Genomic DNA, 63,400 nt, shown 5'->3' on the forward strand with positions numbered 1-63,400 from the left:
GACTCTGAAAGGTACCTTGATGTAAGGACAGACTCTCACGGGACCATAATATAAGGGGAAACTCTGATAAGGTCCCTGATAAAAAAAAGGGAGACTTTAATGGGAGCCTTGATGTAAAGAGGGGCTCTGATAGGGACCCTGGTGTAAGGGGGGGACTCTGATAGGAACCCTGATATAAAGGAGACTTTGATGGGGGCCCTGATGTAAAGGGCAACTCTGATAGGAACCCTGATATAAGGGTACTTTGATGGGGATTCTGATGTAAGAGGGACTCTGATAGAGACCCTGATGTAAGGGTTCTTGATAGTGATTTAAGGGGGCATTCTTATGGGGACCCTGATGTAAAGGGCGACTCTAATAGGAACCCTAATGTAAGGGAGACTTTGATGGTGGCCCTAATACAAAGTGGGCTTTATTCGTTTATAAATGTTTGGAGACCTCAGATCCATAGAAGCACCCAACACCTCTAGGGTGACATCAGCTGGCCCACAGACTGGATAGAAGGAACAATGTAAGGAGTATACGTTTGCAGTGGCACAGAATATTTTTGTGATATAATAAATTTCTATGTAACATGTTGTGGCTTCCTGTGTGTTTTATGAGGATAACATCATTGATGAGAAGTCATCTGCCGATCCGTTGTTCTCTCTTTTTTTCTTCAATTACTAAGTGGTGCAGATCTTTGCTGTGATTTGCAGTGAATTTCTGTACCAGACTATAGATCTTCACTCGCTATCATCAAAAGATGGAAAGAGATAATCCACTAGAGCTCCGCCTCCTTTCTAGGCTGGAGGACATCCTGCATCATCCAGCGCTTTTCTCCCCAGACTGACTGTCCCTGCCCCGCCCCTTTCATTCATTGGATTTCAGTTCTTTCAATCATGGAGGCTCAGCATCACATGTGGGCGTTACCTAGGGAAGTCTTCATCCAAAGTCTGCCTAAGAATGCCCACTCCTCCAAATTGGCATCCATCCATCAAAGCATTTTAATATTTTGCATAACTCCTCCCAAGAGCCAGCCCACTGGCAGGAGTACTAAGGCAAGGTGCTGTGATATTTTCAGGAGGCTATGTACAGCCCCCCCCCCAGCTATGATCTGCCTGCATTGCATAGAGAAGCACATGATGAAATCACTGCTGATATGTCGCTTTACGAAACCAGTAATCCCAGCCAGGGATGATAATGGAGTTGTCATTTAGAATGAATAGCTCCACAACACACACAGTGCTGCAGGTATTACTATGCCTCATTTTACTGACATGTTTGTGGTGGAAGCTAACACAGCGTGTAAATGTGAATAGGTTCTTATCATTACATTAGAGCCGCACTCCGGGATACTTTTTAAATTAGCTGAAGATATTCCAGGTGAGAAAAACAAAATGTTTACGGCGCATTACAGCAAGTTTCCTTTAGAAAGCGGCCACATTAGCCTATCTCCTGCCAGCAAGGCAAACTAGGCAGCTGCCCAGGGCGCACCACTGGCTTCCCTTCTCCCCACCCAGGGCCAGCGGCAGCACAATCTTGATTTCTTGCAGAGCCACTGTAAACCCTGGTGTAGGGTGCAAGAATGCAGGCTACAACACCGATGCCGATATCGGAACTCTCGTCTGCCATTCTCCCAAGCCACTCCCCCGTCATCATGGCTCTCCAATCACTGTTACATTGTGACAAAATGATCATTCATCCCCGTATGTCACTTTCTAAGCCATGCCTCTTCCATCGTCACTGGTCACCTGCTTCATGAACTTGCTGTTGCTATTTACCAGGTATGCCTCCCGCAGCCTCCCGCAGCCTCCTGCAGCCTCCCGCAGTTCTTCATCCACTTCACACCCCGACACACAGTAAATAATCTCCAGCAATTCACTCCATGTGCATTTGTTCTCAGGATCCCGCCCCTCATCTTCTGGTAGCGGTCTAATCATCTCCTAGTCACATCCCTTTATAATCCCATATACAGGGGGAAAGGGGGGCAGTGTGCAGGAAGGGGGGTGCAGGGTTAAAGTGGGGCAGTGTGTGCAGGAACGGGGTGCAGGGTTAAAGGGGGGCAGTTTGTGCAGGAATGGGGTGCAGAGGTAAAGGGGGGCAGTGTGTGCAGGAATGGGGTGCAGGGTTAAAGGGGGGCAGTGTGTGCAGGAAGGGGGGTGTAGGGTTAAAGGTAGGCAGTGTGTGCAGGAAGGGGGGTGCAGAGTTAAAGGGGGGCAGTGTGTGCAGGAACGGGGTGCAGGGTTAAAGGGGGCAGTGTGTGCAGGAAGGGGGTGCAGGGTTAAAGGGGGGCAGTGTGTGCAGGAACAGGGTGCAGGGTTAAAGGGGGGCAGTGTGTGCAGGAATGGGGTGCAGGGTTAAAGGGGGGCAGTGTGTGCAGGAAGGGGGGTGTAGGGTTAAAGGTAGGCAGTGTGTGCAGGAAGGGGGGAGCAGAGTTAAAGGGGGGAAGTGTGTGCAGGAAGGGGGGTGTAGGGTTAAAGGGGGCAGTATGTGCAGGAAGGGGGGGTGTAGGGTTTAAGCGGGGCAGTGTGTGCAGGAATGGGGTGCAGGGTTAAAGGGGGGCAGTGTGCAGGAAGGGGGGTGTAGGGTTAAAGGTAGGCAGTGTGTGCAGGAACGGGGTGCAGGGTTAAAGGGGGGCAGTGTGTGCAGGAAGGGGGTGCAGGGTTAAAAGGGGGCAGTGTGTGCAGGAACGGGGTGCAGGGTTAAAGGGGGCAGTGTGTGCAGGAATGGGGTGCAGGGTTAAAGGGGGCAGTGTGTGCAGGAAGGGGGTGCAGGGTTAAAGGGGGGCAGTGTGTGCAGGAAGGGGGGTGCAGAGTTAAAGGGGGGCAGTGTGTGCAGAAAGGAGGGAGCAGAGTTAAAGGGGGGGAAGTGTGTGCAGGAAGGGGGGTGTAGGGTTAAAGGGGGCAGTATGTGCAGGAAGGGGGGTGCAGGGTTAAAGGTGGGTAGTGTGTGCAGTAAGTGGGAGGTGAGGTGTAGGGTAAAGGGTATGTTGTGTGCAATGAACCACCTGACTGCAGACCCCACAACCGCAGGGAAAACTTGTAAAGATACAGCAAGTCCCTTGTTCTTATTAACATGTCCCCCATGGCAAGGCACCTCCCTATGTTGGCCTGGTATGGTTTTGGGGGGAGCACCCTTGTTCCACCTTTTCTGGCCAGTAAGGCTACATGCTCAGATTAAGGGCCTGGTATGGATTTCCTAGAAGACCTCTGTCTTATTTTTTTGTGTGAAGTGCCCCCGTAATATACATGTCATATTCAAAGGGCCTGGTATGGATTTCCTTGTTTTTTGTATTAAGTACTCCCTTAACCGCTTCCCCTCTCCCTATAGGAGAACTACTGCTACAGGGCGGCAGGGCTGAGCAAAATCACATACAGTGTATATATATATATACATGATTTTGTATTTCTGCCATTGGCGGCATCAGCTGTCAATCACCAGGTCCCGGCCGTTGATTCCACGCCATCACCCGGCGATCGCCAAGTATCACTGATGGGGGAGAGGTGTGTATGTAAACAGTACAGATCTCTCCCCTATCAGCTCCAGCACACTGCTTTGTATGGCTCTGCATAGCAGCATGCTTACACAGTACAACACACACTGCACACAGTTAACCCTTTGATCGCCCCAGATGTTAACTCCTTCCTGCCCAGTGTCAGTACAGTGTCAGTGCTTTTTATTAGCACTGATCACTGTATCGGTGTCACTGGGGATGTGAGTGACACCAAGTCAGTTCCCCCCCATTGTCAGAATGCCCACTGCAGTCCCACAGTCCCGCTATCAGTCGCTGATCGCTGCCAATAGTATAAAAAAAACAACAAAAAAACAATTCCAGTATCTATACCGCCATTTGTAGACGCTATGACTTTCACGTAAGCCAATTAATATACTTTTTTTTAATTTTTTTTTAGCAAAGTCATGGAGCAGAATACATTTTAGCCTAAATTTATGCCGAAATTTGATTTTTTAAATTTTAATAGCAAAAAGTTAAAAATATTGTTTTTTTCTCAAAATTGTCAGTCTTTTTTTGTTTATAGAGCAAAAAATATTAAATGCAGAGGTGATCAAATACCACCAAAAGAAAGCTCCATTTGTGGGGGAAAAAGGGATGTAAATTTAATTTGGGTGCAGCGTTGCATGACTGCGCAATTGTCAGTTAAAGTAACTCAGCGCAGTAATGCAAAAAATAGCCTGGTCAGGAAGGGGGGGGGGGGGGGAGATCCTCAGGAGGGTGAGGGTTTAAAAAAGCGTGGCAAATGCCCTGTGTGTGCTGATTTTCTGTCTGTTATAAAGGGGTCCAATATAACCCCCCTGCTCATTAGTACCCCGTTCAGCAGATCCCCAGCTCATTGGTACCCCCCTTCAGCTGTATCGCAAAGATGGCCTTGATGTGAAGGGGGGTAAATCCTCTGGAGGACAAGGGGTTAACAACGTGCCAGACATTCCAAACTTCTCCATTCCAGCACCCTGCAGGTAAGGGAGGAGTACAGCATTTATTTTTGTAGAGTTTATCACACCACTCCCTGGGCGAGGAATGCATTCTGTACTTCCACTTTCACTTCAGTGTCAGAGAAATGTCAAATGAAAGGTTTCAGATGGAGAATCGCGATGTTACGTCAGTTGATAGTCATAGAGCTCCAGCTTAGAAAATGTGACCATCCCAGAGTACAGGGGAGGCAGAGGACAGATCCACGAGGTGTGAGGCACAGGGACACCTCTCACAGACCGACAAGAAGGAGGAGAGGTAACTGTAAGGCCAAGGACAGAAGCTGCTCTCAGAGAGACCTCCCCGCATTGCTGTAAGTACCCCCAGACCTGCTACCGGGGGGGGGGGGGCGATATGCCATATTGTCAGTGAGATTTTCCAAGTGGAATGGAAAACAATGTTGTTGCCTTTATATAAACCACTTGACTGCTTGACTTCAAGCGGTAATATCGGGGTCATGTCTGCAGCTGTCAGCCACAGTGCCAGCTTTATTTTTTGTTGCTGGAGAAGCTCTACTAAGTAAAAGCAATCCCAGTGGCTAAATAGCTGCTGGATGGCTTTCAAGGATAGAGGAGAGAATAGGGGTCTTATAGACCCCAATGTCTCCATAAAGAGGACCTGTCATGCTTTATTTCTTAGGCATGTTTACATTTTTTGTGATAAAAGTAAAAATAAATAAATAAATAAAATAAAAAGGACAGTGGAAAAAATTTAAATAAAAAAAATAATTAAAAAATGTAAGCGCCCCCGTCCCCCTGGGAGGCCAACTCATACATAGGTTGCGCAGGCATATTTAACCTGTTCATGCCAGCTGGACGCAAATGTGTGGCCTCCCGGAGTCTAGGCCTAGATGTTGAGCGGCCGCACATTTGCGTTCTATTAAAAAAGAACATATGTGCTGAGAGTGCACACCCTGCGCGCTCCCAGCACACATGTCAGTACTCATGGAAAGGTCCCAAATCTCCTCTTTCGATCGGGACCTTTCCTGATCATGTGACTGCCGTGACAATGTGTTATGGCAGTCGCATGACCCTAGACCCCGCCTCCCGGCTTCTGAAACCCTTAAAGGGCCGGGAGGCACCGGTGCAAAGGGGTTAAACAGTGTTCGCACCACACATGTGACATATCACCGCGAACATTATAGTGAGAGCAGTAATTCTAGCTCTAGACCTCCTCTGTAACTCTAAACTGGTCATCTGTAAAAATGTTTAAAGCGTCAACTACGGAGATTTTTAAAGTATCGAAGTTTGTCACCATTCCGTAAGTGTGCAGAATTTTAAAGCGTGCCATGTTAGGTATCTATTTAATCAGCGTAACATCATCTTTTATATTTTACCAACCATTGGGTTATATAATGTGTGGACTTCTCCAGAGCCTCTCCCATCCTCTGGAACTCCCTACCACAGCATGTCTGGTCAGCCCCCACCCTGTCTGCCTTTAGGCGATCTTTGCAATCTCACTCATTCAGGGAAGTCTACCCCACCTCCACCTAAGAACTGTACTTGAATCACCTCCGCCAGATCATCCCCTGCAACTATCACCTTTTGTATCCCCTCCCCCTTCCTTTAGATTGTAAGCTCCACGAGCCGGGCCCTCCTATTCCTTCTGTACTGAAATGTAATGTAATTGTATTGTCTCCCTTATATTGTACAGCGCTGAGCAAACTATTGGCGCCATAAATCCTATATAATAATAATAAAAATGTAATGTGTTTTGATGTTGCATTAAAATTCATTAAAGTGTATTTGTTTTAAAAATAAATTGCAGAGTAACATCGAAAAAATTGCAGCAACCATCATTGTATTCTCTAAGACCTCTGCTAAATATATATATATATATATATATATATATATATATTTTTTTTTTTTAATATGTTAGGGGTTCTAAGTAATTTTCTAGCAAACAATACAGATTTTGTTTGCCTTTCTAGTGTACCATGGCTCCCCCACCAAGGATGACCCATCCAATCTGTCTGATTGAGAACTACGTGGATAATAATCTGCGTGTAAATGAGGATGCCCACATGATCCTGGCAAAGATCTCCCAGCCGCTGGTTGTGGTGTCCATTGTGGGACCTTACCGGTCTGGAAAATCCTACCTAATCAGCAAGTTATCAGGTCACAGAACAGGTAAGAGGGACAGATACTACTCTACTAATCTCTCTGTGTATCTCATGGGATTAAAAATAGTTTGATGAATTAACACTGTATACATATAGATAATTATTGCCTACAGCTTTCTGTTGGACAGCTTTTTCATTATCGGTAATTTAAAGTGTTACTGAACCCACAGCAGTACAATCAGTCTGTAGATGCAGGAAAGCATGCTTGTTATACTCCCTGTGGAACCTAAGGGGATAATCCTCTGCATGGTGTAAAAACGCTGTTTGATCCTGTCTTCTCTGCTCCTCCTCTTGTTGAAATGGCCACCTGATACAGACTGAGCCCGTAGCCCTTCTGCACATGCTCAATTTGGTGTGCATTGCTAGAGAGGTTTTTTTTTTCTTGGGAGAGTGCATGTGATCAACACAGGGCCAATCAGGTAAGGGGTCTTGAAACCTCCTGGAGCAGAAAGAAAATTCCTCCTACAAGCTTTAAGCAGTGCTCGGCTGGATACTGATAGAAGTCACAAGACTGCTATATACTGCTGATGAGAAAAGGTATTTAGCAGTTTATATTTACAAAAATAATTGCATTTCCATGTTCTGTGTCCTGTGGGAGACCAGATATAGTGAATGCAGGGTCCGGGGAGAGCAGATATAGTGAATGCAGGGTCTGAGGAGAGCAGATATAGTGGTGCAGGGTCCTGGGAGACCAGATATAGTGAATGCGGGGTCCGGGGAGAGCGTATATAGTGAATACAGGGTCCAGGGAGACCAGATATAGTGAATGTGGGGTCCAGGGAGAGCGGATATAGTGAATGCGGGGTCTGAGGAGAGCAGATATAGTGAATTCGGGGTCCGGGGAGAGCAGATATAGTGAATGCAGGGTCCGGGGAGAGCGGATATAGTGAATGCAGGGTCCAGGGAGACCAGATATAGTGAATGCGGGGTCCAGGTAGAGCGGATATAGTGAATGCAGAGTCTGGGGAGAGCGGATATAGTGAATGCAGGGTCCAGGGAGACTAGATATAGTGAATGCGGGGTCCGGAAGGGGAGCAGATATAGTGAATGCAGGGTCCGGGGAGAGCGGATATAGTGAATGCAGAGTCTGGGGAGAGCGGATATAGTGAATGCAGGGTCCGGGGAGAGCGGATATAGTGAATGCGGGGTCCAGGGAGACCGGATATAGTGAATGCGGGGTCCGGGGAGAGCGGATATAGTGAATGCAGAGTCCGGGGAGAGCGGATATAGTGAATACGGGGTCCGGGGAGAGCGGATATAGTGAATGCAGGGTCCGGGGAGAGCGGATATAGTGAATGCGGGGTCCGGGGAGAGCGGATATAGTGAATACAGGGTCCAGGGAGAGCGGATATAGTGAATGCGGGGTCCGGGGAGAGCGGATATAGTGAATGCGGGGTCTATAGAGAGCAGATATAGTGAATGCGGGGTCTGTGGAGAGCGGATATAGTGATTGCAGGGTCCAAGGAGACCAGATATAGTGAATGTGGGGTCCAAGGAGACCAGATATATTGGTGCAGGAACTGTGGAGACCGGAGATAGTGGTTGCAGGGTCCGGGGTTTAGTAACACTTTAATGGTTGAATTTGGCTCTTGGATCATCCACAAATTGGTCATCCATTGTGTTATGACCAGATGTGGCAATTCTTTTCTTTGCATTGCTTTGGATTTCATCAGGCAGGGCTGGGACAAGGGGTGGGCAGAAGGAACACTTGCCCTGGGTTCTGTTATCAGGCCAAGCTAAACCTCAAGAAGAGAGACAGGACAGAATTAATTATGAGAATACAAGATTCAGGGCTTTTTTTCTCAGAGAATTGGTGCAGGAACTCCCTCATTCGAGTCGCCCCTTGTCTCCGCCCCCTATCCACCTCCAAGCGAGTCATCCCTTTGTTCCACTCCATAGCCACCTCTCAGTACCGCCCCTTTTAGAGAATACAGGACCAAGAATAATTTTGTGGTGCTAATTAATTCATATGGAATTTGTACTTGATAAGCTGTAAAATACATCCCCTGCAGCCAGCAACAATACACCCATCTTTCACCAATAGAGCTCCCCAGGTACAATAGACCCCTTCCAACAACAATAGACACATCAGCAACAATAGACCCTAGCCAGCAGAAATAGATCTCCTAGCAGCCTGCATCAATAGACCCTCCAGCAACCAACAACACAGACCCCTTCCTCAACAGTAGATTCCTCCCAGCAACAAATGATGCCCCAGCAACAATAGATCCTCCAGCGACCAGCATCTGTAGACCCTCCAGCACACCTCAGCACCTGTCAGGAATCCAACCGTGGTAGCCTCTAGCACTCCACAGACCGGAATCCCCCAAAGCTCCGACCTGCTTGTTCACCAGGGCCCTTGTTGGTGGGGATGGACTTGGAGCAGGCCGAGACCAGGTCACGGCCCCTGGGTTCACCCAGCTGTGGTAGAGGCACCGTAGAAGGTGTGTAAGAGTCTGATGTGAGGAGGTAACTAGAGCAGCATCGGGCAGGCCGGGTCGGTAACAGTGGTGGCGGTGTAGTACAGAATCAGCAGGCAGAGGAATAAACAGGTCACAAGACGGGTTCGTCAACAGGAGGTCAGGACATGCGGGGTTAAGCAGGAGAATGGTCAGACAAAGCCAGGGATCAGAACAGGAGACGGACAGCAAATCAGGGTCAGGCAACAAACAATCTACTCTCAGGAACTCAGGAACACAGATAAGACCATACGGCAAATGAGCATTGCAAGAGCCGGGTTTAAATAGCCCGTCCGACTCCTGACAGGCGCTCCTGGGTCCTAGTGCTTGACTGGCGCCGTCATTGGTGACAGGCGCGCCTGGGTCCTACGCATGTGCAGATTCGATCGCCGCGGCAATCTTCTCATTCCCTGACAGCACCCTTTTGCTATTATATATTGTACATTCAGTGCTGGTGGTACCGGAACCAAATCCCCCTTGTTCTGGCTGAAAAAACGCCCTGGTAAGATTTATATTATACAGTATTGTTATATTTTATTGCCAAAACCCAATGGAAGTGCCATTGTTACACAAAAGGGGTGATCATTATTAAAGATCAACATTTGAAAGATAGTGTTTCATGGATTTAATATATAAACATGATTTTTAAAACATCCATTATTTGGATTTGGTTCTTCCACAGGTGGTTTTGCTGTAGGTCACACCATTAGAGCCATTACAAGGGGCATCTGGATGTGGTGCGTTCCTCACCCCAAGAAGCCTGGCCACACACTGGTACTGCTGGACACCGAAGGATTGGGAGATGTCGGGAATGTAAGATTGGAAAGATAAATGAGCCCAAACACATTTATTATCTACTACTACTGACCAACTCAAATGTGTCTTTCAGGAAGACAAGAACAATGGCTGCATCATCCTGATGTTGGCCATACTCATGAGTAGTGCTGTCATCTACAATAGTACTGGGAGTATCAACCAGGAAGCTCTGGAGAAACTATAGTATCCTTGATATCACTTTTCCTGTAATGATGTAGGGCAGAAATCTCCAAACTGTGGTCAGGGGGTCAGATGTGGCCATTTGTTTGCCTTTATCTGGACCTTGGGGCACTGTTCTTCCCACTGATGCCAAGCATGGGGCACCATTTCTCCTCATGGCACCAACAATGGGGCATTATTCCTCCAACTGATACCAACAATGGGGTACTATTCCTCCAACTGATACCAACAATCCAACTGATACCAACAATGGAGTACTATTCCTCCAACTGATACCAACAATCCAACTGATATTAACAATGGAGTAATATTCCTCCAACTGATACCAACAATGGGGCACTATTCCTCCAACTGATACCAACAAACCAACTAATACTAACAATGGAGTACTATTCTTCCAACTGATACCAACAATGGGGTACTATTCCTCCCAAGGACATCAACAACGGGGCACTATTCCTCCAACTGACACCAATGTTGCTTTGACATCGGGGCATTTTCTACTCCTACCAGCCACAGTCTGATCCCCCTTAGGCTTGAAGGACAGTAAAATAGCCCTTTGTTTAGAAAGTCTGGAGATCCCTGATGTAGGGCTTGGAGGATGGGACCAATACCTATAGCAGGAGACACAAATATCTGGCACTGCCAGTAGTGAGGCAACTGATAGATGCTGAGCTACTGATGAATGCCAAAATGACTGATATAGGATGCAGTTCTGGAACAGAGGGAAGTAGCAGACCCAGGCTGGTGGAGGGGTATATATAATACCTCCTCTATTGTAGGGAAGAGCTTTTAAGCTGAGCTACAGGTGCAGAATTTTCTGCATAGTTTGATTGGCCTAGCTTGGACCTATGTAAGTCTACATACCTTGCCGATCCCTGTGTAAGGCGAGATTCACTGTAGTAGCCAACACTGCTACAGTGGTCCTCGCTGCCTCCCAGGTCCCATGCCAAGCAGCTGCCCTGCTGCATAGTAACCATAGGGGTTGCTCGCTCATCATGGGAGCCATTCAGAGAATGCCATGCATTTTTCTCAATGAAGGTAATGTGTTCTCTACTTAGACTAGGTGGAGAATGGGAATTTCCACTCTTCCATTTTTTTTATTTATTCTTCATCTATATACCTTTCTTACCTACTCTATGTTAAGCTTACCCTGCCTTTTCTATCTTTTGTGCAGTTTCTGTCAGTCTCATGTACAAAACTGATCATGGTTAACAGGATTAAGGCAGAATCTCAAAGCAATTACTTGATGCCCTTAAGTAGCCCCTAGATCAGGGATCTCCAAACTTTCTAAACAAAGGGCAAGTTTACTGTTTATCAAACTTTTGGAGGCCAGTGAGGGTAGAAAATGTCATGACATCAGTGGGAATAAACAATTCCCCATCATTGGTGTCAGTGGAAGGAATTGTGCCCCTTCCTGCTGAACTGACCACACTTCAGTACATTTGTGGTCTGCTTTAGTTGTCACAATTTAGAGTGGAGTTCCACCTGAAAAATAAAAATCAGTAGCTACAAAAACTGTAGCTGCTGACTTTTAAAATACAGCCACTTACTTGTCTCTCGGTCCCGCTGTGTCCTCATCATGGCTGGTTTCTCTCCCTGGCATCGGCATCTTCAGTGTGGGCACCCAGCTGTGAGAGCTTGCGGCTTCACATCCGGATGCCCACGAGAAGCGCTGCACTTTGAATGGGCCCTGTAGTCATCTGGGACCTGTTATGTGTCCCAGAAGATTACGAGGAGGGAGGGAGGAGGACAACTTCTGCTTCCAATCGGCTAGGCGATCGCGGCGGAAGTGGGAATGGGTACCTGTCAAATTCGGGTACGCCCTCGCCCCCACTCCCCAAAGGTGCCAATCCTTAATAGGGAGTGGGGGACAAAGGCTTAAAGAGGAACTTCCCCTTTTGGGTGGAGCTTCGCTTTAAGTAACCCAACAATAGCTGTCAAGGTGTAAAGATTTGATATATTTATCAGGTCACAAGGCATGACAGGTTTTTATAATTGTATCTATTAGCAATCGGATAAATAATTATCTAGAGCAGCAATGGGCAAACTACGGCCCGCGGGCCGTATACGGCCCGGCGGACCTTTTAATCCGGCCCGCGGAGCTAGGCTCCCGCAAGGCCAGTGGTCGGCAAGCCGCGGCTCTTTACAATAGATGCGGCTCTCCTGTGTGCCGGGCGCCCGCTCCCCTCCCTCCTCTCGGGCGGGCGGGCGACCTCCTCTCCTCCTCTCCCCTCCCCTCCTCTCGGATGGCCGCCCCCCCTCTAGGATGGCCGCCCCCTCCCTCCTCTCGGGCGTCAGGACTCTGCAGCTGTCAGGATGTAGGCGGGGCAGCCAGGATGTAGGCGGGGCAGCGTGACGAACTCTTCTCTCACAGTCCTCCCTGAAGACCAGAACGGCGCGGGAATACGAGAGGAACGCGCGGAGGAGCAAAGGTAAGTGAATTGACACAGGGGGGGCTTACTATATGGGGGACTTACTATATGGGGAATGAATTACTATATGGGGGACTTACTATATGGGGAATGAATTACTATATGGGGGACTTACTATATGGGGAATGAATTACTATATGGAGGACTTACTATATGGGGAATGAATTACTATAGGGGGGACTTACTATATGGGGGATGAATTACTATATGGGGGTCTTACTATATGGGGAATGAATTACTATATGGGGGACTTACTATATGGGGGATGAATTACTATATGGGGGTCTTACTATATGGGGAATGAATTACTATATGGAGGACTTACTATATGGGGAATGAATTACTATATGGGGGACTTACTATATGGGGAATGAATTACTATATGGGGGACTTACTATATGGGGAATGAATTACTATATGGGGGACTTACTATATGGGGAATGAATTACTATATGGGGGACTTACTTTATGGGGAATGAATTACTATATGGGGGACTTACTTTATGGGGAATGAATTACTATATGGGGGACTTACTATATGGGGAATGAATTACTATATGGGGGACTTACTATATGGGGAATGAATTACTATATGGGGGACTTACTATATGGGGGATGAATTACTATATGGGGGATGAATTAATATGGGGGATGAATTACTATGTGGGGGATGAATTACTATGTGGGGGATGAATTACTATGGGGGATGAATTACTATATGGGGGATGAATTACTATATGGGGGATGAATTACTATATGGGGGACTTACTATATGGGGAATGAATTACTATATGGGGGACTTACTATAGGGGGATGAATTACTATATGGGGGACTTACTATATGGGGAATGAATTACTATATGGGGGACTTACTTTATGGGGAATGAATTACTATATGGGGGACTTACTTTATGGGGAATGAATTACTATATGGGGGACTTACTTTATGGGGAATGAATTACTATATGGGGGACTTACTATATGGGGAATGAATTACTATATGGGGGACTTACTATATGGGGAATGAATTACTATATGGGGGACTTACTATATGGGGGACTTACTATATGGGGGATGAATTACTATATGGGGGATGAATTAATTTTGGGGATGAATTACTATGTGGGGGATGAATTACTATGTGGGGGATGAATTACTATGGGGGATGAATTACTATATGGGGGATGAATTACTATATGGGGGATGAATTACTATATGGGGGACTTACTATATGGGGAATGAATTACTATATGGAGGACTTACTATATGGGGAATGAATTACTATAGGGGGGACTTACTATATGGGGAATGAATTACTATATGGGGGACTTACTATATGGGGGATGAATTACTATATGGGGGTCTTACTATATGGGGAATGAATTACTATATGGAGGACTTACTATATGGGGGACTTACTATATGGGGAATGAATTACTATATGGGGGACTTACTATATGGGGAATGAATTACTATATGGGGGACTTACTATATGGGGAATGAATTACTATATGGGGGACTTACTATATGGGGAATGAATTACTATATGGGGGACTTACTTTATGGGGAATGAATTACTATATGGGGGACTTACTTTATGGGGAATGAATTACTATATGGGGGACTTACTATATGGGGAATGAATTACTATATGGGGGACTTACTATATGGGGAATGAATTACTATATGGGGGACTTACTATATGGGGGACTTACTATATGGGGGATGAATTACTATATGGGGGATGAATTAATATGGGGGATGAATTACTATGTGGGGGATGAATTACTATGTGGGGGATGAATTACTATGGGGGATGAATTACTATATGGGGGATGAATTACTATATGGGGGATGAATTACTATATGGGGGACTTACTATATGGGGAATGAATTACTATATGGGGGACTTACTATATGGGGGATGAATTACTATATGGGGGACTTACTATATGGGGAATGAATTACTATATGGGGGACTTACTTTATGGGGAATGAATTACTATATGGGGGACTTACTTTATGGGGAATGAATTACTATATGGGGGACTTACTTTATGGGGAATGAATTACTATATGGGGGACTTACTATATGGGGAATGAATTACTATATGGGGGACTTACTATATGGGGAATGAATTACTATATGGGGGACTTACTATATGGGGGACTTACTATATGGGGGATGAATTACTATATGGGGGATGAATTAATATGGGGGATGAATTACTATGTGGGGGATGAATTACTATGTGGGGGATGAATTACTATGGGGGATGAATTACTATATGGGGGATGAATTACTATATGGGGGATGAATTACTATATGGGGGACTTACTATATGGGGAATGAATTACTATATGGGGGACTTACTATATGGGGGATGAATTACTATATGGGGGACTTACTATATGGGGAATGAATTACTATATGGGGGACTTACTTTATGGGGAATGAATTACTATATGGGGGACTTACTTTATGGGGAATGAATTACTATATGGGGGACTTACTATATGGGGAATGAATTACTATATGGGGGACTTACTATATGGGGAATGAATTACTATATGGGGGACTTACTATATGGGGAATGAATTACTATATGGGGGACTTACTATATGGGGGACTTACTATATGGGGGATGAATTACTATATGGGGGATGAATTAATATGGGGGATGAATTACTATGTGGGGGATGAATTACTATGTGGGGGATGAATTACTATGGGGGATGAATTACTATATGGGGGATGAATTACTATATGGGGGATGAATTACTATGTGGGGGATGAATTACTATGGGGGATGAATTACTATATGGGGGATGAATTACTATATGGGGGATGAATTGCTATATGGGGGACGAATTGCTATATGGGGGACGAATTGCTATATGGGGGACGAATTACTATATGGGGGATGAATTACTATGGGGGATGAATTACTATATGGGGGATTAATTACTATGCTTACTATGGGGGAATATTACTATACTTACTATGGATGACACATACACATCATTCATCTACTCTTGGTCCGGCCCCCGGGTCCAATATATGAACCCATTGCGGCCCTCAAGTCAAAAAGTTTGCCCACCCCTGATCTAGAGCATTTGGTGCCATGCAATTTTTTTATACAAAAATAATAACCATTCCGAATCAAAATGTCCTCCAGAGTCTGAAAATGAGCTCCAGAAGTCTGAATACTAGCAAACAAAAATGGTGGGATTCCTTCCAAGGGAAACTAAGATAGGGCCATGTACTACAGAAAATGCAGTTACTGTATGTGATTCAGTATACCAGTATGGCATTGGTCTGTCTATGCCCACAATGCTTCCCAAATGTTCAACAACCCATAATTCCATGGGGTTCTGGCTCTACAAACACCCACATAGCATGGTTGTGACAGTATTTACATATGGTTCTTTTTTTTAGATACATTCTGAATCAATCTTCCTTATTTCCTAATAAATTCAGGGAGGAAACGGGAACACAACAGGTTTTGTTTTTCCTTTAACAATATATTTTCTAAGCTCTGGGTTACGAATACACTACAACATCTTATACAAAGCCTCCATTCAGGAGGAGAAAACCCAATGCCAGGAAGAGACGGGGATACCATCCAGCTTGCCGCCATTCTTTGCTTGGGTCATACGGGATTTTACTCTCAAATCAGAGGTTAAAAGACGCAGAACCACCACAGATGAACATTTGGACAACGGTGAAAAGGAAGCCTGTACGTTCAGGTTTGCTCATCAAAAATAATCTTTTTTGGTGTCTTCATTAAATAATTAATATTTGTACTTCCATTGTTTTGTATGTCTATAATCACATATCCAAGTTTCCTGGTTTTCTGAGACAGGACAGATAGCTTGACCATGTGCTCTCCTTTATGGCTAAAGACCAGGGGTGTCAAACTTGTGGCCCTCCAGCTGTTGCCAAACTACTAGTCCCATGAGGCATTGCATGGCTGACAGTTACAAGCAGGGCTTTTTTTCTCAGAGAAAATGTGCAGGAAATTTTGAGTCACCACTTGTCTCCATCCCCTACCCACCTCCAAGCACCGCCCCTTGGTTCCAACCCTACCCACCTTCCAGAACCGCCCCTTTTAGAGAATACAAGTACTTTTTTGAGCGGCGAGTATTTTGCTACAGGTAATAGAATACTCAAGTGTGAACAGGGGAGAGCAGATAGAGTGAATGCAGGGCCTGGGGAGAGCAGATATAGTGAATGCAGGGTCCGGGGAGAGCAGATAAAGTGAATGCAGGGTCCGGGAGAGTGGATATAGTGAATGCGGGGTCCAGGGAGAGCAGATATAGTGAATGCGGAGTCTGGGGAGAGCGGATGTAGTGAATGCAGGGTCCGGGAGAGTGGATATAGTGAATGCAGGGTCCGGGAGAGTGCATATAGTGAATTCAGGGTTCGGGGAGAGTGGATATAGTGAATGCAGGGTCCGGGGAGAGCGGATATAGGGAATGCGGGGTCCGGGGAGAGCGTATATAGTGAATGCGGAGTCTGGGGAGAGCGGATGTAGTGAATGCAGGGTCCAGGGAGAGTGGATATAGTGAATTCAGGGTCCGGGGAGAGTGGATATAGTGAATGCAGGGTCCGGGGAGAGCGGATATAGGCAATGCGGGGTCCGGGGAGAGCGGATATAGTGAATGCGGAGTCTGGGGAGAGCGGATGTAGTGAATGCGGGGTCCGGGGAGAGTGCATATAGTGAATTCAGGGTTCAGGGAGAGTGGATATAGTGAATGCAGGGCCAGGGGAGACTGGATATAGTGAATTCAGGGTCCAGGGAGAGCAGATATAGTGAATGCGGAGTCTGGGGAGAGCGGATGTAGTGAATGCAGGGTCCAGGGAGAGTGGATATAGTGAATTCAGGGTCCGGGGAGAGCGGATATAGTGAATGCAGGGTCCAGGGAGAGCACATATAGTGAATGCAGGGCCCGGGGAAAGCAGATATAGTGAATGCGGGGTCCGGGGAGAGCAGATATAGTGAATGCAGGGTCCGGGGAGAGCGGATATAGTGAATGTGGGGTCCGGGGAGAGCGGATATAGTGAATGTGGGGTCCGGGGAGACCAGATATAGTGAATGCGGGGTCCGGGGAGACCAGATATAGTGAATGCAGGGTCCAGGGAGAGCGGATATAGTGAATGCGGGGTCCGGGGAGAGAGGATATAGTGAATTCGGGGTCCGGGGAGAGCGGATATAGTGAATGCGGGGTCCGGGGAGAGAGGATATAGTGAATGCAGGGTCCGGGGAGAGCGGATATAGTGAATGCAGGGTCTGGGAAGAGCGGATATAGTGAATGCAGGGTCCGAGGAGAGCGGATATAGTGAATGCAGGGTCCGGGGAGAGCGGATATAGTGAATGCAGGATCCGAGGAGAGCGGATATAGTGAATGCAGGGTCCGGGGAGAGCGGATATAGTGAATGCGGGGTCCGGGGAGAGCGGATATAGTGAATGCAGGGTCCGGGGAGAGTGGATATAGTGAATGCAGGGTCCCGGAGAGAGATGATATAGTGAATGCAGGATCCGAGGAGAGCGGATATAGTGAATGCAGGGTCCGGGGAGAGCGGATATAGTGAATGCAGGGTCCGGGGAGAGCGGATATAGTGAATGCGGGGTCCGGGGAGAGCGGATATAGTGAATGCAGGGTCCGGGGAGAGCGGATATAGTGAATGCGGGGTCCGGGGAGAGCGGATATAGTGAATGCAGGGTCCGGGGAGAGCGGATATAGTGAATGCGGGGTCCGGGGAGAGCGGATATAGTGAATGCAGGGTCCGGGGAGAGCGGATATAGTGAATGCGGGGTCCGGGGAGAGCGGATATAGTGAATGCAGGGTCCGGGGAGAGCGGATATAGTGAATGCGGGGTCCGGGGAGAGCGGATATAGTGAATGCAGGGTCCGGGGAGAGCGGATATAGTGAATGCGGGGTCCGGGGAGAGCGGATATAGTGAGTGCAGGGTCTGAGGAGAGCGGATATAGTGAATGCAGGGTCCAGGGAGAGCGGATATAGTGAATGCGGGGTCCGGGGAGAGCAGATATAGTGAATGCAGGGTCCGGGGAGAGCGGATATAGTGAATGCAGGGTCCGGGGAGAGCGGATATAGTGAATGCAGGGTCCGGGGAGAGCGGATATAGTGAATGCGGGGTCCGGGGAGAGCAGATATAGTGAATGCGGGGTCCGGGGATAGCGGATATAGTGAATGCAGGGTCCGGGGAGAGCGGATATAGTGAATGCTGGGTCCGGGGAGAGCGGATATAGTGAATGCTGGGTCCGGGGAGAGCGGATATAGTGAGTGCAGGGTCTGAGGAGAGCAGATATAGTGAATGTAGGGTTTGGGGAGAGCGGATATAGTGAATGCAGGGTCTGAGGAGAGCGGATATAGTGAATGCGGGGTCCCGGAGAGAGCAGATATAGTGAATGCAGGGTCCGGAAGAGAGATGATATAGTGAATGCTTGATCTGAGGAGAGCGGATATAGTGAATGCAGGGTCTGAGAAGCCTGGATATAGTGAATGAAGGGTCTGGGAAGAGTGGATATAGTGAATGCAGGGTCCGAGGAGAGCGGATATAGTGAATGCAGGGTCCGGGGAGAGCGGATATAGTGAATGCAGGGTCCGGGGAGAGCGGATATAGTGAATGCAGGGTCCGGGAAGAGCGGATATAGTGAATGCAGGGTCCGGGGAGAGCGGATATAGTGAGTGCAGGGTCTGAGGAGAGCAGATATAGTGAATGTAGGGTTTGGGGAGAGCGGATATAGTGAATGCAGGATACGGAGAGAGCGGATATAGTGAGTGCAGGGTCCGGGGAGAGCGGATATAGTGAATGCGGGGTCCCGGAGAGAGCAGATATAGTGAGTGCAGGGTCTGAGGAGCCTGGATATAGTGAATGCAGGGTCCTGGGTTTAGTAAACCATTATAATTTAACCATTATAATTGATTGAATAGGTGTTTGAATAGGTTTTTTTCAACTTGGTTAATTTTCCACTCCAGCTACCAGATACCAGAAAGCACGAAGGCAAAATGAAATCTTCAGGATTATCAGAAGATATTTTCCAAGGCAGAAGTGTTTTTTCTTTGGCCTTCCTTCCTTAGACAGGCAGGCTTTAAACACATTGGACCAAGTGCCCGAGAGAGAACTGGAAACCGATTTTGTCAGTGAAACTCAAGATTTCTGCAAGTTCATTTATGAGGAAGCTCCAGTAAAAAGGTTTACAAAAGAAAAAATGATGACTGGATCTGGTGAGTCTATAGCCAACCTGATATAAGGTGGGACCTCAACAGGGATCTAGAGGGTCAGGACAAGTATGAGTACAGCTCTCCAAACAACATGGAGGTCCTCTTGTTTAGTTACCACCTAGGAATGACTGATTTTGCTGGCAAACATCGGTGTATATGTCCATGAGACCATAAATTTGTCTAAAACATTGACTTTTTTTGTGCTAGGATTCAAAAGACAATTGATTATTCAAAGGATTTGAATGTCAGCCCAAAGTTTGTCTTGAAGGATTGGAAGACATAAAACAGTCTGTTTGCCACCATTACAATGCCAAACAAAAAATGATATAAAAAAAAATTCATAGCCATTCAAGTAGCGACTGAGCCTGTACCTTGCATGTATCATTGGTTATATGGATTTGCTAATTCCCTCCAGCTTTTGTAACAATGCTGGGCCTGTCACTGGGTGAAAATAGACAGAAATGGTTTGGAAAAGGACTCAGAGTTTTGCTGAGTGCAAGACTATGGAGCCTAGATATGGAGTGGAGAAAACTGCGTTTGCTTTTTTCGGGATTGTTGTATTTCTGGATGGGGCTCCATAGTTTGAAGATTTCAAAGTGCCTTGGGAGGGAAGCAGGGGCGGACTGACAACTCATGGGGCCCCCGGGCAATAGGGGATCATGGGGCCCCTGTGTCCTCGCCCACACTCAAAAAAACCTATGAAAAAGGTACCAGGGGCATCTCATGGGGCCCCTTACTGACCCCGGGCCCTCGGGCAGTGCCCCAGTTTCCAAATGGTCAGTCCGCCCCTGGAGGGAAGAAATTTCCAACCCAGTGTCAATGTTTTGTAGACAAGCAGCAGGGGGTGGACCCAGGTGCTCATAGCCCTTCTAATGTTGGTCTGCTGAGAGTTGCAGGAGGAGTGGAGGGCAGTTGGAGCAGTGGCTGCCATTGGGAGAGTCTCTGTGTGAGATAGATGCTGTGTGCATCCAAGAACCTCGAGTCTGTGTGTGTTAAAGGGCTCTTGGCTGTGCTGTGTGCATTAAAGTGTTACTAAACCCACAATAGTAGTCAATCTGTATATGTAGTAAAGCATACTTGTTATTGCCTCTGAATGCCTCTTCCTTGTGTAAAAAGGCTGTTTGATCCTGTCTTCTCTGATCCTCCCCTTCTTCCAGTGTCCCTCTTTTATCTCCTGATAAGACATATTGTGTGGAGTCACTCTGCACATGCTGAGTTTGGTGTGTACTACTAGAGAGTTTTTTTCTTTTTCTTGGGACAGTGCATGTGGTCAGCACAGGACCAATCAGCACTGTCCAGACAGAGGGTCAGGGGTCCCGCATCCTCTTAAAGCAAAATGAAAACTCATCCTACAAGCTTTAACCAGTGCTCTGCTGGACACTGATAGAAGTCACAAGACTGCTATATACTGCTAATGAGAAAAGGGATTTACCAGTTAATATTTACTTAAATAATTGCATTTCCATGTTCTGTGTACTGTGGAGGAGCAGATATGGTGAGTGCAGGGTCCGGGGAGACCAGATATAGTGAATGCAGGGTCCAGGGAGAACCAGTGGGTGCCAGAAAGCTCTCGATGCACACTTGGGATCAGGAGCTTCTGATCTTGTGACCACTGTGACTGCCAATCACCGTGGTCACATGATCAGAATGGTTTAGGTATTATTATGCTGCCCTAATCAACACAAAAATCATGTGTGGGGAGGTCACAATTTGGCACTTTCAATAAAATATTCAATAGAGAAGATGGGAATTTCAGGGTGCATGAACATGAATACCAAACATATTAAAAAGTTATATAATTTTTATTTTGTATTTTTGTAAAAAACACAAAAGGAAAAAATACAGAAACATAAAAAAAATTTCAGTACTAAGAGTAAAACTGAGATTCAAACTTGGTTATGTAATTGTAGTTACTCCCTACGTGTTTCGCCCTCACGAGCTTCTTCAGGGGAGATTTTTTTGAAGAAATTTCTACCGCCAAGGCAGTCCTGGATGTGAAAGCTCATGTAACTAGGAGAAATTGACCTAACAAAGATCTTAATTGGCCTACACATCCAAAACAGTTGTAGAGGATATAATGGGCATCAAATATCATCTGTTAAATGCTTTAGAAGGATATATAGGTATAACCTAACAAAGATCTAATTGACCTATACATCCATAGGAGAGCAAACACTGAACATCAAACATCCATCTTCGTTCACATACCAGTGCACACTGACTATTTTGGAGGCTGTTTTGGATCTGAACGATCATCGATGTTTGATTTTTCAGTGTTTGCTCTCCTATGGTTGTGGACATATAGGTCAATTAGATCTTTGTTAGGTTATACCTATATATCCTTCTGAAGCATTTAACAGATGATATTTGATGCCCATTATATCCTCTACCACTGTTTTGGATGTGTAGGCCAATTAAGATCTTTGTTAGGTCATTTTCTTCTAGTTCCGTGAGCTTTCACATCCAGGACTGCCTTGGCGGTAGAAATTTCTTCAAAAAAATCTCCTCTGAAGAAGCCCGTGAGAGCGAAACATGTAGGGAGTAACTACAATTACATAACCAAGTTTGAATCTCAGTTTTACTCTTAGTACTGAAATTGTTTTTATGTTTCTGTATTTTTTCATTTTGTGTTTTTTACAAAAATACAAAATAAAAATTATATACCTTTTTAATATGTTTGGTATTCATGTTTATGCACCCTGAAAGTCCCAATTTTAAGGGATGTGGTGCAATAATCATATCTGGTCGCTCGCTCGCCACTTCACTGTTACTACTTTCAATAAAATATTCAGATGGCAATAAAGATATACTAAAAAAAAATTAAACAGTGGCATGTACACATCTTAATTCTTTAAGAACAAACAATATAGAAAATATTTTTCTCCTGTATAAAATGTTATTCAATGTAAGACGTTAGTTAAAAATGACAATATGTTCAACTAATCTGTACAATCTTAAACTTTAACATTCAAATCTTGAACATTTTTGGAAGCAAATTAACAAATGTAAACATTTTGTGCCATTTGTAACAGCTTTTGCACAGTTACTTAAGTCCTACATTGATGTGGTCACCAAAGAAGATATTACCCACCTGGAGCGTTTAATATCAGACGTGTCTATGGAGGAGAATCGAAGGGCAATAAGTAAATCAGTTGCATTGTATGACACCAAGATGAAAGTTCGGCAAGTCAACACAGAAGAAGAATTCCAACGATTAAATGAGAGTTCCCTGGAAGAAGCTGTCCATGAATTTGAAAAGAAATATGTTGAACATGACATGAGTCAAGCTGAATATCTCAATCAACTAAAGGTACTGGGATCGAGACAATATCTGTGTGGAGACAGAGGGGTCCAAAATACCCAGAGTTCTATTTAAACAGTTATATGGGTAATTTAGCATGTTAGCTATCAATAGAAGCAGATTGGAGGAGCACAAAACAGCTCCAGAATTTTCTTTGGGTGGTCCATAACCACCATGCTATGTCAGAAGAACAGACGTGTGCTTGAAAGCCTGAGGTCTTACTCTAGCAAAAAAATAAATAAAAAGGATTGCCTTTCCATGAACCCCATTATTCTTTTATTCAGTTTTGGATTTTGTGTTGGCAGGAAGACTTACTGAAGAAGAAAGAAGAGTTCTGGAAGATCCATGAAAATTCATCTTGGAAGAAATGTGAGGATCTAATTCAAAGGCTCATGTATGGTGTAGACCAGGCCCTAAGAGAAAACAAATACCACATCCCTGGAGGATATGAGAGATTTGTAAAAGACAAGAACAATGTCATGAAGAGATATAACCAAGAGGTCAACAAAGGTGTTAAGGTAGAATGACTTTATTTCTTTTCTTCTGTGCTGTTAAGTCCTGCTCAGTTTGGTAGCACTTGTCATAGATTGCTGGATTGTCTGTCCAATATGAAATATTACCATGTCTTTTATGTTTGATTTTCTTTTTACCTCTCACAGAGATCACAGTACTACCCCCTAGCTATGTCTTCATCTGTTTTTTTTCCTCTACAAACAGCGCCATCTTTATTCTGGCATCATACAGGGTCATCAACTTTTTCCTGGAATGAGATGCTTGTTGGCTAGGTGCAGCGTAGTGTGGCAGCAGAAAGAACGTAGAGTCCCAGATTGGAGAAAGTGATGTATTGCAGAACAACAGACCTAATGGGGCACTTAGAGAGAATTAGAAGTCTGTAGGCCCAAGTGGAAGACAGTATCTGTCAAGGAGAGTGGAATGCAGCCTGAAGATAAAAACTTAGGCCCTGTGCTTTCCCTACTCCTCTGGAAAATCTCCCTACCACTAGTGCTGTCCCTGACAGATGGGTGTGCTGTCCCTCTACTAGTCACTTGCAAAAGTATGTGCTGAAACTTGGGGCAGGGACTTAAAAAGACTCTGCTTGACCCAAGATGGCCACCAGGGTCACCTGGATCCAGCGTAACCAACCAGATCTCTGCTCCAGGGGACAGAGAAAACCATAGAGAAACCCAATTTTGACTTTCTCCTCCAGCTGCATTGCCGCCACCTGAAATGGAGACTGTAGACTGCACCTGCCTATATGCTGGCTCAGTTATGCAGATCTTGGTGAATGTGCAGTTCTTGGCTATGTTGACAAATATAGGACACACATCAGCCCCTGCCTCAGCCCCTCCCCTTGTGACTTGAAGCAGTCTTATCACTGAAGGAGAGGAGACTGAGGAAATGCCTCTTCCTTCCTGCAGTAGACTCATGACATCATTTCAGCCTAGGAAAAGTCACTGGACTGAAACACAAAAAAGGCTTTAAATGTTGGAGCTTTTATGAAAAGTTTTGCTTTTGCTGTAAAACTACTGAAAGGTCCACGTTTTTATTGACCTTAAGTAAAACAATGTTACCATTGTAGTGACAAATGGTGTTACTTTTTTTGTAATAATCTTTCTTTTCAAGCAAAGGTTTTCATATACAGAAACAGAAAAAAGAACAGTAACATACATAGAAGTTCGGGTAACAGTGTAGCATGTGTCATGGCTAACGTTGAGTTTAACATAGGCATCAGGGTGAAATTCTCAGCAAAAGTAAATACACAGCAGAGGTCAAGCAGCCATCATTTGGTCTCTGCTGTAATGAGTTATGAAGAGCCATGAGCAATAAAGTAGGAATGGAACAAAAAAGGAGAGCAACAACAATGATAAAAAAAAGGTGGGGGAAAAAACACAAAACACTCTCAGCCACTCTGTTATGTAGGAAGATCTACAATAATGGCTGGCTCTTAGGTCTGACTCTAGCAGGGGCGGACTGACAACTCAAGGGACCCCCTGACAATAGGGAATCATGGGGCCTATGTGTCCTTGCCCACACTCAAACCACTCCCAAAAAAGCCCATGAAAGGTACCAGGGGCATCTCATGGGGCCCCCTGCTGACCCTGGGCCCTTGGGCAGTGCCCGAGTGGCCAAATGGTCAGCCCGCCCCTGGACTCCAGCATAAACATACAAAAACCTAGGTTTGGATATCATATGGATTCAAGTACATGGGAGCATATGAGGAAGTACTCTGGGAGTGAGTAGTCTTGTAAGGTCACAGCACCCCTGCCCCTCAGCATCAGGAAGGCCCTGGGCGGTAGGGGGGGGGGGCGGCGGCTTGGTTGTGAGGTCCCTGATGGCCCTGAAGTGTAGTGAATCCATGTAGCTCAGATGGAATAAAGCTTGCTGTATCGGTCCTTGCATGTGGCCATCCATTCTTCCGCCTTCATCACATTAATCACCAGCCTGATCCACTCGGCTCGAACAGGAACCTGATTCTTTTTTCAATACATTGGGATCAAGTGGCATGCTGCATTCAACAGATGTGGGAGAACTCTTTTTCTGTAGTGGCAGAGAGGAATGGAGGACACATGAAGCAAGAACTACAGAGGGGAATCAGGAACATCAATATCAATGATCCTTGTAATTTGAGCTCTAGTATCTTGCCAAAAGGGACATTGCTTGGTGCCCTCCCACCCAATGTGGAGGAAGGTAACACAATGGCTACAATCTCTCCAACATAGGCCGGACACAGAGGGGTAAATGTTAGCTAGTTTAGAAAGGACTCAATACCAGCGAGTGATTAGTTTGAAGCTCTTTTCCTGCATTTTTGTATCAACCGAGCTGGTATGGGTTAGGTGGTGTAGGTGGTCAAGCTGAGTGCCTGAAAAGTGATGCTGCAGGTCTCTATCCCATTCCCAGTATATAAAAAGGTTTCCCAGCTGGATCCTCTGACTGGAACAGTTTGCGCAATATCGAAAGGGAGTGAAGGACTGGGGCATTCTCAATGAAAAGTTTCTTAAATTGTGTCATGGTAGAAGGGGGGCCAATTTTCGGGACTGGTTATGAACAAAATTTTGGAGCTGTAAATGGTGTTCCTTTGATTCCGAGCTTGTAATGAGGTTGTTAAAAATAAAGGAATAGTATATAAAGTAACAGTTAAATTTAATTAATTATAGAAATAATATTTTCCTTCTACAGGCTCAGGAATTTCTCAAAGACTTTTTGGACTCCTTAAAGGAGATAGAGAATATAATCCTAAAGACTGACCAAGCTCTCTCAGGTAAGAGGACTTGTATATTGTATTTACACATAAGGACAATGTATCTTTAAAATCAGAGATATCTCAGTGGCCCAGAAGTGACTGCTGTTAAATATTATGTTGTGTATTCAGCTAACAAGCCCAAACTGACAGAGGACGCAGATCCCAAAGACTTCAGTCAACTACAAAAGTACATTCAGTCTTACCAGTTACCTACTGGCCGGTTTGACCGTATTCTTATCCAGCTGTTTGGTTTCACTGGCCATGGAAAGTCCTCATTTGTGAATTCCTGTCTCTATGTATGTGGCAATGGACGCTTCCAGGACCAGGCAGGAGAAGGAGTATTACACGGTGGGAAGACCCTGGAAAGGAGAGCGTATGAGCTCTCTGACGCAATCACTATTGTGGACAACCGAGGATTTGCAAAGCTTGATGCTCCTGAAGCTTGGGAAATCTATGCCCAATTATGTAAGTCTTTTCTAAGATTTGTCAACAAATTTAAGTCTTTAACTTATTTCTACAAATGGTGATGAAACAAGGAACGACTTGCTGTGAATTTATGGTCATAATACATTTACACATCCAGGTCATAATCTACCTAGTCTAGAAGGTTTTCGTGTATCCAGGTTATGGTCTATCTATCCTAGAAGGTTCTCATGCATCCAGGTCAAGGTCTATCTATTTTAATAGGTTCTTGTGTATCCAGGTCATGGTCTATCTAGTCTAGTAGGTTCTCGTGTATACAGGTCAACGTCTGTCTATTCTAGTAGGTTGTCCTGTATCCAAGTCATGGTCTATCTACCCTAGTAGGTTCCCATTTATCCAGGTCATGGTCTATCTGCTCTAGTATGTTCTTATATATCCAGGTCATGGTCTATCTAGTCTAGTAGGTTCTCATGTATCCAGGTCATGGTCTATCTATTCTAGTAGGTTCTTGTGTATCCAAATCATGGTTTCTCTAGTCTAGTAGGTTCTCGTGTATGTAGGTCATGGTCTATCTGTCCTAGTAGGTTCTCATGTATAAAGGTCATGGTCTATCTATCCTAGTAGATTCTCATGTATCCAGTTCATGGTCTAGTAAGTTCTCATTTATCCAGGTTATGGTCTATCTAGTCTAGTAGGTTCTTGTGTATCCAGGTCATGGTCTATCTATTCTAGTAGGTTCTCATATATTCAGGTCATGGTCTATCTACCCTAGTAAGTTCTCCTGTATCCAGGTCATAGTCTATCCATCCTAGTAGGTTCTCATGTATCCAGGTCATGGTCTACCTATCCTAGTAGGTTCTCATGTATCCAGTTCATGGTCTATCTATCCTAGTAAGTTCTCATTTATCCAGGTTATGGTCTCTCCATCCTAGTAGATTTTCATGTATCCAGGTCATGGTCTACCTATTTTAATGGGTTATCATGTATCCAGGTCATGAGCTCTCTATCCTAGTAGGTTCTCGTGTATCCAAGTCATGGTCTGTCTCGTCTAGTAGGTTCTCATGTATTCAAGTCATGGTCTATCTATTCTAGTAGGTTCTCATGTATCCAGGTCATGGTCTATCTAGTCTAGTAGGTTCTCATGTATCCAGGTCATGGTCTATCTAGTCTAGTAGGTTCTCATGTATCCAGGTCATGGTCTATCTATTCTAGTAGGTTCTCATGTATTCAAGTCATGGTCTAGCTGTCCTAGTAGGTTCTCATGTATCTAGGTTATGGTCTATCTAGTCTAGTAGGTTCTCATGTATCCAAGTCATGGTCTGTCTCGTCTAGTAGGTTCTCATGTATTCAAGTCATGGTCTAGCTGTCCTAGTAGGTTCTCATGTATCTAGGTTATGGTCTATCTAGTCTAGTAGGTTCTCATGTATCCAGGTCATGGTCTATCTATTCTAGTAGGTTCTCATGTATCCAGGTCATAGTCTATCTAGTTTAGTAGGTTCTCATGTATCCAGGTCATGGTCTATCTATTCTAGTAGGTTCTCATGATAACATTCAGCTGGACTTGTTCTGTAATATTGGAGGCATTATCCAATTAGCTGCCTCACTTCATAGCTGGACTGAAGAAGTGGCTTGGATAAGATCTGAGATGGCTGCAACATCACTGAACAAGTTCAGTTGAATCTGACTAATCATACTACCATTGTTTATTATTCTCTTATGTTTGTCTACTAAAAGTTATGTACAGCTTAGCCTTAATTTTGTAACTTCAACTTCAATGTATCTGTAGCCAAAACCTTAGTTTTAGTTTTGGTTACTGTAATCTGGGATTGGAATCCACAGCAGGTATTTATTACTTTTAGAAGGTAGAAGAAGTCGGCCTGAAGCCAAAATCAGTCTGATCTTGCAGTGTGAAGTCCGTAGTTTAGATTACAATGACTTTGGTTAGGCAGATCACATAAACAAAATATATTGGACAGAATCCAAGGGGTAAAGGAGGACAGCAGCAACACACTGAAGACTGAGAGTTCATTTCCTTGTTATGTGTCCTTATACCTTTCATAGGCTCCAACTTTGTAAGAGGAAATTGGCTACCATTCTGTGTTTTCTGCTGGAACAGAATGTTGACACAATCACTCTATTTGTACAACCTGCTATCCTAATGTGTCAGACTGCTATACAAAAATAACTATGTGTCTCTAGCTGGGGTGTACCTTGTTCTGTCTAGTAAAAATCACTTAAAATAACATTAGACTCAAAATGATTTTTCTGTTATATGCAACATCTAGAAGTATTCATTGTGCCTAAGAAGGACCCAGAAAATGTACCTTTTGTCATGAGTTCCTTTTGAAAAATAGCAGTGAACATGGTATGACAGTGTGCCTAGGCACTCCGGTACCTACAGTCTCGTAGCTCTAAATCTGCAGTGGAAGATCATCATAAGCACTGCTGCCTCTGACTGCTAATCTCACCAGATTTGAAGTGAGATGTTACTAGTATGCTGTTCACTATTCTCCTTGCTGGAGAGAAAGCTGTTCCTGATGACTTGCAGTGACAGTATCTCTCTGTTTCTGCTTCATCCATTCTGTGGATCTGTGCTTTCTCCACCCCCATCATTCCTCTACCAGTCATCAGATTACCAGTCATCATGGTGGCAGTGACATGAGGAAAAAAAGCCTTGCTCTATCAAGATGGCCACCTCCACACAGGGACACAATGCAGAACAAGGTATAGTAATTAAAGCCTCATTCAGGGCCCTGCATCTGCAAATACACACGTCACATTGGAAGCAGCGGCTATTTCCATGCGTCCCAAATGATAGCAATGGGGCTGACCTCACGGTGATGCATGATACTGTGTGTCCCTGTGTGGGTAGATATGGCCATCACAGGAGGCACAGGTTCACATGCTCTATGTGAATGAGGCCTAATAGAGAAAAGGTAAGCTGCAAAAAAAAATACTGGTATTACTGGTGACTAGTTCTTGGGGTTTTATTGGGCGCAGTTTCCCCCATTTAGGTCCCTTTTTATTTGTTTTGGTATTTCTTGTATTGTTTGATCACAGGCCGTAGCAATTTTTTTTTAACATGACATCAATCTATGAATATACAGTATTAAGGGATTTATTTATGGAGAAACAAAATTGCTGTGTGAATGCCGCAAGCACAGCCACACAGTCATCGCAAATATTCATTGTATTGTAATACAGTAACATCAATTAGCACAACCAAACCAAATAAATAAAGAAGAAAAATGACCAAAGACTACAAAACTCTACAGGCTGCAAGCTATACATTCCAATGTGAATTTGCAGCACTTTCCAAAAATCTGTATCAAAATCATGCAGCGCAACCTAAACCAATGAAATCAGCATTCGACAGTCCAATGTGTATCCGCACCATGTGCAACTGAAGTCCAGTCCATATGACATAAATCCAGTGCTCTTCGTGCTTCCACCACCAAATATCAGATGGCCGCTCACCTCAAATGAATGACCCCTGAATTACCAGTTAGGTCATATAATGTCTGCTCCCCTCTTGGGAAAAGTGGCTCTAGATGTGAATAGCAAATCCTTCTTCCCTCATCGCATGGATCGCTCAGCAGGGCTGAAGTTCATATGTAAAAGCAGAAAGCACAATCTTGTGTTCTCCATTTAAACCACTATTTATTAAAAAGCTAAAAACACACTTACAACAGTTGACACTTAACCCCCTTAGCGGTCTGATTATGTCCATATTTCTGTGCTCAAAGCGGTACCTTTTTTTGCATGGAAATATGTATTTTTTTTATTGTAGGCCTGTAATTTTCAGGAATAACTCACTGAAATCTGTCCGAAAAAGAGTCTAGTAAATATCCCGGGGAGGATAAAACTTGAAACACGAAATCATGAATTATAATATAATAAATAATCATAAAAAATAATAATATAATAATAATACATTTAATTCAATAATATAATCAAACCAAAAACACTGAAATTTGAAATAGAGCGCCAAGTTCGCAAAAGTCACAAAATTGTTTTCAGTGTCTGATGAGGAATTTCCCCCACCAATCATTATCACTCAATTCTGCAAGTGGTTCTGATTTACTATCGCTGTTCTCTAGCCGGTCTAAAACCGCTTTTGACCTAAAGGGACGCTTTTTGGACGCCATGGACGTTTCTCAGTTTCCAGGCAGAAAGAACAGTCAAAATGCAGGCAGGGCGCAGGACAAAGCACTCGGGACACAATGTATGTGAAATGGTTTGATACAGGAATGATATACTATGTGATTTTAGTGTATTTAGTGAATGTCACTTTTACAACTTTCAAATTTCCTGCCGGTTACGACATCACAGGGGACAGAACCCAGAAGACAGATGTCGGCATCGGCTGGAGGAGATGGCCGGGGACACTGCAGGGGGGACATCGCGGGAGCACAGGACAAGGTAAGTGCAGAAGGGATCCCGGGGGAACGCTGCAGTGTATTCCCGAGTGTAGCTCGGGGGGGGTTACCGCTTCTGGAACTGAAACTTTACCCCGAATTACACTCGGTAATACCGCCAGGGAGCTTAATCCAGTGCTAGTAGGGATCGCACATGACAAACACCGGCAACGTGCTGGGAAGACAGGATGACTGCGGGATGACGTCATGCCTCAGGTTCCTCCCCTCATACGCATTACGTCCAGGGTGGGGACTTTGTCAGTGGTAGACGAAGTCTAGAGCCACTTTTCCCAAGAGGGGAGCAAACATATGATCTGACTGGTAATGCAGGGGTCATTTATTTGAGGTAAGCAGCCATCTGATATTTGGTGGTGGAAGCACGAAGAGTACTGGATTTGTATGTTATATGGATTTCACTTTGGTTGCACATGGTGTGGATACACATTGGGCTATTTAATGTTGATTTAATTTGCGTAGGTTGCACTGCACTACTTTGATATAAATCATTGTATTGTGTCTAATATGCCTATTTCCAATGAACATCAGCTCCATCTAGTGGCCATAAGGCAATATCTTCCTGAAATACCTCAATAAGGAAAATACCACATTATGGCCCCTAGATGGCGCTGATGATCATAAGAAATAAGTATATTAGGCAAATTATGGGAAATAATCATAATGGCTCTGCAAATGCTTGAGACGATGTAATGCTTAATTATATATAAATCCTTCTGCGTCTCTTCTGATAGGTAATTTTGCACCTTTAAATAAGAAGGTGGAATGGGATAAAAGCATAAAGATGCGAAATGATCTTTTAACACAAAAATCGAAAGAAAAGAAAATTCCTGATCTCATTGTTCCTGTTCTTGTGTACAGGTAGGCTTCTGTTCATGGGAAATCGAATAGAAAATATAATAATTTACTGTGAACTTTATTTTTGTACTAATACAGAATTTGGCGTGACTTTGTTGGGCCTGCTACTAACAATTTATTGATTCTTTTTACATTTATTGTTTTTTGTTGATATTTTTCTTGACTTATTTTAAAGCGGAGTTCCACCGGAAAAAAAAAGTCAGCAGCTACAAATACTGTAGCTGCTGACTTTTAAAATACAGACACTTACCTGTCCTTTGGTCCAGCGGTGTCCTCACCACGGCTGGCTTCACCAGTCATCTTCTCTCCCCGGCGCCGGCATCTTCAGTGTGGACACCCGGCTCTGACATCTTGCGGCTTCACAGCCGGGTGCCCTCTGCGCATGCCTGAGTAGCGCTGTGCTTTGTGAATGGCTCCATAGTCTTCTGAGACCTGTCACCTGTCCTAGAAGACTACAGGGAGGGAGGGGGGAGGACAACGTCGGCTTCCGATCGCCTAGACGATCACAGCGGAAGTGGGAGTGGGTACCTGTCAAATCCGGGTACCCCCTGCTCCCCAAAGGTGCCAATCCTTAATGGCTTAAGGTGCAACTTCCCCTTTTGGTTGGAGCTCCACTGTAAGTGTAAAGTGTTTTCAGTGTTTTTTTAATTATTAACACATCTGCATGTGGTTTTTTTTTTTATGTTACTGACACTTTTTATGCACAAGTATGTTACATATTCTGGGTATGTATTTTATTTTTAAGGCGATAAGTTAATTTTCAACCCTTGAGACCTATGAACGCAGATGTAAACTTAAATTGTATCTAAACTCGAAGACAGAAATGTTGTATTTTGCTGCTTACTAGTGGTGACTGCATTGGTTTTCTAATCTCAGCCCTCTTTTCCTTTATTTCACTCAGGGGCAGACTGACCATTTGGAAACTCGGGTCTGGGGTCAGTAGGGGGCCCCATGAGATGCCCCTGGTACCTTTTTCATAGTTTTTTTTGAGTTAAGGCAAGGACACAGGGGCCCCATGATCCCCTATTGCCCGGGGGCCCCATGAGTTGTCAGTCTGCCCCTGATTTCACTTGTCCTAGGGTGACAACGCTCACTCACTACACTGTATGTATAGAGGAGCAGAGTTGTTACCCTAGTACACCCTAGTGTGATAGGACTACAGGACACCTCCCCTCTCAAAGTAACTGATAAAAGTGCACATCAGTGGGAGATCACATAAATATATCAGCTGACAAGAATTCCGGCAGGTATCTTCAAGTTTTTTTGCATGGGAAAAACTTTGACATTTGGTTCCCCTAATATTCTAATCACACCCTTATCTAGGCTATGCAGCCTGGGTGGCGAAGAAAAGGAGGGCAGCAAGTGTGTGGCCCCCTTTCTGTACCATACCAGGCCACATGACTTTCAACATTGAGGGCGTTTCTTGCTAAGAGACTGACAACGCCTCACCCATTGCAAGACACTTTGTCTAAAAGTTGAAGGACAAGGACTTCTTCCCCCCATTGTGGGGGTTTGTGTGGAAACTTAAAGGAGCCTAGAATAAGGGGGCCTGCAGATATCTGCCTTCTCCCAGGAGAATGGGAATAGTACCCCTTATAACTCGTTCCCAAAAAAGTTAAATATTAATAAACACCCCAGCACCATAAAAAATGAGTCTATGAGGTTGGCTATTAGGATTCCAGTGGCCACCAACATCTTAGCAGCTGTTATTCCTCTGAGAGTGACAGAAATTAGGTTATGCTGTCATTCATGGTGAGAGGATCAGTGGGAGACATTGAGTTTGTAGGACCCATTTTTTTTGAACATTGTGAATCCTCATTTTTGAAAATTGGAGGACATTTTGGATGCCTTTGTCTTAGCAACCGCAGTCTTGAACATGAGGGTGTCACTCATTAGTGGTGGTAGTAATGCTGCCTCTAAAGAAAAACTTCTTGCACAGCTAGGGGTTCACTGCACCGGGCAGGCAAACAGGCCATTTGGTTCACCCATTCACCGATGTGCCGAGAGCTTTAGTTGCTACATTGCCCATTGCTCATGCCTCACAGATGTTATTTTGTGTCTACATTAGAAGGTTCTAGTAATGGTCTATGACTGCTCTGCCTTCCTCTTACAGCTCAGAACACATTCTCAGCAAGGAAGATTTCACCCTCATCAATGATTTCTTGAAACAAGCTCAAAAGTTGACTGGTAAGTACAAAAGTACATTTGTAGCAGCAGTTATTTATCATTAAGGCCCTTTTCACATGGATGGTCAGTCTAGATCCGTCCGTTTTTCAGGCTGATCCAGACGGCACTACAATATATGTTTATGGGACGATCATCCCTTTACATCAGCCAATTTCCATTCCACATGTCCATTCAGGTTAGTTTTTTTAGATGGAACAGCCAATGTCCAGTCGGCCTAGTTTTAGGTATTGGGAGCATTTTTATGAGTACTCATGAAAATTCTGAGTATCGGCACCGACACCAATGCATCCCTATTGATAAGGCCCATTTAAAGGTTTAGTGATGTTCATACCTGCATTCAGGGCATTGATAACTGAGGTGGTATTTGTTTCTGGATCTTATTTTCTGCAGGAGTTCTGCCCTTCATTATTCTCACCAAGTGCAGAGCCGAATCTGAGCTGAGCAATACATTTGCCGGGATGGGGATGGAGAACATCTATTGTATAGAAAATTACACGATTTCCAACCATTTTGCGGAGAGGGAGAAGCACCTCGTCCTTCTCAACTTCCTCAGAGACATCCAACTTTGTGTCAATTTCCACTTACAGGAGTGCATCGACTTTCAGACTCGGCAACATGAGTGGATGAGTTTCCTGAAGCAAATGGCCATTGAGAGTCTAAGTAGTCAGGCTTAGGGCTCATGTACACTGCAGCTGATAAACTGATGCTCAGGAGCTGTTGTGCATTTTTTTCAGCAGCCCTTGAACTCTCTGTTATGTTTCCCTATGTGTCCGTGTACACAGAGTCATTTACAGTCATTTACAGGCAGTTGAGTTTACAGTCGTTTTCTTGAACGCACCAAAATTGTGTTCAGGAGTAGATTTTATCGGCGTTTCAAACGTCGAACGCTTGTAAGCACTTGATCCAATCACTGACAAACTTGTGTAGACTTCACCTCCGCAACATCTCCAAGATACGCCCGTTCCTAACCTCGGAAACTACTAAGAAACTCATTCACTCCCTTATTATATCACACCTTGACTGCTGTAACTCCCTCCTCACTGGCCTACCGAATCGCAGGCTATCCCCTCTTCAGTCTATCATGAATGCTGCTGCCAGAATCATCCACCTTACTAACCGTTCCGTATTCGACACCCCTCTCTGCCAATCCCTCCACTGGCCTCCACTCAGTGTCCTCCACCCCTCTCTGCCAATCCCTTCACTGGCCTCCACTCAGTGTCCTCCACCCCTCTCTGCCAATCCCTCCACTGGCCTCCACTCAGTGTCCTCCACCCCTCTCTGCCAATCCCTCAACTGACCTCCACTCAGTGTCCTCCACCCCTCTCTGCCAATCCCTCCACTGGCTTCCCGTTGCCCAACGGATAAAATTCAAAACACTAACAATGACATATAAAGCCATCCACAACACTGCCCCAAATTACAAAACTGATCTTATCTCTAAATATCACCCAAACCGTACACTTCTCTCCTCGCAAGACCTCCTGCTCCCTAGCTCCCTTGTCTCCTCCTCCCATGCTCATCTCCAGGACTTCTCCAGAGCTTCCCCCATCCTCTGGAACTCTCTAACCCAATCTATCAGACTATCGCCTACTCTACTTACTTTTAGGCGATCACTGAAAACCTATCTCTTCAGGGAAGCCTATCCCGCCCTCTGCTAATACTGGTATTACTGGTATACTCCTGGCAACCGACAAACCCAGACACGTCCATCAGATTGCCACACAGAGAAGCGTGATTGGTCACTCCAGGGAACATGTTGAATCCATTTGCGGCGTGCTTTACACCATGGTATCCGATGTTTTGCAGTGCACTTGGTGATGGAAGGCTTGGATGCAGCTGCTCGGCCATGGAAATCCATTCCATGAAGCTCTCTACGCCCTGTTGTTGGGCTCATCTGAAGGCCACACCAAGTTTGGAGGTCTTTAGCTATTGACTCTGCAGACAGTTGGCGACTTCTGCGCACTGTACGCTTCAGCATGCGCTGACCCCGCTCTGTCATGTGACGTGGCCTACCACTTGGTGGCTGAGTGGCTGTTGTTCCCAGTTGCTTCCACTTTGTTACAATCCCACTAACAGTTGAGCGTGGAATATTTATTAGCCAGGAAATGTCACGGATGGACTTATTGCCCAGGTGGCCACCTATCACGGGACCACGCTTGGAGTCACTGAGCTCCTGAGAGCGACCCATTCTTTCACCTATGTTTGTAGAAGCAGTCTCCATGCCTAGGGGCTTGATTGTATACACCTGTGGCCATGGAGGTGATTGGAACACCTGAATCACATGATTTGGAGGGCGGGGCCAATACTTGGGGCAATATAATGTACAATGGACAATAAATTTTATATATGATTATAATTCACATACTGATTCCTGGTCTGTTTGTGAGGTCCTGAGGAACAAGAGGATACCAATCTAAGGACACTCTGTACATATGTGGTTGATTACAAGCTGGAATTTGTTTGTTTTAGGGTAATTATGCACTTTATATATAGTTTGCAGTGATATTTATTAATTTTCTTTTCACATGAGTGCTGTGACACTGGAGTGTTTTTTTTGCATGATACACGTGTGGCACTTTAGTTCTGGGATTTAAAAGGTAATATACTATGTTGAGATTTTGTTTTTTGAGGTATTTGAAGAGCACCTGTGATTGATTTGCATCTTCTTCAGTGGAGTAGGAAGCGTCTTCCTATCAAGAATTTGATCTTTGTTTGGACACATTATTTGGACACTTTGCATATTGGGACTTTATTTTATTTCTGTTCTTTTATATATATTTAATATTTTTTATTTTTGGGTAATCTCTTTGGGTCTTGATTTTTTCACTATAATTGTGGGTTTTTGGGTTTAAGTCAATGAATATATGTTTTAATATAATGTACATATGTATATTGATAGGCCATGCATGAATGGGAACGCTCAGTGACACACATATACCTTGTTGTCTGTTGCATCAACACACATCATATCACATGTAAGGTGTATAGAATCCTCTAAAGAGTAACTCCAGTTTTGTTGGGGAGAATACTATATACAGTACAAGGTTTTTGACAAACACAATCCATTCTAATCCATGACTTGCCTTGTTGTGAATGAAGGTTGGTTGCACCTTGCTCTTTATCAAGCTAATTTCTCATTGGAGGGTTCAGCTTCACTATCAGCAACAGTGCAAAGTCCGGACTGCACTGATAATAGCTGCAGTGTTGCTTTAGGTGACGTCTTAGAGAATAATAGATAAATAATGAAACTCCTATTGCAGGTGAATGGCTGAGATTTAAAGTGGAACTACGGAAAAAAATATGTCCAGTCTGTTACTATTACCTGTTGATCCTACCAGTAGATCCATTATTGTTCTACTTCTTGTAACATGCCAAGCTGTCCAGAAAAAGTGATAGGTAAATGGGTTGGGGCAAATCATATAACACTGCCGGGGTGCTTACAGAGTTCTGCGTTTTTTTCATACAGTTTAACCCTTCTATGCCACAACCTTTGTTGTGTTGTTGGTGGCAGTGGAGGGTCTGCAGTAGTCAACTGTTGGCTTTCTGATGCATTGCTGTCCAAATGTTTTCTCTGATCCCCAGAATGGTGCCTCTCCATGCAAGAACCCTCCCCCCTGCCATGGTACATGGGCTTCAATAACCCCCATGTTGGCTGCTGCTGGGTAGAAGGGAGGGAGACCACCGAACATCAGTGAGCATTCATGTTTTTACAGCTAGGGGAGATCTTTCATTTTTATGGGGCTCCCATTGCTGGCAGCACCCATGCACTCCCAATCCTCTGAAAAGCCTGAGCCAACGGAAAACTACGTGTACAGTGAGAGCAAGAGGAACTCGGGAACATCCATCCCGATCCTCCTGTGACTAATGACCCAGAAAGCGGCGTGTAGTACATCACTTCCAGAGTCACAGCTATCATTCCTTGGCTGGTGGAGATGATGATGCAGCTATTCAAACACAATGGGGTCTATTTACTGAACCTGGTTCACTCAGAATCTGGTGCAGGTGTGCATGGGAGCCAATCAGCTTCTAACCTCAGCTTGTTCAATTAAGCTTTAGCAATAATACCTGGAAGCTGATTGGTCTCTGTGCAGAAGTGCACAACATTCAGAGTAAAGCAGTTTTAGTAAATAAACCCCAATCTGTGTTACTAAACCCCGGACCCCACATTCACCATATCCTCTCTCCCCGGACCCCGCATTCACTATATCCTCTCTCCCCGGACCCTGCATTCACTATATCTGCTCTCCCTGGACTCCGCATTCACTATATCCGCTCTCCCCGGACCCTGCATTCACTATATCCGCTCTCCCCGGACCCTGCATTCACTATATCCGCTCTCCCCAGACCCCGCATTCATTATATCCGCTCTCCCCGGACCCCGCATTCACTATATCCGCTCTCCCCGGACCCCGCATTCACTATATCCGCTCTCCCCGGACCCGGCATTCACTATATCCGCTCTCCCCGGACCCCGCATTCACTATATCCGCTCTCCCCGAACCCCGCATTCACTATATCCGCTCTCCCCGGACCCCGCATTCACTATATCCGCTCTCCCCGGACCCTGCATTCACTATATCCGCTCTCCCCGGACCCATCATTCACTATATCCGCTCTCCCCAGACCCCGCATTCATTATATCCGCTCTCCCCGGACCCTGCATTCACTATATCCGCCCTCCCTGTACCCCGCATTCACTATATCCGCTCTCCCCGGACCCCGCATTCACTATATCCGCTCTTCCCGGACCCCGCATTCACTATATCCGCTCTCTCCGGACCCCGCATTCACTATATCCGCTCTCCCCGGACACTGCATTCACTATATCCGCCCTCCCCGGACCCCGCATTCACTATATCCCCTCTCCCCGGACCCCGCATTCACTATATCCGCTCTCCCTGGACCCCGCATTCACTATATCCGCTCTCCCCAGACCCTGCATTCACTATATCCACCCTCCCCGTACCTCGCATTCACTATATCCGCTCTCCCTGTACCCCGCATTCACTATATCCGCTCTCCCCGGACCCCGCATTCACTATATCCGCTCTCCCCGGACCCCGCATTCACTATATCCGCTCTCCCCGGACCCCGCATTCACTATATCCGCTCTCCCCAGACACTGCATTCACTATATCCGCTCTCCCCGGACCCTGCATTCACTATATCCGGTCTCCCCGGACACTGCATTTACTATATCCGCTCTCCCCGGACCCTGCATTCACTATATCCGCTCTCCTCGGACCCCGCATTCACTATATCCGCTCTCCCCGGACCCCACATTCACTATATCAGCTCTCCCCGGACCCCGCATTCACTATACCCGGGCTCCCCGGACCCCGCATTCACTATATCCGCTCTCCCCGGACCCTGCATTCACTATATCCGCTCTCCCTGGACCCCGCATTCACTATATCCGCTCTCCCCGGACCCTGCATTCACTATATCCGCTCTCCCCGGACCCCACATTCACTATATCCGCTCTCTCCGGACCCTGCATTCACTATATCCTCTCTCCCCGGACCCCGCATTCACTATATCCGCTCTCCCCGGACCCCGCATTCATTATATCCGCTCTCCCCGGACCCCGCATTCACTATATCCGCTCTCCCCGGACCCCGCATTCACTATATCCGCTCTCCCTGGACCCCGCATTCACTATATCCGCTCTCCCCGGACCCCGCATTCACTATATCCGCTCTCCCCGAACCCCGCATTCACTATATCCGCTCTCCCCGGACCCTGCATTCACTATATCCGCTCTCCCCGGACCCATCATTCACTATATCTGCTCTCCTCGGACCCCGCATTCACTATATCCGCTCTCCCCAGACCCCGCATTCATTATATCCGCTCTCCCCGGACCCTGCATTCACTATATCCGCCCTCCCCGGACCCCGCATTCACTATATCCGCTCTCCCCGGACCCCGCATTCACTATATCCGCTCTCTCCGGACCCCGCATTCACTATATCCGCTCTCCCCGGACACTGCATTCACTATATCCGCCCTCCCCGGACCCCGCATTCACTATATCCCCTCTCCCCGGACCCCGCATTCACTATATCCCCTCTCCCCGGACCCTGCATTCACTATATCCGCCCTCCTCGGACCCCGCATTCACTATATCCGCTCTCCCTGTACCCCGCATTCACTATATCCGCTCTCCCCGGACCCCGCATTCACTATATCCGTTCTCCCCGGACCCCGCATTCACTATATCCGCTCTCTCCGGACCCTGCATTCACTATATCCTCTCTCCCCGGACCCCGCATTCACTATATCCGCTCTCCCCGGACCCCGCATTCATTATATCCGCTCTCCCCGGACCCCGCATTCACTATATCCGCTCTCCCCGGACCCCGCATTCACTATATCCGCTCTCCCCGGACCCCGCATTCACTATATCCGCTCTCCCCGAACCCCGCATTCACTATATCTGCTCTCCTCGGACCCCGCATTCACTATATCCGCTCTCCCCAGACCCCGCATTCATTATATCCGCTCTCCCCGGACCCTGCATTCACTATATCCGCCCTCCCCGGACCCCGCATTCACTATATCCGCTCTCCCTGTACCCCGCATTCACTATATCCGCTCTCCCCGGACCCCGCATTCACTATATCCGCTCTCCCCGGACCCCGCATTCACTATATCCGCTCTCTCCGGACCCCGCATTCACTATATCCGCTCTCCCCGGACACTGCATTCACTATATCCGCCCTCCCCGGACCCCGCATTCACTATATCCCCTCTCCCCGGACCCCGCATTCACTATATCCCCTCTCCCCGAACCCTGCATTCACTATATCCGCCCTCCCCGGACCCCGCATTCACTATATCCGCTCTCCCTGTACCCCGCATTCACTATATCCACTCTCCCCGGACCCCGCATTCACTATATCCGTTCTCCCCGGACCCCGCATTCACTATATCCGCTTTCTCCGGACCCCGCATTCACTATATCCGCTCTCCCCGGACACTGCATTCACTATATCCGCTCTCCCCGGACACTGCATTCACTATATCCGCTCTCCCCGGACCCTGCATTCACTATATCCGCTCTCCTCGGACCCCGCATTCACTATATCTGCTCTCCCCGGACCCCGCATTCACTATATCCGCTCTCCCCGGACCCCACATTCACTATATCAGCTCTCCCCGGACCCCGCATTCACTATACCCGGGCTCCCCGGACCCCGCATTCACTATATCCGCTCTCTGCCAATCACTCAACTGGCTCCACTCAGTGTCCTCCACCCCTCTCTGCCAATCCCTCCACTGGCCTCCACTCAATGTCCTCCACCCCTCTCTGCCAATCCCTCCACTGGCCTCCACTCAGTGTCCTCCACCCCTCTCTGCCAATCCCTCCACTGGCCTCCACTCAGTGTCCTCCACCCCTCTCTGCCAATCCCTCCACTGGCCTCCACTCAGTGTCCTCCACCCCTCTCTGCCAATCCCTCCACTGGCCTCCATACAGTGTCCTCCACCTCTCTCTGCCAATCCCTCCACTGGCCTCCATACAGTGTCCTCCACCTCTCTCTGCCAATCCCTCCACTGGCCTCCATACAGTGTCCTCCACCCCTCTCTGCCAATCCCTCCACTGGCCTCCATTCAGTGTCCTCCATCCCTCTCTGCCAATCCCTCCACTGGCTTCCCGTTGCCCAACGGATAAAATTCAAAACACTAACAATGACATATAAAGCCATCCACAACACTGCCCCAAATTACAAAACTGATCTTATCTCTAAATATCACCCAAACCGTACACTTCTCTCCTCGCAAGACCTCCTGCTCCCTAGCTCCCTTGTCTCCTCCTCCCATGCTCATCTCCAGGACTTCTCCAGAGCTTCCCCCATCCTCTGGAACTCTCTAACCCAATCTATCAGACTATCGCCTACTCTACTTACTTTTAGGCGATCACTGAAAACCTATCTCTTAAGGGAAGCCTATCCCGCCCTCTGCTAATACTGGTATTACTGGTATACTGGTACTGGCCAGTCTCCTGGCAACCGACAAACCCAGACACGTCCATCAGATTGCCACACAGAGAAGCGTGATTGGTCACTCCAGGGAACATGTTGAATCCATTTGCGGCGTGCTTTACACCATGGTATCCGATGTTTTGCAGTGCACTTGGTGATGGAAGGCTTGGATGCAGCTGCTCGGCCATGGAAACCCATTCCATGAAGCTCTCTACGCCCTGTTGTTGGGCTCATCTGAAGGCCACACCAAGTTTGGAGGTCTTTAGCTATTGACTCTGCAGACAGTTGGCGACTTCTGCGCACTGTACGCTTCAGCATGCACTGACCCCGCTCTGTCATGTGACGTGGCCTACCACTTGGTGGCTGAGTGGCTGTTGTTCCCAGTTGCTTCCACTTTGTTACAATCCCACTAACAGTTGAGCGTGGCATATTTAGTAGCCGGGAAATGTCACGGATGGACTTATTGCCCAGGTGACCACCTATCACAAGACCACGCTTGGAGTCACTGAGCTCCTGAGAGCGACCCATTCTTTCACCAATGTTTGTAGAAGCAGTCTGCATGCCTAGAGGCTTGATTGTATACACCTGTGTCCATGGAGGGGATTGGAACACCTGAATCACATGATTTGGAGGGCGGGGCCAATACTTGGGGCAATATAATGTACAATGGACAATAAATTTTATATATGATTATAATTCACATACTGATTCCTGGTCTGTTTGTGAGGTCCTGAGGAACAAGAGGATACCAATCTAAGGACACTCTGTACATATGTGGTTGATTACAAGCTGGAATCTGTTTGTTTTAGGGTAATTATGCACTTTATATATAGTTTGCAGTGATATTTATAAATTTTCTTTTCACATAAGTGCTGTGACATTGGAGTGTTTTTTTGCATGATACACGTGTGGCACTTTAGTTCTGGGATTTAAAAGGTAATATACTATGTTGAGATTTTGTTTTTTGAGATATTTGAAGAACACCTGTGATTGATTTGCATCTTCTTCAGTGGAGTAGGAAGCGTCTTCCTATCAAGAAATTGATCTTTGTTTGGACACATTATTTGGACACTTTGCATATTGGGACTTTATTTTATTTCTGTTCTTTTATATATATTTAATATTTTTTATTTTTGGGTAATCTCTTTGGGTCTTGATTTTTTCACTATAATTGTGGGTTTTTGGGTTTAAGTCAATGAATATATGTTTTAATATAATGTACATATGTATATTGATAGGCCATGCATGAATGGGAACGCTCAGTGACACACATACAGTCATGGCCGAAATTGTTGGCACCCTTGATATTTTTCCTGAAAATCAAGTATTTCACACAAAAAAGGTATTGCATTAACACATGTTTTGCTATACACATGTTTATTCCCTTTGTATGTATTGGAACAAATATAAAACAGAGGCAGAAAAGCAAATATGACATAATGTCACACAAAACCCCAAAAATGGGCTGGACAAAAGTATTGGCACCCTTAACTTAATATTTGGTTGCACACCCTTTGGAAAACATAACTGAAATCAGTCGCTTCCTATAACCATCAATAAGCTTCTGACACCTCTCACCCGGAATTTTGGACCACTCTTCCTTTGCAAACAGCTCCAGGTCTCTCTTATTGGAAGGACACCTTTTCCCAACAGCAATTTTAAGATCTCTCCACAGGTGTTCAATGGGATTTAGATCTGGGCTCATTGCTGGCCACTTCAGAACTCTCCAGCGCTTCTTTGCCATCCATTTCTGAGTGCTTTTTGACGTATGTTTGGGGTCATTGTCCTGCTGGAAGACCCAGGATCTTGGACGCAAACCCAGCTTTCTGACACTGGGCCCTACAGTGCGACCCAAAATCCTTTGGTAATCCTCAGATTTCATGATGCCTTGCACACAGTCAAGGCACCCAGTGCCAGAGGCAGCAAAACAACCCCAAAACATCATTGAACCTCCACCATATTTTACCGTAGGTACTGTGTTTTGTTCTTTGTAGGCCTCATTCCGTTTTCGGTAAACAGTAGAATGATGTGCTTTACCGAAAAGCTCTATCTTGGTCTCATCTGTCCACAAGACGTTTTCCCAGAAGGCTTTTGGCTTACTCAAGTACATTTTGGCAAACTGTAGTCTTGCTTTTTTATGTCTCTGTGTCAGCAGTGGGGTCCTCCTGGGTCTCCTGCCATAGCGTTTCATTTCATTTAAATGTCGACGGATAGTTCGCGCTGACACTGATGCTCCCTGAGCCTGCAGGACAGCTTGAATGTCTTTGGAACATGTTTGGGGCTGCTTATCCACCATCCGGACTATTCTGCGTTGCAATCTTTCATCAATTTTCCTCATCCGTCCACGACCAGGGAGATTAGCTACAGTGCCATGGGTTGCAAACTTCTTGATAATGTTGCGCACTGTGGACAAAGGCAAATCTAGTTCTCTGGAGATGGACTTGTAACCTTGAGATTGTTGATATTTTGCCACAATTTTGGTTCTCAGGTCCTCAGACAGTTCTCGTCTCCTCTTTCTGTTGTCCATGCTTAGTGTGGCACAGACAGACACACAATGCAAAGGTTAAGTGAACGTCTCTCCTTTTTATCTGCTTTCAGGTGTGATTTCTATATTGCCCACACCTGTTACTTGCCCCAGGTGAGTTTACAGGAGCATCACATGCTTGTAACATTCTTATTTATCCGCAGTTGTGAAAGGGTGCCAATACTTTTGTCCAGCCCATTTTTGGAGGTTTGTGTGACATTATGTCGAATTTGCTTTCTTTCCTCCCTTTTTTTGTTTTGTCCCAATACACACAAAGGGAATAAACATGTGTATAGCAAAACATGTGTTAATGCAATACGTTTCGTGAGAAATACATGATTTCCTGGAGAAATATCAAGGGTGCCAACAATTTCGGCCATGACTGTATACCTTGTTGTCTGTTGCATCAACACACATCATATCACATGTAAGGTGTATAGAATCCTCTAAAGAGTAACTCCAGTTTTGTTGGGGAGAATACTGTATACAGTACAAGGTTTTTGACAAACACAATCCATTCTAATCCATGACTTGCCTTGTTGTGAATGAAGGTTGGTTGCACCTTGCTCTTTATCAAGCTAATTTCTCATTGGAGGGTTCAGCTTCACTATCAGCACCAGTGCAAAGTCCGGACTGCACTGATAATAGCTGCAGTGTTGCTTTAGGTGACGTCTTAGAGAATAATAGATAAATAATGAAACTCCTATTGCAGGTGAATGGCTGAGATTTAATGTGGAACTACGGAAAAAAATATGTCCAGTCTGTTACTATTACCTGTTGATCCTACCAGTAGATCCATTATTGTTCTACTTCTTGTAACATGCCAAGCTGTCCAGAAAAAGTGATAGGTAAATGGGTTGGGGCAAATCATATAACACTGCCGGGGTGCTTACAGAGTTCTGCGTTTCTTTCATACAGTTTAACCCTTCTATGCCACAACCTTTGTTGTGTTGTTGGTGGCAGTGGAGGGTCTGCAGTAGTCAACTGTTGGCTTTCTGATGCATTGCTGCCCAAATGTTTTCTCTGATCCCCAGAATGGTGCCTCTCCATGCAAGAACCCTCCCCCCTGCCATGGTACATGGGCTTCAATAACCCCCATGTTGGGTGCTGCTGAGTAGAAGGGAGGGAGACCACCGAATATCAGTGAGCATTCATGTTTTTACAGCTAGGGGAGATTTCTTTTTTATGGGGCTCCCAAAGTGCGCTCCCCTTGCTGGCAGCACCCATGCACTCCCAATCCTCTGAAAAGCCTGAGCCAACGGAAAACTACGTGTACAGTGAGAGCAAGAGGAACTCGGGGAACATCCATCCCGATCCTCCTGTGACTAATGACCCAGAAAGAGGCGTGTAGTACATCACTTCCAGAGTCACAGCTATCATTCCTTGGCTGGTGGAGATGATGATGCAGCTATTCAAACACAATGGGGTCTATTTACTGAACCTGGTTCACTCAGAATCTGGTGCAGCTGTGCATGGGAGCCAATCAGCTTCTAACCTCAGCTTGTTCAATTAAGCTTTAGCAATAAAACCTGGAAGCTGATTGGTCTCTATGCAGAACTGCACAACATTCAGAGTAAAGCAGTTTTAGTAAATAAACCCCAATCTGTGTTACTAAACCCCGGACCCCACATTCACCATATCCTCTCTCCCCGGACCCCGCATTCACTATATCCTCTCTCCCCGGACCCTGCATTCACTATATCCTCTCTCCCCGGACCCTGCATTCACTATATCTGCTCTCCCCGGAACCCGCATTCACTATATCCACTCTCCTCAGACCCTGCATTCACTATATCCGCTCTCCCCGGACCCCGCATTCACTATATCCGCTCTCCCCGGACCCTGCATTCACTATATCCGCTCTTTCCGGACCCCGCATTCACTATATCCGCTCTCCCTGGACCCTGTATTCACTATATCCGCTCTCTCCGGACCCTGCATTCACTATATCCGCTCTTTCCGGACCCCGCATTCACTATATCCGCTCTCCCCGGACCCTGCATTCACTATATCCGCTCTCCCCGGACCCATCATTCACTATATCCGCTCTCCCCGGACCCCGCATTCACTATATCCGCTCTCCCCGGACCCTGCATTCACTATATCCTCTCTCCCCGGACCCTGCATTCACTATATCCGCTGTCCCCAGACCCCGCATTCATTATATCCGCTCTCCCCGGACCCCGCATTCACTATATCCGCTCTCCCCGGACCCCGCATTCACTATATCCGCTCTCCCCGGACCCCGCATTCACTATATCCGCTCTCCCCGAACCCCGCATTCACTATATCCGCTCTCCCCGGACCCTGCATTCACTATATCCGCCCTCCCCGGACCCCGCATTCACTATATCTGCTCTCCCTGTACCCCGCATTCACTATATCCGCTCTTCCCGGACCCCGCATTCACTATATCCGCTCTCCCCGGACCCCGCATTCACTATATCCGCTCTCTCCGGACCCCGCATTCACTATATCCGCTCTCCCCGGACACTGCATTCACTATATCCGCTCTCCCCGGACCCCGCATTCACTATATTTGCTCTCCTCGGACCCCGCATTCACTATATCCGCTCTCCCCAGACCCCACATTCACTATATCCGCTCTCCCCGGACCCCGCATTCACTATACCCGGGCTCCCCGGACCCCGCATTCACTATATCCGCTCTCCCCGGACCCTGCATTCACTATATCCGCTCTCCCTGGACCCCACATTCACTATATCCGCTCTCCCCGGACCCTGCATTCACTATATCCGCTCTCCCTGGACCCTGCATTCACTATATCTGGTCTCTCCGGACCCCGCATTCACTATATCCGCTCTCCCCGGACCCCGCATTCACTATATCCTCTCTTCCCGGACCCTGCATTCACTATATATGGTCTCCCCGGACCCATCATTCACTATATCCGCTCTCCCCGGATCCCGCATTCACTATATCCTCTCTCCCCGGACCCTGCATTCACTATATATGGTCTCCCCGGACCCATCATTCACTATATCCGCTCTCCCCGGACCCCACATTCACTATATCCGCTCTCCCCGGACCCCGCATTCACTATATCCGCTCTCCCCGGACCCCACATTCACTATATCCGCTCTCCCCGGACCCCACATTCACTATATCCGGGCTCCCCGGACCCCGAATTCACTATATCCGCTCTCCCCGGACCCTGCATTCACTATATCCGCTCTCCCTGGACCCCACATTCACTATATCCGCTCTCCCCGGACCCCGCATTCACTATATCCGCTCTCCCCGGACCCTGCATTCACTATATCCGCTCTTCCCGAACCCCGCATTCACTATATCCACTCTCCCCAGACCCTGCATTCACTATATCCGCTCTCCCTGGACCCCGCATTCACTATATCCGCTCTCCCCGGACCCTGCATTCACTATATCCGCTCTCCCCGGACCCTGCATTCACTATATCCGCTCTCCCCGGACCCCGCATTCACTATATATACTCTCCCCGGACCCCGCATTCACTATATCCGCTCTCCCCGGACCCCGCATTCACTATATCCGCTCTCCCCGGACCCCGCATTCACTATATCCGCTCTCCCCGGACCCTGCATTCACTATATCTGCTCTCCCACAGTACACAGAACATGGAAATGCAATTATTTTAGTAAATATAAACTGCTAAATACCTTTTCTCATCAGCAGTTAGAGCAATCTTGTGACTTCAGCAGAGCACTGGTTAAAGCTTGTAGGAGGAGTTTTCTTTCTGCTCTAAAAATATGCATTTGATAAATAGCTGTGCAAATATTACATGACATAAAAAATACTACCATTTTATTCTCCGGAGCCTCTGCTTTCCGAAAATATATACCTTTGGGGGGGTTTACAATCATTTCTAGCAAACAATGCAGATTTTACCATGTATGCCAAAAAATTAAAAAATTGTCCTGGTAGGCAAGTGGCTAAGCCATTAAAGGAGGCCGATGCAAGACACAGCCACATCGCTGCTTCTACGAAAAGAACTGAAAGAGATGTAATGCACACAGAGGGGGAAGCCCATGGGTTGTTTTGGTTGTTTTGTTTTTTGAGCTTTTGTACCTTGAAAGCTTTATTATGTATGTCTTCTGCGGTGAACCACAAGAACACTTCTCATTACGTAACTCTGAGCACAGATGCCATTGTGGTTTGCTGACTTCCATGTATCCAGTTACTTCCACTTTTATCTGAGCCACGATGAACATTGCTGCTCCAGCGCCTCTTCATTGCATTGCGTGAGAATCAGAATTTATATTCACAAAGTCCGGAATGATACATATCTCCACCAATATTCAACTATGAATACTTTAAAGGAAACCTATCATGGATGCAAGGCCAACTTTTCACATGGGTACCCCTGGGTACTGCACAGGGGCTCCAGGTACATGGGGAGCCCCTACAGCCCCCCCTAGAAGGGTTATTGCATGTGGACAGAAGGGGGTGATCAGTACAGGAGTGGGGAAAATAACTGGAACTGATCTTCTGTGTGGCTCTCCCTGCAGCAGTTAAAAGCCGGGAGAGCCATAAAAGTTTGATTCCAGTAATTTCCCCCACCTGCTGCACTGATCACCCCCTTCTGTCCACATGTGATGTCCCCGCTGCCTGGGCTCCTCTGTGTCAGGAATGGACTCAGCACTGGTGGTGGGACTCACCTGCCGTGTGGGCTGCAGTACCAGAGCTGACCAGCGGGTGCTCTCAGCAGCCAGAAGCTCACACCTGCAATCAGCCAAACCTGGGGCTGATTGCAGAAGGTGTATTTAAGGCATGACCAGGCCTGTGATCTGGGCCTTGGTGTATGTTTTTCCATAAGCCCCTGTACCTGGTATCTTGTGTTCCTGCTTCGTTGCTGACCCTGCTTGATCCTGACCTCTGCTGATCGTCTCCTGTTGAACCCAGCTTGTGACCCTGACCATTCTCTGCCTGATCCTTTGTACCGGGCTGCCCGTGAGTTACTGAACCCGGCTTGTGACCCTGACCATTCTCTGCCTGATCCTTTGTACCGCGCTGCCCGTGAGTTACTGAACCCGGCTTGTGACCCTAACCATTCTCTGCCTGCTCCTTCGGTACCTCGCTGCCCGCACAGTGCTGACCTGACCCGTCTGACCACGCTAGCTACTCTGCCATCCATCCATCCTGCACGGATCCAGCCGTCCCTGCTCACACCTTCTGCCTCTTCACATCAGGCTTTCTACCTGCACATACCTCTGGCGGATCCCTCTACCACTAGCAGGGATACTCAGGGGCCGCGACCTGGTTCCTGTCTGCTCCAAGTCCATCCCCACCATCAGGGGCCCTGGTGAATAAGCAGACTGGGACTTAGACTCCACGCCCTGGGGAATCCTGTCCTGGGAACTGCTAGAGGTACCACCGAACGGTCATTACAGAACCCTACGGCCGGTCTGACCATTCCACCTCTCCAGCCCTGACTACGCCTGTGTTCCTGCACCTACTAAGATTGGTGGTAGGTTGGTTTGTTCACTGTGCGTTTATATATATATATCTGTGTGGCTAATAATAAACTGTATTATTATACTATACCTGAAACCTGCGTTTCCCTGTGTCAGTCCACACCTTTCTGGTCACTCCTAGATTCCTGACACTCTGTGTGCCCTCACCCTCCCTGCAGCACTGCCGGCTTCCCTCCTCTCCCCCCCAGCTTCGTTGGGGGATCTTCAGGATGGAAAATGGGGGGAAGGGGCCGGTAAATATGTAATTTACTGACACCTTCCTTTTCTTGTTCAAATATTTTATTGGCATTTTAACAGGGAGGAAAGGAAGGGGCATTGGAAATAGACATTTCTCAGACATAAAATCATAGTAATAGGCATCAATGACACTAATGTCTTTACAAAGAAGGGGAGGGGAGGGGAATGGTAGTTTAACAATATGACATTTTAGAAGACATAAGATGGGTAAAGCTAGTAGCTTAATACACCTTCCTTTTCTAAATCAACACAGTGAGTGATCAGTACTGATCACTTACTGTGTTCATTCATAGCTGAAGTGCAGGGTGACCGATGAGAGTTGGACAGTTTTGAAAAAAACAGTACTCCGTAGATTTTCAACTCGAAATGTATTTATTTTTACAAAAACAGAAGTCAAGACATGCCATTTGAGTTACTTATTCAGTTATGAAAAATAATGTCATTTAGAAGACGACCGCCCTCCTGAATGCAGCTTTCAATCCTTCGCTTGAAATTGTCCATCACTCTGGCCAACAGCCGTTGACCAATCGTGAGCACGTCTTGTCGGATGGCATCCTTCAATTCACGCAAATTACGGGGTTTATGAGTGTACACACGGCTCTTCAGGTACCCCCATAGGAAGAAATCACATGATGACAAGTCGGGAGACCTTGGGGGCCATGGCCTTTTTCCGAAAAGTGAAATGAGGTGTCCAGGGAGCATATTTCGAAGAACTTCTTCCATTGGTGGGTTGGCAGTAAGCGCTGTGGAGCCATCCTGCCAAAATAGCTGCTTCGTTGCTGTGATAGACTCACCACTTCAAACAAAGCTGTCATAAGCAAACACAGGTCCACTGCTTCATTGTGACTGAATTGGTATTCCAGTAGGGGGTGGGGGAGACGCCTAGCTCGTCCTCCTCCCATCACCACTTACCGTGTACTACCTGTTCCACCAACATCCAACTCCCAACGGTCACCCTGTATAATAAACTGTGTTTACTATTCTTCAGTTTATGAATGAATAGGAGCCTCTATCTCCTGTTCATTCATCTGCAGTGCAGCTGAGGCTGTAGAAAGGAGGTGGAAAATGTGTTTCCTCAGTCTTTTTCTCAAAAAGCAAGACTTCAGGGGTTTGTTAAGGCCCCTGATACCTCACCAAAGACCCCCCCCCCAAAAAAAAAAATATTTTGTATTCTATTCAAAATCAAATGTATCCTATTCAAAGTGCAAATTTCAGAAGACAGTTATATTTTCTCTCTATTCTATTCTATTTTTTTCTATTCTAATCTATTCTATTTTTTTATGTTCTATTCTACTGCTTTTCTTTTCTGTTCTATTCCTTTATTTTCTATTCTATTATTTTTCATTCTATTTTAATTTATTCTATTCTTTTATGTTCTTTTCTTTTCGTATTCAAATTCGAGTGAAATTGTATTCAAATTTCATCTGAATTTTGTTTCCTTAATTTGTGATTTGGACCGAAATGAACCGTACATGTCTGAGAGGGGGTGGGGGTGCGGAGGGGTTGTTATTCAAACTTTAGGTGTCTTTACTGCACTTTCTATATTGCTGCTATTTCTGGTATTTCCCGTTTTCTGGTCATCCTGGAGTAATTGACCTTTTCACATCTAGATTCACATTGCACACATAGTTTAAGAAGGAAGTGATACATTGTGGGTGTTGTGTAACTATACTAATACTGTTTCTACATTGACACAAGTGCTGGTATTTCCTGTTTTATGGTCATCATGGAATAATTGACCTTTTCACATCTAGATTCACATTGCCTACATAGTTTGAGAAGGAAGTGATACACAGTGGGTGTCGTGTAACTATACTAATACTCTATTTTATTTAATTTGGGTACTTATATAGCGCCGTCAATTTACACAGCACTTTACATATATATTGTGCATTCACATCAGTCCCTAACCCTCAAGGGGCGTACAATCTAAGGTGTACTCTATCTACATTGACACAAGTTCTGGTATTTCCTGTTTTGTGGTCATCCTGGAATAATTGACCTTTTCACATCTAGATTCACATTGCCTACATAGTTTGAGAAGAAAGTAAAACACGACAGGTCTGGTGAAACTATACTAATATCTCCATTCACACGAGTTCTGCCAGCAAAGCACAATGTCCTAGTAAACAGACAGATGGAGCGATTCTCCGCACTTGCAGCTGCACTTTCCTGTAGCGGTAAACAAGAGCCTAGAATGATATTACCCAACTGCATGTCGCCTTCACTTTCCTTTTTGCACACATCAATGTTTAGCACTCTCTGATAGGGTGTGATAACACTGTGGGATGTACTTTCTGTGTAATATTGGCTCTTGGAACGACCATTTGAGGGAGATACCTCCTGGTATGTGGTGCCAGGTCCCTGCCGTGGAAGCTTCATCCTTGTGTCTAAGGGAATGGCTTACCACACTAAGGAGTCAAAAATGCTGAACAATGAGAAATAGAAATTTGAAGAAGAAGACCACCGAACAGACCACTAAAGAGGTAGGTAACAATGGCCAAGGCCCAAGATCCAAAGGTGCCAACCAGCCTGCAAACAAACCGAATTAACCTGTCTAAGAGTATGCGTTAAAAACAGGGGTTTAGTTAGCACACATTTGTAAATACATACGTAAGCTACAGAGCCTCATCATGGCACCCCGATTTTCTGTAGTTCCAAAGTCAACAAATTTTAAGAGCCCCCATAGTAGAGGGACATGTTTTTAATGGATAGACCAAGGGCAAGTGGACATGAGGGAGTCCACCCCTCCTTAAAGGTACAGGAACGCATTGGACACCCAGCATGTAGCACAATGGCAGCTAAGATGTCCCATGTGCCCCCTCGACCAGCAATTCAACAGTACAAAAAATGGTTGTGTACATGAAGCCTAAGGATGGTTTTGCTAAAAAATGTCATAAATGGTTTCCCACATTCTCCCAATGGATGGTAATTCCAATCTGAGGAGGGAAGAATTAACCTATAAGAATGGGGGTGTCCCAAAAAATTCTGTGAAAACTGGGACCCGGGGTTGTCATCCACTGAATCCACATTTATTTGCTTGGATGACCTGTTGGCTTAGGAGGGCGTAGTGTTTCTCTGCTGAGTCCATTGCTTCTTCAAATGTTCTTTGAGTTCTTCTGAGGAACACCCCGGTTTATCTTTGGAACATGCTGCCTGTTCGCGTTATTATAACCGCTGAGTGAATACTACTGAATTGGATTGCATGATGTAAAGCTTTCTTTCTCTTCTTTATGGTGTAATGAAGACATTTTGTGTCTTGCCCTTTAGGCATTATTATTTCTGTTTTGTAAGTGTTTTCAAAAACTGATGAAAACTCTTTAATAAAAATTACCTGATTAAAAAAAAAAAGGGTTGGTTATCAGAATGGAGAGTCCAATGTGCCTGATTGAGAACCATGAAGATGTTACGCTCCAGGTTAATCCTGAGGCTGCAAGCATCCTGTCCAGGATAGATCAGCCAGTGGTGGTGGTGGGAATTGTAGGAATGTACTGCACAGGGAAGTCCTACCTGTTGAACAAGCTGGCCAAAGCCCATAGCGGTGAGATTGCGGATCAGACCGAAAAGCAGTGTGATCAATTCTTTACATATAGAATATATTTTTAATCCACCTTATCACTGCACAATTTGCACTGGGGGCCACTGTGCAATCACAGACCAAAGGTATCTGGATGTGGTGTGTCCCCCATCCCACTAAGGAGAACCATACACTGGTTTTGTTGGACACAGAAGGTGTGGGTGATGTGGAGAAGGTGAGTCATAACTTGTGGCTATCCGTGATCCTGTTACACCTGAGAGGAACCATCTTATCCAATAAAGATTTCACAAAACCTACACCAACCAGCCACTTTATTTATTTATTTATAAAAAAAAAATGGAAAAAAAAAACAAGATCCACCCCACTAATACCCCACTCATCCTAGAACCTCTGTAGGGTGAGTGGGGAATTAGTGAGGGGGGGTTTGTTTTCTCCCCTTTCCCCACAGATTGTCTTTGCCAATTTTTTGATACCTGTATATAAAAAAATCTGTTTATGATGTTAAATATTATTTTTGTGTTTATTCTGTGTTTGGATCCGGAGGAAGCATATGTAGTGAAACGCGTTGATCTTACACGCTTATTATACACTACCATAAAATCCAAAGACTGTATGATACAACTGGATTTTGATGCTACATGTTTTTATGAGAGAAAACCTTTTTTAATTGGATCAGCCAATAAATATATGTCTTTATGTATAATTGTGTTGTGTATGTCTCCCATTGTCAGTCACATGTAAAGTCCCCTTTTGTTGAGTGGGATATCCCCATTTAGTAATAGGAGTGGTGACCCGCTTTTCTCTTTTTCTTGTATAATGTTGGGATGGTGCCATGATGTGGATTTTTATATTATGCACCGACCACAGACTCTTTTGAATGTTTAGGCATAGTAGAAATCTCATACTTTCTATAGGAGGTATAGAAGTGGAGAGCTAAACTGGTTAGGTGAGGGGTTAGGTGGTTAGTGAGGAGAATTCCAAGGAACTGGAAAGATTCTTGTAACGTTTATATTCATATGTACCTCCAGTTTTTCTGTCCTTCTCCTTTGCCCAGGAACAAGACTTGTACACCAGGCAGGGGTTTCCCAAATAAGCCAACATGTACCACCATCAGCTGAAAGACTTAAAACAAGAGACAGAAACACTGGAAGAAAGGCCATTGATGGATTTTGCAGTTGACATGTTCTGCAATGTTGTACAATGTTTGTCATGGAAGGGTGTCCTTGCTTTGGGTATGGTAAGGGTGGTATATGGCATCTTTAAGAAGTAGGATCTCTAAAAAAATTTAACTTGCTGGCATATACAACATATCAGACTGGATGTCGCTCCATTTCCTCAAATTAAACCTGTTCAAAACCGAGCTCCTGGTCTTCCCCCCCAGCCCACAACCCTCCCATCCTCTCCATCACTACTAGCAACTCCGCCTTCACTCCCACCCCACATGCCAAAGTCCTGGGTGTCACCCTGGACTCCAACCTTTCCTTCCTACCTCATGTCCAATCACTATCAAGGTCATGCAGGCTCCACCTCCGCAACATCTCCAAAATATGTACATTCCTCACCCCAGACACTACTAAACAACTCGTACACTCCCTCATTATCTCACACCTGGACTACTGCAACTCCCTTCTCACCGGCCTACCCAAACAAATGCTATCCTCACTCCAGTCGATCCTGAACTCAGCAGTGAGACTCATCCACCTCACCAACCGCTCCACATCCGCCACCCCCCTCTGCCAATCCCTTCACTGGCTCCTGATTGCCCAGCGCATCAAATTCAAATTGCTAACTCTGACCTTCAAAGCCATTCACAACGCCGCGCCAAACTACCTAACCGACCTGATACCCAAACACCACCCTACCCGTGCCCTTCGCTCATCACAGGACCTCCTACTCTCTAGCTCCCTGGTCTCCTCCTCCCACGCCCGACTGCAGGACTTCTCCAGGACTTCCCCCATCCTCTGGAATTCCCTACCCCAATCCATTAGACTGTCACCTACCATCCTCACCTTCAGGCGCACCCTGAAAACCCATCTCTTTAGGGAAGCCTACCCCACTCTCACTTAACAACTGATCTCCTCCACTTCTCCCACCACTCCATCGCCCACAGCCATTTCCTCCTGTACCACCTTCCCCTCCCTCCTAGATTGTAAGCCCGAAAGAGCAGGGCCCTCAAACCCCTCGTGTATTGTATTGTTACTGTATTGTCTCATGTTCTGTCCCCCTTGCTATTGTACAGCGCTGAGCAAACCCTTTGGTGCTATATAAATACTGTATTATAATAATAATAATAATAATAATATAGAGCTTGTATGAGGAATTCTGCTAAAAAAAATGTCACTAGTTGTATAAATCTGAAATGTTCTTGCTTCCTGTTTTTTTATAATGATAAAATAATAACCTTCAGCCCATGTTGCCATCCGTGTCTGTTCCTTTCTCTTAACATATGTTTCCTCCAAACTAGAATGTGGGTTTTTCTAATATAACCTACTGTAGGTTCACACATATGCAGTGCGGGCAAAGCTGCGACCCCTGCGCATTTCCTGCACCGCATTGCAACCATATTGTGTTTGCGTCCCGTTGCAGGTGTCTGTACAAAGTTAACAACAAACCCAAAGGAACGAAAATGCAGTGCGGTTTGCCTGCACCGGATCGCATGGTACAAAATGACCATGTGATCCAGTTGTAAATCAAAAAGTGCACCTCTAATCAATAACAATCAATAGAAAAGTGATAGTCCAACATAATTGTGCTACAATAGAAAACATCCAAAAATGATGTGAATAGTGCATCTAAAAAAGATCCAAAAGAAAAAGGAAGTGCCCAGGAATCCAATACTGTTGAGGAGAAAAGGAAACACCTCGGGTTGTAATAGAAATAAAAAGTGGATACTTACCAGAACCGTCTTTCTTACAAATGAATGAAAAAGCCAAGAGCTTTAGGGGTTAATTTCAAATGGATCCATAGCAGATAATGGAACACCGCTGGTTTCCTGTTGGCTGTAAGTTTATATAGGGGCGTATTTAGCACAAGGCACTTGCCTAGGGTGGCATCTTTCAGGGAGGCAGCACCTCCCCCCAGAAGCAGGGATGGAAGAGGGACACGTGCACCATGAGAACCAGTTGGGATCCGAGAGGTTGCGGGCTGCTTAATGGTGTATGTAGAGCCTGACCCTCATGTCCAGAGCTGTGAAGATGGGTGTCTTTCTCTTTATCGCTGGGGTGGGAGGGGGGAAGATAATGGAAGGCTCTCACAGGTGGTGTTGCTGGTCAATGTCAGTCTCTCTGCGGAGGGGGGGAAGGGGGGTGGTGTTGACCACTGTCCACTGAGGCAGAAAATTTTTGTGTTGCCTAGGGCAGCACAAAATCTAAATACCCCAGTGCCTGAGTGTAGAGGGACTCCTCTTCTGCTTGCGCTGTGTATTTATATCTTCAGCGTGGCGTGTGACATCTAGCCCCTGATGATGTCAAACATAGGACGAAACGCGTTGAGAGGTGCCTAACACAATGTCAACACACTTAGCAATTGCTGACCACAAGGACCGCATTGCTGGTTGTATGTCTGCTGCAGCTTAGGAAATACATTGTTTGATTCATTGTAACCTAATATGAGTGCAATGTTGGTTTTGAATACATTTTTGTCTAAGAATATACTGCACTGTGAGTTCTTATATCTTATATGTTTCTGGACCGGAGAGTGGAGTTTGACGTGGAGTCCAGGGTCAGAGCAGCGGTATTCCATTATCTGCTAAGGATCGGTTTGGGGTTAAATCGTTCTGGAAAGCATCCACTGTTTATTTCTTCTACCACCGGACCCCAGGAGTTCTCCTTTCCTTCAGTGGAATTGGATTTGTGGGCACTTCCTTTTTTATTTTATCTTTTTTGGATACAATATTTATAGCATTTTGAATGTTTTCTATTGTAGCACAATTATGTTGGGCTGTCACTTTTCTATCGATTGAATGTCATTGATTAGTGCTGCACTTTTTGATTTGCACTTTGTGAGGTTGGCTGGACCTGATAACCTGTGCCAGCAGCTTTATCTATTTATTCATTTATATGCTTTTTTTCTAAGTGCAGGAATACACATGTCGTCTTGTGATCCAGTTGCAGTGCGGCTCCGAAAGAGGTGCCTGCACGTTTTTGGTGCGATGAGGTGTGATTTGAGGCCATTCAAAATGAATTGCATGTGAATTGCACAGGAATGCAGTGCAGTTTCTGTGCGATTCGTATGCGGTTCATAGTGTGAACCGTAGATCTTGCACTGCAAGCAAAGTCTGCTAATTCAGTGTGGCCTCTCTCATAAAATGCCGCATGAAAGAGCAGAAATGAACCTGTATGGGAAAAATAGATAATATACTTTCATAGTACAGGGGTGCCGCCACCGTCCTTCCAAAGAGATCTTATGGAACTCTAAGTATCGCAAATCTCAGGAGTAGATGCTGCGCCACAGTACAGAGTTTCTTCTTAGAGATTTGGAATATTCGGGATCCCCTGAGATCTCACCGGAAGGAGGAGGATGTCACTCTCACCTATGTGCTGCAGGTAGAAAGTGGTAAGTACTGTATAATATCCAACTTTTTTTCCTCACAGGTTTTTTGCGCTTTCATGTAGCGTTTTAGAATGTGGGAAGTGAACCATCTGGAATAAGCGGAACTTGCTACTTGGGTCAGTGGTGTCACTAGGCTTGATGCCACCTGGTGCAGTAAAACATGTCACCCTCCCACTTGTACATGTTCCCTTCCCCCAAATCTTGTGCATCTTGCCCACTCATCTTGTGTACCCCCACCACCTTAAGCAGCTTCTCCATCTCCTCCTTGTCCCCCCTCACCTTGTCATCCTCCCGCCCAAACTTATGTACCCCCCTCTCCCCTAATCTTGTGTAGCTTCCCCTCTCTCCCTTACCTTGTGTCCCCCCCTTCCCCTTGCGCAACTCCCACCGTGTGGAACTTGCCCATGCCCCCCTTTGTACCCCCCTCCCCCAGTATCCCCCCATCACCTTGTGCAGCTTCTACATCTACCCCTTGCCCCCCCTCAACTTGTCTTCCCAAATTCGTGTACTCCCTTCTCGCCTCATCTTGTTCAGCTTTTCCTCCCTTACCTTGTGCCCCCCTTTTCCCTTATGCAACCCTCACCTTGTGGAACTTACCCGTGCCAGGAGTATATGTAAATCCACCCAAAGCCACTGACTTATAGCATACCTTGGTGGCAGTAAGAGGGTAATGAGCTTCCTTAATACATTTGCACATTGGTGCTCAACATACAAAAATGAAAACCCAACAACTATGTTTCAGTATGTTTGGCATCTTGCCTTACTGTATACAATTTTATACTTTTTTGTGGTTTAGTTGCAACGTTTCTTACCTGAAGATCCTGCAATATCAGCACTTCCTGCTGCAGACTGACAACAATACGCCACTGTCTGTCATTTACCAATAAAGTTGTCAGCCTGATGTGTGCTCCTTCTGCTTGTTGTTAGGTTTCTGATCATATCTATCAGATAGGCAACCCAAGAGCCAGGGGCTTGCATGGAAGAGTGACAACGCTGCTGCTAGCTTAAAGGCAATGGCATTGTGTTGCCAGCTAATACAGAAAGGACCCATCAGACAACAGACAAGGGGCAGCACAGTGGCTAAATGGTTAGCACTTGCGCCTGGCAGTACTCGGGTCGTCAGTTCAAATCCCAACCACGGCACTACCTGCATGGAGTTTGCATGTTCTCCCTGTGCCTGCATGGGTTTCCTCCGGGTACTCTGGTTTCCTCCCACACTCCAAAGACATGCTGGTAGGTTAATTGGATCCTGTCTAAATTGTCCCTAGTATGTGTATGTATGAATGTGAGTTAGGGACCTTAGATTGTACACAACTTGAGGGTTAGGGACTGATGTGACTGTACAATGTATATGTAAAGTGCTGCGTATATTGACAACGCTATGTAAGTACGTATAATAAATAATTAAATAGCATAAAATGTACTGCATTATGGGCTTAGGCACAAATTTCCAACCATTAACCAGGAGTTTCACCAAACTGAAAACCACTGAGATCCACCTCAAGCCCAGGGGGCCCAAAACCTGAACCTCATTTCTAAGCAAAATGCTTTTAATGGTATATTTGAGAGTTGTCATGTATCCCCAATATAAATATTTCACATATTAAATCATTTACTTAAGGATCTGCAAAACCAGCACATCATTAATTGCAAAAGACAATAGCTTCTCTGTCTCAGAATACCTTTTTAGCTTGACGACCCCCAGACTCCCAAATACCTTTTTGGCGAACAAGGAGATTTAACTGTGTCTATGCTCTACAATAGGGGTCTCCAAACTGTGGCTCAAGGGCCTGATGTGGCCCTTTGCTTGCCTTTATCCAGCCCTTGGGGCACTATTTCCCCCACTGATATAAGACACTATTCCTCCCACTGACCACAATGATTGGCCACCAGTCTTCCAACTAATACCAATGATCAGGCACTATTCTTCCATCTAATGCCAACGATGGGGCACTATTCCTGCCACTGGCACCAACAATGGGGCACTATTCCTGCCACTGACCACAATGATTTTGCACCATTCTTCCAACTAATACCAATGATTGGGCACTATTCTTCCAACTAATACCACAATGGGGCACTATTCCTCCCACTGACACCAATTATGGGGCACTAGTCCTCCCACTGCTACCAATGATGGGGCCCTATTCCTCCCACTGACACCAATGATGGGGCACTATTCCTCCCACTGACACCAATGATAGAGCACTATTCCTCCCACTGACACCAATGATGGGGCACTAGTCCTCCCACTGACACCAATGATGGGGCACTATTCCTCCCACTGAGACCAATGATGAGGCACTATTCCTTCCACTGACACCAATGATGAGGCACTATTCCTTCCACTGACACCAATGATGGGGCACTATTCCTCCCACTGACACCAATGATGGGGCACTATTCCCCCCACTGCTACCAATGATGGGGCACTATTCCTCCCACTGATACCAATGATGGGGCACTATTCCTCCCACTGACACCAATGATGGGGCACTATTCCTCCCACTGACACCAATGATGGGGCACTATTCCTCCCACTGATACCAATGATGGGGCACTATTCCTCCCACTGATACCAATGATGGGGCACTATTCCTCCCACTGACACCAATGATGGGGTACTATTCCTACCACTGACACCAAGGATGGGGAACTATACCTCCCATTCACACCAACAATGGGGTACTATTCTTCCAACTAATACCAATAATGGGGCATTGTTATGTCAACTGACTCCGGGGAATTTTCTACTCCAACTGGGCAAAGTCCAGCTCCCCTAAAGTCTGAAGGACAGAAGATTGGCCCTTCCTTTGTAAAGATTGGAGATCCCTGCTCTGCAACAAGAACAACTGCCTGTTCTAGCAACATTTTTCTATAAATCTTTTCTAGCAAGTGAACCAGCTATTCTATAAACATGCATGCACAATGTAAGCACTTTGTAATGTATTTTAATCATTAAAAAAATATAATAATTATTTGTCTTTATATGTCAGCTACTGGAATGAGTTCTAGCACAGTTGTGTAGCGTGGGGAGGGTCACAAGAGCAGTTGCCCTGGGTGGGTGCAAAATTGTTATCTGTGCAAAATTAGTAAGGATTCGAAGGTGAAAAAGATCAGTCGGCTCCTGTTCTGGTCCTGTCAGTGGCGCACTACCCCCTCTTTCTTTCCCTGTTGGTCTGTGTGGGCCAGTCTGGCTGAGCGGTTCTAGGTCAGAGTTGAGGAGATTGAGAGTATGTGGCAGTGCGCTGCTTGATGCAGTGGAGGATGACTCTGATCTCTCTTCTCTTTTCTCTCCCACCCTCCCTCCTCACTGGGACCAACTGGCATGACATGCAGTGGAACTCCTTCAACTATCAGTGATCCTGGGGAAGGGTAGGGGGGTTAAATGGAGTTGGGGTGCAAAATAAGGGGGTGGAGAGACTGGATTGCAAACTGGGGAGTTGGAGGTTACAATGATGGGAAGGAGTGAATGAGGGTGCACAAAAGAGGGGGTGGGGGTATAGAGTGGGGGTGTTTACTTAGGAAGGTGCATGGTGTGGAAGAGAAATCCAGGCACACAGGGGAACTCAAGTAAAGCACCACTTTTTCTACTATATATTATATATACTGTATATTCTGCTGGAAAGGACTCAGCCAAAGCTAACAGTCCATGGGTTCGGGGACGCAATACTTGCATTGCCCTGGTTACTGGCAACCCACTGTTCTATTAGATATAATTGATTGCTTAGGACTGAGAGTTTGGTGCCTTACTTGAGAAACAATTTAGTACTGTCCGTGATACTTTTTTTATTTGCACTAACATACAATTTTCAGGAGAAGCTTACGGGGTATGTCCCCTTCTTCAAGGTCCAAGAAGTACTTCTGCTTGGACCTTGAAGAAGGGGACACCCCCCTTCAAAAGCTTCTCCTGAAAATGGTATATTAGTGCAAATAAAAAAAGTATCACGGACAGTACTAAATTGTTTCTGTCGCAAGTGCACTAATATGGCTACAATCACCTCAAACAAAATGAAAGTGCCTTACTACAAGAGCAAAATACAAAGAGTTACCTGGGTTTATAAAGAAAATCATAGCAAAGTCTGGCCATTGATATAGGAAGATTCTTTTTGTGATAAAACAAATGAAACCACCCTTCATCAGAGGTTATTGGCTCTTTTTCTTTAACCAGCTGTTGTGACTGAACACTTTTTTATTATGTGGAACTCTTTTTTTTGTTTTGTTTTGGATGGAGTAGAGAAGACTTAGACCCTCTCCCGGGTTTTCATGGTCTCCTCTAGTTAGATTCACCCTCTCTATTTGTCGTGGTGACAAATGTCATTAAGCAGAACGTGATGGAAAATCCAAAATTATACAGCTGTCACCAGAACAGGATGTGAGAGCAAATCTATAAGTAGAGACCCTAGTTCTGTATACTAAATAATCTCTTTTCTTTCATCACAACCTCAAAATCAAAGTGTTCCTAAAACCCGGACCCTGCATCCACTATATCCGCTCTCCCCAGACCCTGCATCCACTATATCCGCTCTCCCCGGACCCCGCATTCACTATATCCGGCCCCCCCAACCCCGCATTCACTATATCCGCTCTCCCCGAACCCCGCATTCACTATATCCGGTCTCCCCGGACCCCGCATTCACTATATCCGCTTTCCCCGGACCCCGCATTCACTATATCCGCTCTCCCCGGACCCCGCATTCACTATATCCGCTCTCCCCGGACCCCGCATTCACTATATCCGCTCTCCCCGGACCCTGCATTCACTATATCCGCTCTCCCCGGACCCCGCATTCACTATATCCGGTCTCCTCTGACCCCGCATTCACTATATCCGCTCTCCCCGGACCCCGCATTCACTATATCCGCTCTCCCCGGACCCTGCATTCACTATATCCTCTCTCCCCGGACCCCGCATTC

The 63,400-nt window shown here is 45.8% G+C and overlaps 1 protein-coding gene across 1 annotated transcript; it reads left to right on the plus strand.

The window, feature by feature from the left end:
* The first annotated feature begins 4,680 nt into the window (after positions 1-4,680).
* On the plus strand, positions 4,681-36,534 carry LOC149451987 (guanylate-binding protein 3-like). The gene is made up of 13 exons (XM_089689938.1): positions 4,681-4,781; positions 6,399-6,597; positions 9,732-9,862; positions 9,939-10,048; positions 16,018-16,220; positions 19,486-19,734; positions 22,764-23,041; positions 23,338-23,550; positions 26,210-26,291; positions 26,403-26,738; positions 31,864-31,990; positions 34,101-34,174; positions 34,565-36,534. The coding sequence occupies exons 2-13, from the start codon at positions 6,405-6,407 to the stop codon at positions 34,846-34,848; spliced, it is 2,280 nt and encodes a 759-aa protein (XP_089546064.1). The 5' UTR covers positions 4,681-4,781; positions 6,399-6,404; the 3' UTR covers positions 34,849-36,534.
* Positions 36,535-63,400: the final 26,866 nt, after the last annotated feature.

Source organism: Staurois parvus, unplaced genomic scaffold, assembly GCF_062004578.1.
Source record: "Staurois parvus isolate SC_StPar_1 unplaced genomic scaffold, SC_StPar_1.0 ptg000503l, whole genome shotgun sequence".
Lineage (NCBI taxonomy): Eukaryota > Metazoa > Chordata > Amphibia > Anura > Ranidae > Staurois > Staurois parvus.

Coding starts and splice junctions, on each gene's coding strand:
- LOC149451987 (XM_089689938.1), top strand. CDS start 6,405: ATGGCTCCCCCACCAAGGATGACCCATCCAATCTGTCTGATTGAGAAC. Junction 6,598..9,731: donor GTTATCAGGTCACAGAACAG/GTAAGAGGGACA, acceptor GTTCTTCCACAG/GTGGTTTTGCTGTAGGTCAC. Junction 16,221..19,485: donor CAACGGTGAAAAGGAAGCCT/GTACGTTCAGGT, acceptor TTTCCACTCCAG/CTACCAGATACCAGAAAGCA.